Below are 71,177 nucleotides of genomic sequence, written 5' to 3' on the forward strand. Positions count from 1 at the left end.
CTCCTTTTCTTTTCTTTCCCCTAGTGGATCAATCACAGAGACAATTGATTTTTCTCTGTCCTGTTTGAACCAGAAAGTGCTGACATCTTGGGGGGTGAGCAAAATATGAGTGAGCATTAACTCCCACGAAACATGAGGCAGCCAGGCCAATCTCCAGGTTTAGCGATTGAAGTTGTGTGTGCATATATGTGTGAGTGTATACATTTGTACTTGCATACAATTGACAGTGGTAAGAAATTTCAGTGTAATGCAGGAACATAAACTGAATGAGAAATCATCTTAATAATCTGCATACATAAAGAAGAGTACCAAACCTAAATGTCTAGAAGTAGATCATTAATTATGAAATCCGAAACTCTTTTGAGCTATGGTCCTATACTTGCTAGAAAAGAATCATTTATTTCCCCTTTTCTTGGAAACAAGACACTAAATTCCTTTTGACTGAAAGGAAGTTACAAGACAAGATGCAATTTTCTCTTTCTTTTCTGACAACTCTGTCATCCAGAGGATCACAGCCATGTCAGGGTGTCTGTCTTGGAAAGAAAAAAAAGAGAGTTAGCTAGTGAGAGAAGCCCTGCAGCCCGTGGCCATCTTTGCATCAAAATTTTCCAGACCTCTATTTTTGATTGTGATCCCACTGATCTGAGTTTGAAATGCGAGCACAGTGAAGCCCCTAAGCCTTCAATCGTGTGAAATTTTCAAAAGATCTCTAGAAGCAATCTCAGGCTGCCTGACCCCTGACAGGCGCCGATCTCTTTATTCCTCTCTCTGCCAGCACTTCATTTGTTGGAATATCTTTCAGATTTGCACCTCCAGATGACAAACCTGAGTGTTTATTATGTGTACATGAATCGGAAATCTTCAAGCCTGCACAAAAGCATCATCTTAAACATAATATTTAATTTCCCAGCCTAAGTGCCTGCTTCTTTATTTGCTTTTCATTAGCTTAAATATTTTTTCCAGGTCTCCCCATGTGTCACTTTGATATTTAGATGATTCTCTCTTTTAATCATCATTTCCCCCTTGAAAAATCCCCCGTCGCCCGCGTCTGCGGAACTCACGCTGCAGCGTTACCGTGCGGCGGGCGGCGAGGCCGCAGAACTGGGCGCAGAGCGGTTCCGCGTGTGCAGGGCGCGTCTCCAGGCGGGGTGGGGGCCCCTGGGGTGACAGAGAAACGCTTGCTTTTTAGCCAGCAGCCAGAGCTGGGTCAGGAACAGTGGCGACCCTCCCATCTTATTCCACTTCTCCTCCTTCAGGCCCTTTTAAACTCCTTATATTATTATTTTTTAAAAACAAAACCAAACCTCAGGTGGCTTGCAAAGGTGCTGGGGCAGCTTTAGGTGCTGGAAGTCTGCCCGGCCGCTGACGTCTCTGAGCATGGGCGCGGGGTTTAGACAACCCACCCGAACTAGTCAGGCACTGCTTCCTGCCGGGGCATCCACTCCCACCGGCCTTTCTGGGGATCCCTAAACCCTGGGGGCTTGAGGGCACTAAAGAGAAAGGGAAGTGGGGGGAGGGCTCCTTGGGAAAAGGCTGCTTTGTTAAAATGCCCTCTGCCAAATAATTCCACTGACAAGATTTTGGGGGTGGAGACGTTGGCCACCGCTACCCCAATCTCAGCCCCAGCCTAACGCTTTAGATCCCAGCCGGGGCCCCAGGTGGACAGAGAGCAGACACAGTCGCACCCACCCCTGCATAAGCCGGAGGTGAATCGCCCCTCTAAAGCGCAGTCCCAGGTCCGGAGGTGGTCGGCTGAAGCCTGAACCCCCTCCCTCTGTGTTTGGATGGGCCTGTTGTTATGATTAACTTATTAAACCCCTTCGTAATTATTTTAATTTGACTCGAAAAAATACTTTGGGCGGCGTTGCGATGTGTTTGTATTTATCCATCCCCCCCATAAAACCTGTGTTAAAACAAATGTTACTTTTCTCTCTGTACATAGACCCTCCCTTTTTGAAATAGACCGCAGGGACTGCCATTAGATCGAATGGCAAGTCTTTATGGAAAGTGTTTTGCATAATTACATACCAAAGCCAGAACAGTCACCTCCACATTTTATGGGTCACAAACCATCAACAATTGCCACATTATTGTCCACGAAATCTTAGTCCCTTCATTGATGGAGAGGACTCCACTGCCTAATCTAGAACCGGAGAGGATGGAAATTTCTTCTAATAAGAACCTGAGAAGATTATGTCCCCACTGACAACGTGTTTACATATAGTTACAAAGTTCAGAGGACCGACGGGGAAAGGAAAGGAAATCGGACTAGGTCTGATTGAGAGCGGCGCATCGGTCTAATATAGATAGCGCATCAAAAGGAGCGGCTGAATGCCTCTCCCCTTTTCAGATCCGAGCCCTTTCCTACCTTTGTGATGCTGTAATTAAGATATTCTTATTTAGACAGACAGCTTCTCTGGTAACTGAATAATATTAGCTCCTTTGATGTCAAACTTTTGACAGTTATCACACCAGCACTGGGCAATTTAGCACCAATGTCCTCCTTAAAAAAAAAAAAAAAAAAAGATAGAAAACCCCCCTCGGCTTTGAAGAAATCTAATAAGTGTGATCCTTATCACCAAATGATCTAAATCGCCGCCGACAGGCCGCCGGGCTATAAATTACATTCGATGTTACATAATGAAGCCGAATTTGAGTTTTAGCTCATTGAGGCAGTATTGGTGGAAAATGGGGCGGGAGCCCCACAATTCCCGCGCCCCCCTTCCTGACCTCCAGAGCCCGCTGCCCAGACAGGGAGGAAAACCTCACAAAGTCTACCGGGACAGGGCAGGGATGGGGGATGCGGCTGAGGTGGGGCCAGGTGTGGGCAGAGCTCACCGCCCTTGCCCAGCTCCGGAGAGTCGGACAGGACCAGCCACCTACTCCCGGGACGACACGTCGCTGTTGCTTTCTGAGCTTGGTCGCCAAATTTGAGATTTGCCAGATGGCAGATTATTTTCGCGTCTGTTATATTATGTGTGTATGTTGGGGGGGGGGATGGAGAGCTAAGGCAGGGAAGTTCAGAGACCGAGCTGGTTCCTTTAAAATTCACGCACGTTCGCTCTTTGCCACTCTCGGGCTACCGCGCCTGGACCCTCACCGGAGCTCTTGGCATCTCCGAGCCGCCCCGCGGCAGGCAGCAGGCGGAGTCCCCGCCACCCCTGCCATTCAGTACCGGCGCCCTGCCCGCGTCTCCATCCCAGGACCCGGCGCCCAGATGCGAGGAGCTAGCGAGGGGGAGGAGAGAGCTTCCCTCAGAGGAGATAAAGGGGGATAGGAGAGTTGGCAGGGAAGGGGGCAGAGAGCGCGGGGTAGGAGGGATGAGACTGTGACGATGACACCTGGAAGGCATTGTCCTTGCGAGCGACACCTGTCAATCTCCGCCCCGGGGTCCCGGGGCGGGGGGCGGGGAGGACGCGGGTCTCCGCGGTGATGTCATCGCAGAGTCCCTTCCCAGAGGAGGGCGGGGAGGACTGGGAGGAGCGCAGAGCCCGGCGGGCTGGGAGAGGGGTAGGGGAGGAAAAGAAAGAAAATAAACAGAAGTCGCTCTCACTAGGCGCGTCCTCTGCTCCGGATTTACTTGGAAATCAATAATCCAACTTTAGTGTTATTTCTAATCTTGAATGACCCATTTTGCCTTTTCATTGGAGGAGGAGGAATAGGGTTACCGCATCCCATCCCACAACCCGCAATGCTGCGGGGAGTTGGAGCCTTGTTATCCCAAAGCCTCGAGGTGACTGACCCTCCTTTCAGACCCAGCTCCCTCTTTTCCTGGCGGGTGTTCCAAGCGTAGGCTTCAGGCTTAAGGAGGAAACACTTGGGGATGAGTTTTGGAAGTCTTCCGATATTGCAGGGGGCGAGGGGAGAGTTAATTAACGCCGGGCTCGCTCAGCGAGTGGGAGAGAGGGCCTCGGCGTGGGTGGGCGGGCCAGGTCCAACAGGGGGATGCGCGCAGTGCGGGAGGCGTGTGATCTGGAGGCCCCAGCTTGGAGGCCCCGGCCGGGGGGAAGTGATCTGCGGTGGGCGCGGCGGGGAGCTGCTGAGGGGCCCCAGGAAGTCTCCCGACGGTCCTGGGGAAATTCTCATTTCCCACCTACCGAGCCCCCACCCCCACCCCCACCCCCACCCCACCTATCACTACTGGATTCTCCCTCTTCCTATTCTTTTCGGCTTGAGCTAATTAGCAGCCTGCCAGCAGCCTGATTTATGGAAACGCTCGGGCGGGCGGAGACGCGCCGCCAGCCGAGTCCGGGCTGCCTCGGGGCTGAGTGGAGGAGGAGTCTCCACCGGCCTCCTCCGACTAGTTTCCCTCCGCCCGTCCAGAAACTGGAAGTTGCAGTCGCCCTCTCCCCACCCTGGCGGGTCCAGGAGGCCCCCGCGCTCCCGACGCCCCAGCCTGGGACGCTGGGAACACTGGCGCCAGCGGGGCGGGCGGGGGACGGTGGCTGCGCAGCCTACTGCGGAGTCCCAGCCGGCAGGTTCCAGCTCCAGCTGACCCGGAGGGCGAGCTGGGCGCGAATAGAGGGGGGAGCCTCGTGCGCCTGAGTTGGGCGCCTCACTTCCTACGTCCAGGTCTCCAAAGAAGGGAAATCAACCTGAGGGGCGAGAACACGCTGCACGAGGTGGGCATCAGGCCCCCAGGCCGCGAGGAGGCGTCGCAGGCCAGGGTGGGGCGGAATGGAGCCACTAGCCCAGCTTGTCCCCAAGTCGCTAACGACTGTCCAGGGTAGGGCGTGGTCCTCTTCATCCTCCCTCCCCCTCACTTTCTTCTGGGTCTCATCCTCCGAGGAGTCCTCTGAGCGAAGCCTCCAGCCAAGAGTCTGGGAATTTCGAGCTAGGCGAAGGAATGCGCGGCCACAGCGAATCCGTAGAGCCACCTGGCCAGGCGCTTGCCCAAAGACTCCGGGGCCGTCTCCTCGCCTGCCTTGGTTGCTTTCTGTGGTCTAGGGGGAGAGGGGGCGAGAGTTCCTGCCTTCTTCCCAGTTGACCCCGGAAATGAGGAAGGAGAGGGAAAGCGGTGGAGAAGTCAGGGGAGAAAGTGCTTCAGGACCTGTTGCTGGTGCTCCAGAAGGTTTGGCTCTCTGGGAGGACGTTGGATGCCCGACTTCTCGTAGCAGCAACGTTGGAGGGGGGACATGGGAGAAAGGGGGAGGCTTCTGTGCCCCCCTGGACTCGGGGAAGTGTTGGAGGGAAGAGAGACTAGCAGACCCGAGGGTCAAAAGCCCCCGCCTGCTTCCCCCGCAGACTTGGGGTTCATGTCACTGTGAAGAGGACCATCCCCCCAAGCCTGGCTATGACCGAAATTGCAGTTGTGGAGAGCTGAGATCTCCAAGAAAATGTCTAGTTTATTTTAAAACACCGCACCAGTTCACCTTCCTCAGAAGCCAGGTCTGGACTCCCCGAGTGGGGCCGGTGCCGAATTGAGACCCGTCTCCCTCATCACAAGACCTCCCCGGCTGCCTGCCCCAGTCTTCCTCCTTCCCGGGGTTTCCTCCCAGAGGAGGGCCATTGATGTCACTGAGAACCCAAAGTTGCCCCACACTTCCCCTCCCCCAGGGCCCCTGGGAAATTCAATTTCCTGCTCATCTTTCTCCCCTTCCTCCACTGCCTCTGCCGCCACCGTTTCCAAAGGGTTAGTAAGATCGTGGAGTCATGCAGGCCCTGGCCCTTCCCCGACCGTTGGAGAAAGAAAGTTGACACCCTCAGCCGGCTGGGGAGCTGGGCTGAGAGCCCATCTATATCACGGCACTCATTCCCCCCGGTGGTGGCCCCTCTGAATTTCCAACTGTGCTGAAGGCTGGGGTCACCTACCCAGACACACTGCGGCGGCCCATATCCACGGCCGAAGTCTAGGCGGAAGTGGAGACCCGCCCCCACCAAAATGTCGCTTTCAAGGAGCAGAGGTCCCAGGCTGGCTCCTTCCCCCTAGGGCCAAGCGCAGGGTCTCGCGGGCCCGGCGCTCCCAGGCGCTCCCACGGCGCTCAAAAGCCGACTCTAGGACCAGAAATCCGCACAGTAAATGCTGGCGGCTAGGCGCCCAAATAATATTCTTCATTCGTCTTTTTCAAAGTTGATTTATAGCAATCGACAGGTTAAAGCCTCATCTGACTTCATTACTTTTAAAAGCTGTCTATTTCACAACTGTCACTTTTCATCATTTAACTCAAATAAATACTTTAAGAAATGAATTGGAAGAGACTTTTAGATCATGTTTATAATTCTTGGTTGCCACGTTAACATTCCTAATGACCTGACCCTCTGAGTTTCTAGAGATTCCTAAATTGGGCTGAAAATTCCTGCATTTATACTAGAAAACTTCAAGCAAGGGGAGGTGGCCGGAAATATTGGCTAAAAGAAGTGCAGCTGGTGACAAGTCCGCGACTGGCTGCAGGCTCAGCAAAGCTTCCCATCGGCCGCCAGGGCCCAGGCCCGGTACCCGAGGCCACCAGGGAGGGGACAGCTCACCGGGTCAGGGCGTTCCGGTGGAACGAACTGCTGAGGGCCCAGACTAACAGCCTAGGCGCTCACTTTGCTCTGGTGCCACAGAGCCGGGCTGCAAACCCACAAGAAAACGCATGTAGGATGGATATGCTGCTCATTGTGACTATTACTATTATTTCTGTCGTTTCAAAAATGGTTTTAAAGGGTCCCCACGACCGCAGGTTGAGAGCGGCATTTCTCTCAAGGCTTTTCCTCCCGGCCAGCTTTGATTTAGAGCTTGTGAGATCGCATGGATGGGAGTGCGTTCGATAAATCGAAATAGTTTCTTCTTCAGTTTTGGTACCGTTTGCCCAATGCTGGATATTCTAGGGCTGGTGTTCATCTCTCTCTCTCTCTCTCTCTCTACCACCCACCACATAGAACCAGCTCTCAGAAGTAGGCAAAAAAAGAAAAGAAAAACAGGAAGAAACGGAAAAACGTAAAGAATGAAAAGGGAAGGGAAGGAAATTTACAGGAAAGAATGGGAAAAGAAAAACCTATCAAACAAGAAAACTGCCTAGTTTGGGTGACAAAGCAATATTGAGTGCATAAAATTTTTTCTTTTTTTTTTTTCCCTTAAAAAAAGAGGAAAAAGCGAAGTCTCCCGAGCCCGGGGTGGAGTTGTTGGGCGACTCCCTGGTGTGTTTGGGGCCAGCCTCCCGCAGTTGGCCCCAGGCTGACCCGCACGCCGGCCCCAAGCCTCGGGTGGGGGGCACGCACCCTCGCGTCGTCCCCACCGGGGTCACCGCCCCCGCGAACACGAAACTTCGCAAAGCCCCTCAGCATCGGCGCCCGGAACATGCCCCAGCCGCGGTCCGGCCGCGAGCCGCGCCGCCGCCAGCCTTCCCGGCTCGTGGCCTCGGGCCTTCGCCCACCCCGCGGACCCGTCGGCCTAGCGGCTCCGAGGCTCCCCGACTTTTCGCGCCGCGGCGCAGGAAGCCGGCGTGCAGGTTGCTCGGTGGCGGCGGCCTCTCTGCGGGAGCGCGGCGGCCAGCCGGGCGCGCTGCCGTACCCTGGAGCGCCACCTCGCTGCGGAAACTGGAATTACGCGGCCATGCTCCCAGCCTTCGGCAGCCTAACTTGACCGTCACTAGACTTTTTCCTTCATCGAAACGCTAAGAGAAGCCGAGACGCACAGGCCTCTTCCCACCCGCTAAAACCCATTATCTGTGACCGACATATCCCACAAAGACTGCATTGAGCTAAAGGGAACATAGGAGGAGAAAGAGAAAAAATATATAGGTACAATTTCACCAAGTCTAAGCTGTGACGCAGCTCCTTCGTGGAAAAGTTAAAATAAATGAGACGTCTTCTCGGAGGCCACGGGTTCGGGCCGCCGGGTGTTTCGGGCTACTCAGCTGTGGCCAACGCAAATATCTCCCATGAGGCGGGTGCCTATGAAGTCATCCCTTCTCAGTTACGATTTCCACTGAAATCCACTCATTCTGGTCAGTCGGACATCAGAAGGGCTGTGCCTGCCACTGACCAGCCTACTGGGACCTCGGACCCTGCAGCCTTCGTCTCTGCTGACAAAACAACCACAAAATGCGGCCCCTAACATGTACACCTACCGGCGGGGGAAAGCAACAACGGCAAGAATAACAAATTACACAGCATTTCTCTCCGAGGTGCAAGTGGGCATTTGACCCTATTTTATCCAGTTGGTAACTTTAGAGGTTTGCCCCGCTCTTAAGTCCACACGACTAAAAATATACAGAAAATTCAATTCGCTTTTATGGCGAATTTGTTTTCAAAGCTCACCGCCCCAGAGATACGTGTTACAAGTAAAAACAAATTTCACAAAATAAGATTTTTCCTGCGAAGACATCATACATGGTGTTAAAAGTAGAGTGTCTGTCTTATGGTCCTGTGAGGATTTGTGTGGTTTCTTTGTTTTGAGGGGAGTACAGAACCTTTCTCTAGTGTAGTTTTGACTGCAAGTTTGTTTTTGTTTTAAGGAGCTCAGTGGATCCCATATACAATCATGGCTGAACTGGGAACTATGGGGTGGGGGTAAAGTGCGTGTATCCTGGTGTATAAGCTCCTGCATTTCCCTACCTAAGCAAATCCAGCAGAGAAACCCTTTCTTGAAGCTTGGCCCTCCCTGAGCTGGCAGGGTGAGCTCGCAAAGGGCAGGCAGGGGTAGACGGAGTGCACCTTCTCCCTGTAACCAGCACTCCTCAGAGCAGATCAGGAGGCTCTCGGAGAGCCCTTGCTCAGATACTACAGGGCTGCGCCAGGAAAATAGCCAGGTTAGCTTTCTGGGTGGTTTGTCCCTTCTCCATCAGCCTAGGAACGATCCCCGAGAGACCATACGGGAAAGAGGACCAAATTTCCTAGCAGGACTTGAATGAGGATTCCCTCACCCTAGCCAGTTGAGGAGAGGTGGCTGGCCCCCCGGGAGTCCAGGGGCTTTCTGGCCTGGAGGGCTGCTACAGTTGGGGAGAAGGGAGCTGCTGAGAGATCCTGGGAGCTAAGAAGCAATTCCTGAGAGGGTACTGGGGTCCATGGAGGGAGGACAGTGAGGAGCAGGGACAAAGACAGAGGAGAGGAGAGCACAGAAAATAATACACCTCCATCTACATGCCTACAGTTTTGAGAAGTCTCTAAATTGGAAAGGCTTTGCTTCTCTCTCGTTCTTCCTCCCTCCTCCTCTTCTTCTCTACATTTCTCTCTCCTCCACCCCTTCCTCTTCTCACATTCAGATTTTCTGGGGTTTTTTCCATCAAATAATGCCTGGAGATGAAAAATGATTTTTACTGCTATTACACTTCCTACCGCAAGATGCATTGCAAGGCAGCAGAGTTTGTATTACAACTATGTCACAATGTTTCACTGATGCAAAACATGTAGCCAGAGGGTGTTGCTAATGACTCCTGGATTAGGGTGAAATTGAGCCTGGGAGAAGCAGAAAGAGAGAGAGAACAAGGGAGAGATAGAGGGAGAGAGAAGAGAGGGGAATTTCATTAGGGGAAGGGGGGAGGGGCTCTCCATATAATCAGGTCTAATAATCTAATCAGGATATTTTCAGATTTCAAGGTTCTTGCCACGCTTGAGAGTGTGAGCTAGAGAGAGACCAATATCCTTTTAAACACCACAAAGGGGTTTTTTTTTTTTTTTGCATGTTAATAACTATTAATTATGTTTACAGCCAGTTAACTGAAGAACTCTCCTTTGGAAAGAATCAAACTTCGGAAAACGCTTAATATCAGATTAAAGGCTTTTCCAGGAGCCCAGTCCGCTTGGAGGGAGGGGGACCCGGTAATCATCCTAGGGTGTGCGGAGCACAGCGCCGCCCGCAGAGGCTCAACGCCCCCGCCCACGGTCGTGCACACACGTGTACACACGCCTGTGACAGCCTGGCGGGCCCAGGGTGGCCGCGGGGGCCGCCGAGACGCAGCCTGCGGCCCAGGGCTAGGCCTCCGCTCGGTCTTGGAGAAAATGTCCCTCCAGGCTCCGAACTCCCCGGCGCCCTCCCCCGGGACGAGCTCTACTTAGGGAAGCGGGAGGTTTCGCGGTTCCTACCGTGGCCCGGGCCGGTCCCACCGCCCTGCAGTCCGCTTCTGCCCCCCGGGCACAGCGAGGAGGGCATTCCCTGGGGGCTGCGGCCCTTTGAACCCGGGGAGCCCTGGGCTCCGCCCGGACGCGCGGAGCTCGCTCGGGGCCCGGCTGCGGAGCGGAGTGCGGGTGGCGGGTGGGGTTGAAGGGGAGTGGGGGAGGCGGGAGGGGGCGGAGGGGCGGGGGCGGGAGCCGGGCGTTAAGCCTGAAAGCTTGGCTGTTTACCCAAACGATTTTCCTTTCAGGCCCGAGACGCCAATGAGACAAGATCAAACTCCCCTCTTCGCTGTGTGTGTGTGTGTGTGTGTGTCGCCTCCTGCAAGCGGGGCTTTGTGAATGGGGGCTCAGGGACGCCGGCTGGGAGAGACCGGAGGCCGACCCGGGCACCAGCGCCTCCTCCCGGGGGCTAGGAGAAGCCAGGCGGAGGGCGCGGGGTCTGAGCGCACAGAAGGGCACCGCAGACGCACAGTGGTCCGGAGCGAAAGGAGCGAGCGACAGGGACACAGGCCACGGAGAGCAAAGGACGGCGTCCCCAAAGGGCGAGCAGGGAGACACATGGTCTTGTGTGGGAGGGGCAGGAGGGAGAATAATATGAATCACATCCTCCTCCCAGTCCCTTAATTTCCGATCCCTCCAAAGCTTAAATCTAGCTCCTTAGGCTACTGATTTCTTCCGACTCCCCCGCTCGAGATCTATTAGCTGCAAATTAGGCCAAGGTTTTGGCCATTACGGTACAATGCAGGCCGCGTGACACGCGCCACTGGGCCCGCGCCTGGGTCCCTCCTCTCGCCGAAAAATGATTAGAAAGCAAGAGGGGATGGACGGTCTGTATTGACAAGACATTTGTCATTTTTAAAGGAGTCCACATCCAAGAATATCCATCAGCTCAGGGGCCTGGGGCGAAGGAAGAGACGACGAGGGGGGCGAAGTCCCAGCCCAGCGCAGCAGGTGATCCGTCCTGGGCGTGGCTCCCGCTGCTGCTCGGGGGGCCGTCTGGGACTGAAATGTCGTTTGCAAAATAACAATATTATTAGTATTAATAAGAAGAATCAAGAAGGCAGGGTTATATTTATTTAAGGTCATAAGATAAAATCCTGGCTACATGGCTTTGTACCTATATTTAATGGGTTTGTCTCCGACAACTCACTCCTCTGGGCTGGGACCGATGAAAGTCTTACCCAAATAGTTGTTTCTGGAAGAAAACAGTGTCATTCCGATGCTTCTGACTCACTACTATTGCTGCTCCTGCCTCTGCCTGACCTTGGTTCCCTTCCCCTCAACCAAACACACACACTCTTCTCTTTTCTTCCCCGAAGGGTCCCTTTTTTATTGCTTGTTTTTAAACAACGAACCACCATCCTCTTTCCCAGGATGTTCTTATTTAACTGAAATTCCCCTCCCCTGGCGCTGACCTTGGCACGGGGCATTTGGGACCTGCTGACACTTGCTTCAGGCCTCAGTGTCTTCTGCTCACAGGGGTCCAGGCCTGGACCCGGCGTGGGGGTGGGGGTGGGGGGTGGGAATCACAGGGGCCTCGGGTTTTCTCCCCGCACGTCAGACGTGGAGGGCTGTGGCTCCAGGGTTCAGAGGGGGCAGAGGCAGCAGGTGGGCTCCTAGCAGGGCTTGGGGACCACGGCTGTGGTTGGTCTGGGATAAATGTGTGCGACAGTGGAGATGCTCATTGAGGAAACCAGATGTACCTAATATTGATAACAACAGCTAACATTTATTGAGTGCTTACTATGTACCAGTTATTGTGTCCATAGCCCTGGGAGCCTCCAAACCTGAGAACCAACCATCGTGGTCAAGGATAGGCCTCGGAGCTGAGCAGGGAGGCCAAGACGGGGCAGGCAGGTAGCCAGGTAGGTGGGATTGCATGGGTGGGGTTAGAGTTTCCTGCCCCGCAACGCATTCTGCGGCCCGGAGAGGCAGGGCGCCGTGGGCAGCCGGGAGCCAGGCCAAGGCGTCCTCCCTCCCTGCCTGAGATCGTCTCCGGCAACCGGCTACCCTGCGTGGCCGTGTGCTGTGTGGGCCCCCTGGCCGGGAGAGAGAAGGCCAACAGGTTCCAGGGACGTTCCCCCTTCTTCGCGCTGGAACTCTGGAGGAAAGCAGACTGGTGGATGAGGCCTCGAAGGCCAGGCCCGGCCCGGGCCGGTGGCGAGCGCTCTGCGCACCGAGGCCAGACCCACAGCCAGGCCGAGGCCCGGTGTCCTGCGCCTCCTCCCGCCCAGGGCGCGACGGCGCTGCTCCAGGCGAGGTGCGCCCTCCTCGCTGTGCCAGGGAGCGCTTGACCGGCGCCGGGGCTTCGGCAGCCGAGGAGGGAGACTCGGGCCTTGGCAGCCTGGGGCGCGCCCAGGGCACGAGCAGGGCCGCTGCTCGCCGCACTCGGGACGCTGTCCTGTGCCACTCGCCAGATGTGCTGGGGCCTCCGGTCCCAGGCCGCGCCCGGGAGCGGGAGGTTTGCTCCCCTCACCGCCTCTCCCTCCCATCTCCCTAAAGCGGGGGCTGAGACTCGCCGTTGACCCGTGTCGTGCCCCGCGAGGGTGGAAAAAGCAGGCCCTGCCTCCGTGTGGAGACAAAAGGGCTCGGCGCTCAGGCTCCTCCGGGCTTAGCCGATGAGCCTTTCGCATCCGCCTCCACCTATGCAGAGGAGGCGGAAGCAGGTGGTAGTGTCGTTGTAGGGGTGGCTCGGAGTAGAGAGCCTTGATTGATCCCAGAAATTGGACACCTCCGAGTCCAAAGGCATAGACACGGCTGGGCATCTGCTCCAAAAATATACCGTCTGCCCCCTGCACTCCGGGTCAGCCCCCATCCAGCCATCCTCATAGAAAGAGGCCCCCTCGCTACTGGTTTTTTCCTAGTCTCATTGCAGATCACCTGGCAGCTAGGAAATGCTCGCCGCTGGTATCGACCTGCAGAGGTTACTTCTTTCCCTGAAAACGACTCTGGCTTTCCTTCTTCTACTAGACCCGAGGGAGAATTCACTGGTTTTAACACTGGGGAAAAAAAAAAGTCTTTAAATCCTCTGGGTGTGAGACGTGGTTGGAACACACGGAGTCTCCTGCCTCCCCACACTGACTCCCCGCTGCACTTGGAAAGCCAGACCTGCAAAGAAGAAATAGTCTTTTCTTGCAGTCTATCATTTCGGTATTACAAATAACGACCGTGGAGCGAGAAATACCCCTGCCCTAAGAATATTGATAGATGATAGTAGCGATATTCACAATCGATCCTTTAATAGGCAGACGTCATAAATCATGTTCAATTCCCTGACAGCACAGTACTTCACTTAATAATATAATTAAGATTAAAACTCGAGAGGTATTGGAGGCAGCAGGTATTGATAGCTTCAAAAATTGCATTGTGGATATGATGGTGGAAGGGAAAAAGACCTTTGGAAAATGTAACTCCCTTTCCAAAAGGTGGGGTCTTCTGGGTGCTCCTGTCAGGGAGCCCTTTTGCCCCCCACCCCACACACACATTCACATACCCACACACTTTTTTTCCCCACCAGTAATCCCCATCTCTGATAGGTGAGCAGAGAGGAGGTTGGCTCTTTCTTAGAAATGGTATAGATGAAAATAAGGAGAAATAAGGCTTGGCTTGCAAGAGGTTCCTGAGTTTAGGAATCCTGTAAAAATCCATTCCTGCAGCCTTGAATCTGGAGGAAAAAAATGTTCAGGAGACCTAGGAAATGATGTTGTTTGGTTCTTTCAATACAATTAATTTCCTCAATAGTGTTTTCAAAATTACATATAAATCACTGACCATATGCCAGTATGTCAGCCCACACCATCCCTGCCCTTTAACTGCCCATGAACCTTTCCAGCACTGCTTTCCAGTCAGAACCATGGGCTTCGTTGGGATGACAACCAACTTCACATGAAGAGTAAAACCAGAGAGGCAGGGTCCCATGCAGGGGGGGATGATCTGCTCTTTGCTTCTTGGGTAGAGCTGATTCTAAGTAAGGCTAAAATTATTTCAAAGAGTGGAATATTAAGTCAATCAGAGCTGACAAATGAGAAATATTTGAAACTCAGTGGTAATTTACAACTTTGTTATTAGTTAAGAATTGCCTGCCTTGTAACAGTAATTAATAACACTTAGAGAGGAACCATTTGGAAATCCCCCTCCCATTCTCTTTATTTTCCTCTGTCTCTTAAGGAAGGAAAGAGAGAAAGGAAGCAAATGAGTGATCAGTAGAAACAGGAAAAACACTGAGTCGTTTGTGGGGAGAACAAAACTGGAAAATATAAAAGAAAGGGAAAAAAGATTAGCCCCATGGGATGCCATCAGGAAATAAAGAAAATATAGGAGGAGGAGGAGTAAATCAGAAAATGAATTCTGTAACCATACCCGATGAGCAGGCTGGCTAAAGGTTTAATTTCAAATGGCCCAGAAACCCCATCAAAATGAACAGTGCTGCTAAAAAATCTTGAAAGTAACTCAGCTCTGAATCAAGGCAGAGCTCAGGGCATTGTCTGTTTTGTTGTTGTTAACAATGTATTTCTTTATAGCCCAGGAGCAGGCGTGTGCAGGCTCTTTCCCAAATTCCATCCCTGGAGACCCCACTGGCTTTCACGTTTCTGGTGTCAACTCTCCTCTTGGTCACAGACAATCCCCTCCCCCAGTCTCACATTGATTATTAGATTGTCTAAGCCCCACCTAAACAACACAACAAAATAATGACTTGTTGAAAAACTATAAATCATTTCAGTGTCTGAGCTTGGAAAACCACTTCAGTCAACAGGCTTGCTGTGAAGAGGTAAAGAAATTCCCAACCTTCTGCTCACTGAGGAAAAGCTGCTACTTCCCTGAACTTGTATTTGTTGGATGGGGGAATTTTTCAGGTTGGTTAAAAAAGGATAGAGGAGAAAAAAATAACTTTGGCAAACTTTATCTGGTCTTTATTATAAGCCCCAGTCTTGTCTCATTGAGCTCAGACTGGGTCTACAAAAGCTAGCTAGAGATTGAGATTTATTGGTCTCTAAATGAAAAGATTCATTTGATATAAGAGGTTAACTCTAAGTTCTTATACCGTGACTAGCTTCCGCAAACGCCTCTGTCGAGTCAGCACAAAAGCAGTTCAAAGAAATCTTAAAAATACACACAGATATAGACATACAAACACACTTGCCCACTTAAGCCGCAAATGCAATTCTCTTTTCTTTGTTGTTTCTTCTGTCATTACAAACCTCCAGCTTCTTTCTAGGTGGCTGAGATGGCTGGCTCCCCCCACGCACACGCAGCTGAACTTTGCCATTTTGTATCTTTTGCTTTTACTAACAGTGAATGAAGGAATAGGAGGGGGTAGAAAGTAAAAGAGGAGAAGTGAACTAATTCAAATAAAGCAGACTACGTTTGTAAATAAGGTGCATGGAGGAGAGAGGGAGAGAGATGTGGATGGAGGAAAGGGCCCTGGGATAAAAAGAGGCAAACTGTTTGGAAATTGATGAAACAGGTTTTCAGTGATTAGAGTCTATGGATCCAATAGGAACCTGGCAGAATGTAAGATTGTGAAGAGGGGACCACGAGAGAGAGCAAATATGCCAGAGACTTCAAGAGGGGAGCAGAGAGAAGACAGCGGCAGGGACCCGAGATCCTGTGCGAAGAGCGAACTATGGAGATGCTAATGAGGGAAAATTAACCTTCGGGTTGGGTCCGTGACATGGGCCCTCCATTGAATGCCTGACCCAGGGGCTGCAAGCAGCTTCGCTCTGCGCCAGCCCAGCGAAATGAGATAATCGCTCTGAAACCCACAAGCCTTGGTGCAAACAAGCCCTGAAACACTGCTGTGGAGAGTAACTAGCAGCTCCTCCAAAGAAAGGGAAAACAAATGAAAAGCAACCAGAGCCACAACCAGGCAGGGAGAGCAAATCAGGAGACGGTGGGCACATTGCTCAACTCCAGAGACCCTCCAGGCTGGCACATTAAAGGAAGGGAGAAGCCGGGCCTGGGAAATGAGAAATATCTTCATCTCTCCCGCTCCAGTCTGTGACCAAAGGCTCCGGATAACTGGGCCTCGGTGAGGCAACACAAGGGATAGATGGATTTTTATCTCCAGGAACGTGGCCACTGGGCCAGAGGATTATTGCTTAACCAGAGAAAATATATGGGGGTGTGGAGGAGGGAGGGATAAAGAACAGAGAAAAGTTGAAGAGGACAGACACAAAAACAAAAAAGAAATTCAAAGGGAAATTTTAAAAGTGGAGTGGCTGTGGTTACACATCACAGACACTGAGACATTAAAACACACACACACACACACACACACAGGGATTTTATTAAACAAACAAGCCAACAACCAAACGCACATCAAAAACACATTTGCTCCTTCTGTCACAGGGAAAGGGGGTTTGAAATGATCGTGAGGTTCTGGTAGGTACCCTTCTGGCCTTTGTTGCTGTGGTCTCTCTCTCTCTCTCAGCGTTTTCACAGAAACTCTAAAGGCCTCAATAGAGAAGGGGCCTCCCAGAGGCTGCCTAGGGTGGACTCCCTGTTGGAGGCAAAAGGGTCATGTTTCCAAGTAGAGACATCAACAAACCGCAATCTTAGTGACAATGACAGCACAAAATTATGTTTAATGTTGCAAGAGGGAAAGGGGAAATATAAAATTAGCAAAAGGAAAATGTTTCCCAGACCCTCATTACAATTAGGGCAGCGGCATAGGGATGGGCACAACGGCGGGGTCCAAGTGAGAGTTCGTGACCTGGCAGGGCCACAGCACTGGGTAGAGGCAAAAGTCCCTCCCGGCCCCAGAGTCCTCATTCCTTGTGAGGAAAAGGAAGGCTTCTGGAGAGAGGTTAATGACACTCCATCCACCAATCGCTGCACTTGGTTCAGAACCTTTTTTCGGAGAAGAGAGGATGTTCTAGACATTCCATCCTGGTGGAGATGACAGTTTGACTTCAAGGACTGGCCTGCTCAGTCCCAAAGCCACAGAGTTTTTAAATTAGTGAGGAGGCTGGGGAAGGGGCAGCCGGGCCTGGAAAGCGGAGAAGGAAATGGGGGGATAGATGCACAGCCCCAGACCTCTCCCCTACCCTTTCGGGAACCTGGGTGGCTATAGGGAGAAGATGCTGAGGGGAAGTAAGAATTATTTAATAAATTAGCAAGCCCCTCTTTGGAACTTGCTATCAGCCCTGCTTCACTCAGCTGCCCAGTACAGGTTGGCTTTCTGGCCATTGCTTTCTCATGATGCCCTGGGGTCTCCATAGGTGCACCCTCACCTCCAGCCAGGCCCAAGGGCAGGTGCACTGCCTCCAGGCAGGCAGAGGAGAGGACTGGCCCAGAGAGAGCTAGGCAGTTGGGAATGGTGGCATTTTCAAAGAGGAAGCAGTTTCTGTTCAATGCAGGAGATTATTTCCTAAACTGCTTATTTAAAGAGGCAGAGATGAGAGAGAGAGAGACAGAGAGAGAGAGAGAGACAGAAAGAGAATCCCCTATCCCTGTCCTGTTGTGGTTATAAAGAATATAATTTTGCCTTTATCTGGAAACCACTGTATTATTGTGGTTATTAAACAACAGTGTCAGGCAAGGAGAGGAGGGAAGAGAGAGAGGATGAATGGAAAATTCATTTTCAAATGATACAAAAATAAATGTATTTTTAGAAACTAAATCTGGCTGATAAAGGCAGGAGATGAGAGACTGCAGTAAAAGAGAGAAAAGGAGGAAAAACATAGAAAATGGTTTTATTCTTTAAAGACTAATCTGTGCAGAATAATCAGGAAAAACAACTTGGCGGGGGGGTGCAACTGTCTTTTCCTATATGGTAGCTCCACCACCTTAGGAAAAATGGGGAGGCAACTACACGTTGAGGTTGTAGACTACACGTTGAGGTTGTAGTTTTACACTTTGATTTTAGCAACAAGTATCAAAAGATCTAAACTGATTGTCGAGTTACTTGGCCCTTCTCCAAAGAGCAATATAGATTTAATTGTATGTTGCTTAAAACTCCATTTCTCGAACAGTGTGAAACGTGTAATAAAAGTCATAAACCGTATCAGAGATTTTTTTTTCCCCCACAAGCATAAATACCCAACTGACACTTGGAAATCTTAGCTAATACTCCTAATGGGTTAAAAAAAAAAAAAAGGCATCTGAGAGGGGTAGCCACATAATAAAATCTAAACTGTTAATCCATTTTAACTCATTCAAAAAGAACCTGCGGTTGCGGGTGGGATGTTTGGCAGAGGAGGGGTCGGGGTGAGGAGACTCCACATCAGACATCTGACTTGTTCAAACGAGGTCCATCTAGGCCACACTCCCCTAAAGGAAAGCGAGTTCTGGCCTTCCAAAAGACACTAGAAATATCTCTACCCGGGAAAACGGAGCTGCAAGTTGCCGCCGAACTGCCTGGCCCGAGCTCTCTTCTCTCACCGAGAGACTGGGAAGCCACTCTGTGGCCGTCTCTCTCAGCCGGCCTCAGCCCGGCTTCCCTCGAGGGAGAGAGAGGGGGCTGGAGGCGCGCAGGAGCGCTCCAAAGCGGCTTGGAGAAACTCCCCCCCGCCCCTCCCAGGTAGCCTCCCCCCATTGTCCTCCGCTATCCCAGACCCCCAGCGGCTGTTCGAGTCTGAAACCAGTCCCCGCGCCACCCCGCCCCACCCCCCGTCCCTGGCCCAGGGCATCTCGGAGAAGAGAAGAGTCCCAGCCACGCCTGCGCTTAGGTCCTGGAGCAGCCGCTGCCGCCAAGTTCTCGGCCGCCATCAAGCTGGCGGCTGAGCGAGTTGCGGGCCGTGCCCTGGCGTGGCCACGCGGGCAGGCTGCAGGCGGAGATCTGTAAAAATCCACGTGAGCCGCCCCCACCTCCTGCTGCCCGCGGCCCCTGACACGGCAGCATTGAAGCCGGCCCGGAGGTCCCCGAGGTCTCCGAGTGTGACAGTACTCAGCATAGCGGGTAGATGGCACAATTTTCTAACATTTAGAGAGAGGAACCCACGCTGGGAGCAATAAGTCCATTTAAAAGCCCTTTATTTAAAAGGAACAAAGATAACTGACAAGCGAAGTACAGAGACATCTCAATGAAATTTCCAAAGAAGAAAGAGAAATCAGAGGCCAAAGCAAATGCGAACTGGGCTTGATGGAACAGGCCAGCACTTTCCTCCCCCTCGAAAAGAAAGATAAAAGACAAAAAGAAAGAGGTGGTGGTCACTGGGGCTGTGCGCCTTAACGATCACAGTCCAAACCAAATTCTAAAAATCCACAGCCACAAAAACTTTAAAATGGCCGGGTGGTCTCTGACGGGGCAGGTGGGAGAGAAGCCCCATCTATTTAGGGGAGGAGACTTAGAAGTTTTGCCCCCTCCTTGGAGACTACACCCTAACCTTGGAAAACAGGCACCTCTGCTTTGGTTTGCCGGGGTCCAGGGAGCCCAGGAAGGGCAGGCACGCAAGACACCCGCTCGGGGCACACTTGGGCCCCTCCGAAGGCCTCGGAGCCCCAGGCCTCTCTCCTTGAGCCGCCTCCCCTAGAATGGTGCCCAGGACTGCCGGCCCAGCGAAGATCCCACGACCTAAGATTTGGTCAAAGCCAGGGTACTTGAGAGCCCACTCGAAGACTCAGGAACAATTGCTACACCTTCAAAGCCAAGAGGGGTGCGAGGGCACCCACTGACGTCTCCCAGCAAAGCCAAGACAGCATACACTTCATGTGTGCTCTAGCACTGCCACTCCCGGCTTCCTACCTCCAAATCTATATGCCAGGTCCCCCACAGCTGCCAAGGGACGAGACCCACAGTCCGAGAGGAGACAGAGGAAGGGGCGAGAGGCCAGGAGGGGCGGCACCCCTCTGGTCCTCCCGGGCTCGGCGCTGGCCCCGGGCGTCCCTGGCCCGCCAGGCGGGCGGCGGAAGGGGTGAGGCGGCTAGCGCCCGCAGGGGATCAAATGCTTATATTTGGGTGGGTGCTCGCCGACATATTTGCTGAGTAAACCTCCCTCGCTGTGCTGAAGGCGAATCCCTGTTGATAAATCCATCATTACCGTTCGGATTCAGGGAGGCAGCCGCGCCACTAAATTCATCTTACATTTGTAGCGCTTTAATAGACATTTATTAAATGCTTTTAGAGAGAGGCATGGGGCGCGAGATTACATCCTAGTTATAGACAGAACATAAAGCCCCACGTTAACACCCATTTGCAGGAAGGAAGGAAGAGGTGGGGAGGGGGTAGTAAGGGAGAGGGATGAAGCGACGCGAGGAGAGAGAGGGCGGGCAGGGGCACAGAGCCTGGGCGTTATTAGCAAGGGCTGTCTGGTGGGGAGCGAGGCGGGAGCCGAGGGAAGTCGCAGGCTGCAGAGCTGAGAAGTCCCCGGCTCGCCTTGCAGTTCCCTGGGCTTCCCCTTTCCTTGCACACCCCCCCACCCTCCGCGTGGGGGGCTCATATTCTCTGCCAGGGCACAAGGGACGTTAGTGCTGCCTTTGCAGACTCCTTTCTGTCACCACCCCGCACTCCTCCTTTACTTTATTCCAGGCCTCTCTAACTGAGACTCTTTGGGGCAACCAAACTAGGGAGAGAGGGAAGGGAGCCCCCTCACTTGAGGACCCCAAGAGCTCCTTTTAAGCATCCCCTCCACCCCACCCACCCCCAGATCAGTTAGCCAGAGAGCTGAGCCAGGCCTCCCTCAGCACAAAGGAGACGGACGCCAGGGCCACGGGGGAGATAGCCCCCTTTGCTCCAAGGGTTCCTTGGCCTGACCACGGACGCCATGGCCACGGGGGAAATAGGCCCCTTTGCTCCAAGGGTTCCTTGGCCTGACCAGCTCAGCTTGCGGATCCCTCCTCCGCCCAACGCCAGGAGGGAGCCACGCCACCTTTGCACTTCCGACCGTCTCCTTCTTGGGGACCTGACCTGGGCTTGCCCTGCGTCCCTCGACCTCAACCGCAGGGAGCTGGGCCTGCAGAAATGCCTGGGCCTCCAAAGGGCCTAACGCCTTCCTGAGCACCCCAGGACCTCGCCTAAAGGCCCAGTCCCCGGGATCCATCAGTTCTGAGCGCGCCTTCGCCGCGCCCTTAGTCCCCCAGGATGCCGCCACAGACAGGGGCCCGGACAGCAGCGGTCAGGACTCCCGGCCCTCCCTGGCTCTTGGTAAGGAACACTTCCGCTATCTCAAAGTTGCCGTAAGAAAATAAATACAAGTGACATTGTGCTGGGCCAAAGCTCATTAGTTCGTTGTCCAGGCCTAATAAAGGAACAGAAGCGCAAATTATAGAGTTCAGCTTCAACACACGCTCTGTCACCCGAGATCAGCGTACCGCGAGCCTGATTCCAATTGCTCCGAACTTGCTGCGCAATTCGCCCCCTACCCCCTCCTCGAGAGCAGGAGGTTGGGTGGAAAAATATAGTTCCAAAGGGGGTAATGATCAAGCTTTTCCTCTCGGAAGCCTGCGCCACCTCATTTCCCATCAGTAATCCCAATAAAATTAACGTCGTGGCTGCAATTGAAAAGAGGAGGGCCCGCGACACTCCTGAAATAACACTCTCCCCCAGCAAAAGGTAAAAAGCAAAACGGCCCTTTGTTCAGCTAATTAACGAAGGCCCAACTCCGAAAGCAGATGTGTTTGCTTAGCTAATCACAAGCATGTTTCTTTCAAGGTACGTCATTTCGAGGGGGCTGCTGGGGGGGATGGGAAAGGGGGACACAGTCCCCCCCCAGGTCCTCTCTACCTCAGGGGTCTCTCACCCCAGACTAAGATCCAGAGGCGGAATCTCAGCAGCCCATCTCTCACACCTTTCTCCCCCTTGCCCTACCCCAGAGGCCCAATAAGCACCTCCGAGCTCGCCCGAATGCCAGGCCTGCAAGACTCGAGGGGAAAAAGAATAAAAGTTTTAATGACACAGATGCCATATTAAATGAGGCAGTTTTACAATTCACTTTGAATAGGACGCTAACTTATTACAAGTGTGTTATCAGAAGGACGATAAGATTTATAACTCCAAGAGTCAGCTTTTCGCCTTAATGACAATGGATGTTAACGGAGGAAATCTGTTCTCTATTAGAAGAGATGAGAGTCTCTTCCCTGTTTTCAGGCATTTACAGATGCGTCCAGGAGAGCAGATACCAAGTCCCTTTGTGTCTCTTTATGAAATATTCTGCCTTTCCCCTTTGGCCACGAAACCGGGTCTCCTTGCTAGGTTAGCACCTCGCTCAGCTTTTGAGCGTGAGCTTGGGAGAGAAAAAAAGAGAGGGAGAAGGGAAAGGAGACAGAAGTGGGGATGGCGATGGAGGTGGGGGGGGCGGTTCTCAGCCCTTGGTTCTCGCAGCAAAACTATTTCCCTGTCTTTCTTTGCCATACAAAAGATGGCTTTCCCCTAAACCAACACAGTAAGCAAACTTTAAAAAACTGGGGTCCTATTACAAACCAACGCCCAGCACTAACTGCTTTAAAATTACTGCATAATTAGATTTAGTTGAATTTCACCATTAATTAGGCAGCCGCACTGCAGGGAGCCTTTGAAATCTGAGAAAATGGGAAAAATCATCTGAAGCACGTTTTTTAAACCCAACTTCAATAAATCTTGACGAGGCCGGGAATTCAGAGAGTACCTCGCTCCCCTCCTAGGCAGCTGAGGATAGGGGTCTCCAGGCCCGGGCTGGGGCTGGAATTGGACAGCAGGGGTGATTCCCCCCTCGGCTGAGAGCTCGGCCTGGGCCAATCCACTGTCTCTCCGGGGGCCCTCGGAAGACCCTCTCTGGGAGGCCAGGTCTGTCCCGCGGCCGGCCTCGCCTGCTCTCAAACCTATTAGAGAAAGGGAAGCCTCCGCTGCAGGCGCGCTCCTGTCAGGGGCGCCGTCCACACAGGCTCACCCATTGCTAGGGCCTGCGACCACTCGCCCGGAACCGGTCCTCTGCCCCTGTGCGCTCCGAGTCAGCCCTCCGCTCCAAAAGCCACCTTTCCTATAACTTTGACATGCAAGCAGCAAGTTCTGCCCACGTCCGGCCGGGTCCGCTGCCCGTCCCCCAGCCCCAGCCCCGCCCGGCAGCGCAAACTCCCGCACACTCGGCGCAGCCCCTGTATTAATGAGCGCGAGAACTGACCGACCGAGGTCTGTAAATACTGGCCTCTCCCCCTCCCCCTATACCATTCAAACATTTAAGATCGTTTGAGGCTACAGACTTTTTCTAATTCGGTTCTTGTTGGGAGAGGAGACACGAAACAAAATCTCCTGATTATAAGGGGGGGGGGCGAAGAGAGAAGAGGATGCTGCGTTACCAATATTTTCCCCCACAAATTCTGCTGCTTTAATTACAGAATAATCGAGGACTGCACTCACTCGCCAGCAAGAGTTTAAAAGAGGGTTTTCTGCCTGCAGATGAAATGGCCTTTAGCCCCCCCCCCTTTTTTTTCTTTTTGGGTAACCAATGTGTTTTCTATTACCCGGCCCTGCCGTGCCTGGCAGCCCGGCGCTCGCGGTGCAATGGGAGACGCCATGTTGGCTCAGCTCATAGGACCAAGTCAAAAGCGAGCTTCGAGGCAGAGTTTCACACGCTCGAGCTCCCCCTGACCGCCCCCGCCCCCCGCCTGTCACCGCTTAATGCACATCCCAAGAGTGCAGCTCCGCGCGCCCGGCACCCCGGACTTTCCGGGGGCGCTGGCGGAATTCCGCCGCACGTAAGTGGGGGGCGGGGGCTGGGGGGCAGGCACTTTTCCGCAGCTGCTGCCAACTCCAGGGCCCCGTCCCTGCAGCCGGCCGGATGCTAACCCAGCCGTCTCCGCGGAACCAGCTCCGGACGTCGCCCGCTAACTTTGAGCCCCAGCCCCTCGCGGCCCAGAGAGAACTAATGGTGAAAGGCCGAGGCAGGGAGATCGCGAGCCGAGCGAACAGGCTCGAATCCACCCCAGCTCAGTCTTCCCCCAGGTTTGTTTGAAAGTGGCGAGAAGCAGCGATCGCCCCTCTCTCTCTCCTCGGACTATTGTTGCATTTCGCGTCTAACCGGGTTCTCTCACACCCCCGAGCGCCAAGGGGAGGAGGGGGAGCGGGGTTGGGAAAAGAAATAAAGCGAGCTCAGATCAGATGGAAAAAAAAAAAAAAAACCCAGCAAGGAAAAAGAGACACTTAAAGGGAAAGAGTCGCCATGTTTAGCAGCTTTTTTAAAGATCTCGTCAATTTCACACAGAACGCACTCGCTGGGTCCCAGCCCTCGTCTTTTGTCCAATTCAGTCGCAGCAAAGATCTTTTGTTCTAACTCAGCGTGAAAAGAAAAACTTTCTTTAAATGCAATAAACTTAAACCAAACTCAAGACTCTAAACAGATCCTCCTCCGGCCACTCTAAACATATACAAGGGGTTTTGTTTTAAGCGTTTGAAAAATTTTGGGTCCTGTTTTTCTGCCTCGCAGACCCCAAGCTCATTGCTGAAACTTAGAGAGAGTGAGAGATTTCCAACGTCTAGAACACATGCTTAAAGCATAATAAAACAGGGACTGTCTTTTGCTTTGAAAATCATAAATTATAATTTAATGCCAATAATAATTTACAACAAATGGCTGTTTACAATAAACTAACACAAAACAAACAAGGAAAAGGGCCTGTGTTTTACTTATTAGAGAAACTTCACACACTCACATGGATAGCACTTGCAAGAGGAGAAAATAAACAACCGACAAAACCTCGATCTAAAGGTCGGCGATATTCTGCCGTAAGAACATACTTATATTTATGTATGTATATATCTACAGACAGAAGCTGAGGGTCAGATGGAGAACTCTGCTCATATGCACAAATCAGATTTTTCTGGTCTACATGTATTGACTGGAACTGAGTATCCAAGTTTAATACACTTTACAAAATGATCCCTTTTCTTTCACCTCCCCTACACACCCCCTTTTAAAATTAAACCACAACATAGTGAGGTATGGGGGGGGTGCTGGAAAGCCTCAACAAGAACAAAATTGCAAGCTCCCACGCACTGAGCTTCCTCCAAACCAGGAAAAGAGAAGGGGGGGGAGACTCCAAAACAAAATAGTTACTACTTCCAAATCAACACACCAGGTAAAGTTCCTTCCTTCTTTCTCTTCTTTTTCTTAATCTGGCTTCCAAGGACAAGGTATCCTGAGAGCAGTACAGATTGTATCTACACAATCTGAAATGTCAAAATGTCGATGTGTTTTTATGTACATAACTCCAATGGAAAAGATTCCCTTGACCTGTGGTCATGCTCTCACAGAATGAACGTAAAGGGGGGGAGGGGAAAGGCAGACCAACTGCAAGTTATCATATATACATTAAAAACAGACCCTTCAGCACTATAAGCTAGATCACGGAATTTGAAATCCTCTCAACAACCACGCTAGATGAGAACCACAGAATATTTTTAAAAATCACACCTACTTAAGGAAAAACTCATTGCAAACAACTGCCCCCTATTTACAATGCTGTGATTAGCTTGCTTGAATGGTCTTCTGCCTGTCAGAAATGTACAAAACAGTATTTTTTTCTGATCATAAAATAGATACTGATCTCAAGATTTCTAATACTTTTCACAATACCTTCCCTAAGCAGGCACTTAAGTGTGACAAATATAAGGGCCTTTTTTTTTTTCCTGGAAAATCCATTTTTAATTAAAAGGAGGATTAGGTGAATGGGGGTGGTTTACTATATAAGTATGGCACTTCCTAAACCATAGATAAACCATTAACTTCAGCTTCCCCCCAACACACACCCAAATTAAACAGGCAAATACACTAGTCCACCTTTGAACAAACTGACTGAGGGGAGAAAATAAATAGAGCCCCCAGGCCGGGCTCAGGGAGAGCTCACAGGGGCTCTTCTTGATGGAAAGACAGTGGGGACAGCCAAACAGGTTTCAGATATCAAATAATATTTTAATTTCTGAATACTTTCAATTTTCCTTGGAATATAACACACAAAGACTCGACCAAACAGTTCAGTTATTATAACTTTTACAGTATACAGAAATGTTGCACTTAAAAAAAACCTTCAGTTTTTTTAAAACACAAACTGTAAACTCTAAGATACTGAATCAATCACGTTACCTATAAGTGCCAACAGTGTTATTTTGTCATGCTGATTTCAATGGTATTTTTTTAAAAAGGGAAAATATCAACAATTATAATACAAAGGGTTTGCAAATATACAAACAGATATAGGATTTTCATAACAATTCAAGAACTAAGCGGGACCCAATTCAAATTACAAAAGTTCACTTTTTATTCAAAACCTCAGCATGTGTCTTGGACACATTCCTTGGCTGCCAATAAATTCCACAGTTCATTCTCTTTCTTAAAATATTTTTAAAAAGCTAGGTTTGTCATGGTGTTTTTTGGGGGGGGCAGGGAGGCCAGGGTAGGGGAAGTTAAGTGTTGTATGTGGTTCCTCCAGTTCTCAAATTAGAGTGCTCAACTTCACCTAAAATTTTTGGTCACCACTTGTAAGTGCGTTTCCATCATCTTTGAGTTGCCTTTTAAAGTTTTATGTCTTCCTATGATATTTTCATGGACTCAGTTTTAATTCTTGCAGAACATATATTTTAAGGATACACAGTTTTTAAGAAGCCAAGATTATATCAAAACTTATTATAGAACCACAGAATAAACTGGTTTGGAACCAGATAAGTACAAAAAAGAACAGCTAGAGGTACATAGACACAGGACAATTAATAATTTGGAAAAAAAAAAAAAGACTTACTTTCTCCATTCTGCTAATTTTCTCCCAATCTCCTTAAATGCACTTTTAGCAATATTTTTCAAAAATTTACCAAAAAAAAGAAAAAGACTAATTTCCTTTTTATACAAAAATGATAAGTAGCAAGTTGTTCTGACCGACACAGGAGTTTTTTTTTAATGCATTCTGTAAAAGTTCACTTGACAGTCTTTTTTTTTTTTTTTTGAAATTCACAGTCCATTAAATTCTTCCCCTCTCTTCTTTTAGCAAACTTGTAACATCCTTTTATATCCTTTCTTAACAGAAGGAACTTAAGCAAACAAACCAGTCTTTTGCCTTTTCTTTCTCTCTGTTTCACTCCCCCTTCTTATTTTGATTTATTTATTTATTGAATTGCCATATACGGCCAGTTAAAACTGCTGCCGGACAGTAACATATCCCGGATGAGGGTTTCGATGGGGGTTTTACCTACCAAACGGACGAAAAACAATTGCTCTATGACTGAGGAGGAGACCGTGCGGAGGGAAGGGAGGCGAAGCAAAAGCTTTCCGAATCGCGTTGGTTGGTTCGGGTACTGACTCCTAACGTATTCTTCCAAAGCACACTGGGACTTTTCCTGCAAGCTTTCCACATGGGCTACATCAGAGAGACCACAGGCATCTGGAAGAAAGTTTAAAAAAAAAAAAAGAAGAAGAAGAATTCAGTCATCAGATTAAGAGGTTTGAAATGGGTCACATGAGGTGTGTGTACAGTGCTCTGTCAAACTGCCCCAACCAGAGTTGGAGCAAATGCCTGTGTCCTGAAAACTTGGAGGGGGGGGCGGGGAGAGCATGAGATGGTCCTGGGGTACTTGCTTTAAAAGAAAACACAGCTCAGTGCGCTGCAGGCTTTCACCGTCCCAGTCCTCAGGCTTGGTCACTGGGAGGCCCACGCAAAGTGCATTGGGTGAATCTGGCTGAAGTCAGTAAACAGACAGACAAACAGATGAAACCAAAACTGCCAGTGCTCCTCCTCCTCTGTAAATAATAGTTTGGCTTATAATCATATAGTGGGGGTGGGCAACAACTTGGCCCAGCCCTGAGCAATGGCGACCAGGACCCAGCCTCAGATTCTCCCCAAAGAGGGCCACTCATTTTTCTCCAGTCTTTGAAACTGATTTAAGTGGCCCTTTAAAACTGATCTTGTCAGTTTAGCCTATTGAAGGGCAGCCATGCAAACTGTGATCTCTCTGTTCATTTGAGCTGTTTCTTTTTCCCCCTTTTCTTCTCTCTCTCTCTCTCTCCTACTCCCCTTTATATATATTTTTTTAAACCCAAGTCCCTCCAAGAAGAACCTCCCTCCCCGTTATCTTCAGGAAAACACTCTTCTTTTTCGGAAATGTGAAAATACAATAAGTGCCTTTGAAACGAGAGGCTTCTCACTGAAGGCGGTGCAGGTTGTGACCTGACCTTTTGGGGCTCCCCAGACAAGACTGGGGCTAAGACATGCATATTGTGAATCCTTAAAACAGAGATTCGAAAACAGCTGCCACCACCTCCACCCCGAGAGCCAGAACACGCATGCAGCCTCCTCATGTGTGTATCTAGGACTCTGCATGTCCACAGAATGCATAGGTGTCTGTGGTCAGGAATTTAAAGATCTGTTTGCATAGGACTCTTTCCCTCTGCATTGGTACTGTGTGTCTCCCTCTGAATCAGATAACAGGAACCTTTATCTCTTTGTGAGGCGATTTGCATTCTCCACACAGGCCTCTACATTTTGCAAATAGTAATAAATTAAACTGTTACGACAGTATCAGGCATTTCTTTCCTTGAAAGACCAAGGGTAAGGCTAAGAGCTAACAATGATATGAAGAAATTAACAACCACCCTCATCATCTGGGAAGGTGGGCTGGGTGTTGGGTTGTGGGACAGGGTGAAGGTGGCTGTGGGGTAGGGGAATATCCTGCTTGTACATTTGCATCAGGCAAATGTTCTAGTTATGACAGGTCCCCTGAGAAAATAATCCAGATCCAAGCCTCTGCATACAGCTCTTCCTTGCCCAGACACTGCCCTTTCATTGATTACCTAAGGACTTTGGAAGGCAGAATTTGGGGTGGCCGTGGGAGGATTTTATGTGAACAGCAGCAATGTATAAAAGACAGTGGGTTAAGGACTCAGAACTTACAATAGATTCAGCTAATGACCGGGGGGCCCCAGGTTTCCTTCAAACAATAAGGAAAGGATTGTGGATCTTTTTGTCTGCCACACGAATTACACAGCTCTCCTAGTGTCCTGATTACAAGCTGGAAATACTGCAGTGGGTGCGTAGGTTCCCAGCCCTACCAACATCCAAATGTTGGTTATTCCGAATTGGGACCCCTTTCCCCTCTCAGCTGTGACAAAGGGATCAGCTGACAACTTAGAACAAGGATGTGGAGGGGGTGATTTCCACCCACCTGTGCTCTGCTGAAGTCAGCCTGAAGGGCAGCCAAAAGGCTCAGGTGTGGCCCAAAGTGGAAAGCCAGACACCTTCAAAAATCATTTGGCCTCAAGAGTTAATTAATATTAGATCTATTACTCACACAGGTTAAACTACATGCAAACCAATTAGATTTTATAATGTAGTCAATGACGATTTTACATCTCAGGCAACGTTCATAGCCAGTCCAAGTTGGCATACGCTTTAGGTTGTCCAAAAATTGTTTTAAGTGTCTGCCTGGGCAGAGGAAGTAAGAGGCCAGAGTTTTCAACCCCCTGCAGACATTCTGAAGTCTTCTGGGGGCCCCTCTCTTCCTCTGCCCCTTCCTGACAGCTCTTTCCTCTCTCCTGGCAGTCTGCGTTGTTTTTATAAAAATATGCTTTTGAAAATTGCTGCCCTCAGGTTGAATTTGCCTGAAGCTCCAACTCCTACTGAGTTAGCAGGCAAACTTTTCCCCTGCAGGGGCAAACTTTCCCCTGCAGGGATGATGCTAGGACTGCTCCAGTGCCCAGGGGCATCTCCTAGAGGCTCAGCCAGGGTGCCAGAGAGAGCCTGGAGATAGAGGAGATTTCACAGGCTCAGCTGGCCCAGATGGCCTGGGCTAAGGAAGGGAGCAGGAGCATGTGTCCCAGTCTGGCAGGAGGGGAACAGGCCCCAGAGGCTTCCCCATGGCCCATTTGGAGAGTCTGTGTCTGAAGCATCGTTCCTGCAGCCCAGCCTTCCTCTCCTCTCCCCAGGACAGGCCTAGTGGGGCCCAGTAGCTACACAAAGTTCCCACTCCAAGGTGCACTCAACAGTTTGGCCTTTCAAGGAGAAAGTGGAGCTTGCTCTGAGCACCCCCAAGTTCCCTGGGTTCTAACTCTGGGCTAGGTGCTCTCGGGCATGAGCTTGGGTGGGGCTCCTTCCTACCTGAGGTGAACAGGACTATGGCCTTGAGGCAGCTGTATTCGGCGGAGTCGACGTGCAGCGCTTTGAGCTTCTCCACTTGCTCTTGGAAGATCCGTATGTGGTCCATAAAGGCGACCACCCGGTCGGCGGACATGGGCGAGGCATGTAGGCCGGCGGCGGCCAGGAGCGGGGCGACGTGGAGGGGCATGGAGCACTGGGCTGCGTTCAGCACGAACAGCTCGCTCCAGGTGAGGCGAAGCAGGGCCACCTGGTCGGTGATCTGCAGGTCAGGGAAGAAGGGGATGTTCCGGGCCCACTCGACGGCGCTGAAGAGCATCCGCGCGGCCAGTTCGCAAATGTTCTCGATGCCCATGATGTTGTTAGGCTGCATGCACTGGCTACCGAAGCGCGACGTGGGGTAGGGCTCGGCGCGCAGCAGCAGAGAAATATATCCCGACAGATACGAGTGGCAGTTGAGGGGGTCCCCGTTGGTCAGCGCAAACTGCCCGTGGGTCGGCTGGGTGGGCGGCATCCTGCCCCTCTGCACCGCTGCGGGGAGGAAAGGAGACATTCCACAGTTAATGACCAGCCTTGTTCCCCCGCTCCCCCGGCAGGGTCTGCCCTAGCCCGACCTCCACCTGACCCAGACCCCGCGCCGCGCAAGAACAGCCAGGCCTGCCCCTGTCACAAGCGCGCCAGGGCCACAGACCTGGGAGTCACCGGGAGCCCGGCAGCACTCCTCTCAAACCACCACCCAGGCAAGCCAGAGCGGCACACTTGCCTCCGAGGCCCGCTCGGGGCTGGGCCGCCCAAGACCCAGAATTGGCCACTTTGCCTCGGGGTCCCGGCACTGTGGGCGGGATGTAGCATTCTGGGGGCATCTTTCTTCTTTACTGTTAAACAGCTGATATTTCTTATTGATTGGAGGAGAGGGAGCGGGAGGGGCGAGTCTGGGGGGAGGGTGAGACGCTTTTGCAAAAGACACAAGGGTTCACCCCAGACGGCCTGTGGCCACCCCGAACCACTCTCCCCCAAGCCCCACTGCCCCAGCCCGGCGGGGAACCCTCGATGAGAGACTAGCGGAGAGCCGAGGTCTGGCGGCAGCCTAATCGGCGTGCTCGGAGAAAGAGAGACGGAGGGAGAGGGCGGAGAGAGAGGCCGGCCGAGGCGAGAGGAAGCTGGGGAGAGGCGGGGAGCAGGCGGCCGGCGCCGGCGCAGCCCGGGTAGGGCCCGTGAGGGCCGGGGAGAGCCGGCGAGGCTCGGGCTGGGGCTGTTATCTGACGCCGGACCGGGAGAGTCGCTCTCGCAGAAACACAAAGAAACCCCGGCGTTCGCTCGCCCCAACCCGGAGCCCGCGCCCGGCGCCGAGCGCGCCATTGGCCGAGCACGGCTCGCGGCGCTCGGCGAATTTTATATCACAAAGACCCAACTCGCGCAGAGCGAAAGGAGCCGCCGAGGGCCCCTCGCCCACCCTTTCCCTACTCCCTATCGCGCTCTCCTCCTTTCAAAAGTGAAAGGAAAAAAGAAAACAGAGTTGTTGTTTTTTTTTTTTAAAGCAGAATGTTAATCCACGGAGGGTCACAGGAGCGCTGCCCGGGCGGCAGCGTTAATACGGCGAAGTGCATAAAATTGCCATTTGTAATTTGAACCTCCTGTACAAAAGTACAATCTCAGGTTGGTTTTTTTTTTTGAGAGGGTGGGGGTTGGGTAGAGGGGTGGGGAGAAGAGACATATGTTGAACATGCAGGAAAAACAAGGAGAGAAAAACTGAGAGGAAAGAGAGAGAAATAAACCAGGCTTTAAAACAACAACAAACACCACCCCATCCCTTGCAGAAAGGCGAACTCGGATGAACTTGCAATCAATGCAAAGAAAATGAAAACAGCCCGAAGAGAGAGTAGAGGAGGAAATCAGTCGGCCAAAAGCATGCGGCTTTGGGGGTCTGGGTTCCAGTCCAGAACTTGCTTCTAGTATAAAACCCCTTTCAGCTGCAATACGAAGAGAAGAGCTTGGGGCTTCTGTGTCCTTACCCAGAGCAGGCTAGCCAAATGCACCCAGGGCCCCGGGACCCCAGGCGGGGGGGGGAGAAAGGAGAGGCCGATACCTTCCCGTCTCATGCCCACTTTGAGGCACTTTTTGAGGCGGCAGTACTGGCACTGGTTGCGGTGGTGCTGGTCGATGGGACAGTTCCGGTTGGCGCGGCACGTGTAGCTCAGGTTCCTCCGCACACTGCGCTTGAAGAAGCTCTTGCAGCCCTCGCACGTGAACTGGCCGTAGTGCTTGCCGCTCGACTTGTCCCCACACACCACGCACTCGATGTGCTGCTGCTGCTGCTGCTTGTCGCCGCCCGGGCCGCCAGGGCCGCCCTGGCCGCCGGCCGCCGTCTGGGCCGGCGTGCTGGCCGGGCCCCCTTGGCCGGGCGTCTGTGGCGTGTGCGGGGCGCCGGGCGGCGGGCCGGGCACGGGCGGCGCCTGCGAGGCCTGGCTGCCCTGCGAGCCGGGCACCTCGTCCTGGGGGTCGCGCCACGTGCTGACTACCATTGCCATATCTATGGGGGCCGCGTCCGGACTTCCTGCTCCCCTGGCTTCGGGCGGCGGCGGCTCCCGGGTCTCGGGCTCCGGCGCGCCGCCTTTTGTGTGTGCGAGGGTGCGAGAGGGCGCAGGAGGGCGCCCCGGGTGTCTCGGGGGCTGGTTGGTTGAGGTTGGTTAGTTTTTCCTTTTTTGTTTCTGCTTTTGCAAAGTTTTGTCGATTGCTTGTCTGGCCCGGTGTGTTTGTTTTGTTTGTTTCCCTCGGCTCAGCTTTGTTGGTTTCGGGGGGCTTTCCGCCGGGAGGGGAGGGGATGGGGCCAGGGGAGAGCGAGTGGCAGCAGAACGTGGAGAGAGAGGGAGGGGAGGGAGAGCTGCAAGTCGATTGTCTGGCTTCAAGACAGAAGTAGGAGGCAAAAAAAAAAAAAAAATCTCTCCAAAGATCTCGCTCGCTCTCACTCTCTCCCTCCCTCTCTCGTTCACTCTCTCGCTCTCAGAGCTGGTGTGCCGAGGAGTTAGAGGAGGAGGAGGAAGAGGAGGAGGAAGAGGAGGAGGAGAGGCGACTGTCCGGGGGCCAAGTCCAGGGCAGCCCACAGTCAGCCATTCAGGAAAGCCATCGAAATCAGGAGGACTAGGAGAGCGGAGGCGCCGGTCGCGGGCGCGCCCAGAGAGCCGGGCAGGCCGGGGCGGAGGCCGGCGGCCCTTGGAGTGGCCGGAGCGCTGCCCGGGTCCGGGGGAATCAGCATGAAAGTGGTCCGCGTCGGGCGCTGCGCGGCGTCGTCCTGGCGCTGGGCCGCCGCCTGCCCCGGGCGCCCGGCGCGCGCCTCGCTCGCTCCGGCCGCCGCCGCCCGCTTTCGCCGGATGGAGGCCGCTCGCCGCTCCCTGCGGGCCGCTCGTGCCGCCGCCGCCGCCGGAGCCGCCGCCGCCGCCGCCGAAGCCGCCGGGTCGGGCCCGGAGCCGCCGCGTCTAGCGCCGCCGCCGCCGCTGAAGCTGCTGCTGCCGCTGTTGCCGCCGCCGGAGCCGCTGCTGCTGCTGCCGCCGCCGCCTCACACACATAGGGAAAGAGTCAACTCGCCGGCGGCGGGGGAGAAATGATAAAAGAGAGAGAGGAGGGCAGATCACCACCTAGAAGCACATCCTTCGTGCGCAGAGGGGGGAGGAAAAGACGGAGAGAAAGAATGAAAGAGGGGAAAAAAGGCAGCACGGCACCCGGAGAAGGGAGGCAACTCGGGGAGAGGAGGAGGAGGAGAAGAAAACACACACGCGCGCACGCACACACACACCGCGGAGAGAAAAGAACAGAGAATCAAAGTGATCAAATATGCTAAAAAGGGGGGCGCGGGAGGGAATGCGATTTATAGGCGCCGGGGCTGGCAGAAGTGGCTTCTCCGCGATCAGCTCACTGAGCTCTCTATATAGTGAACTTTGACACGACTGCTGCAACTTAGCGCACGTTGCCATGGCGACGGCGCGCCTTATAAGGCAGCAGCCGGGGTTGGCCTGGCCAGGCGCGCGCGCGCCGCCCCCTCGCCGTCATTGGCCGGAGCGCGGCGGCCCCGCCATGGCGGCCGCGGGCTCAGCCCGGTCCTAGAGCGAGCGGCGTCGCGGCCGCGGCACGGGGCGCGCGGGGGGCGAAGGGGGGCGGGGAGGGGGCGGCCACGCCGCCGCCGCCGCCAAGCGGGGGATGGGCTCGTGCCGGCCCCGGCCGCGCGGCCCCCGCGCTCTCCGCACCCCGCGCTCGAGGTTTCCGCCCCAGCGGGGAGAGGAGCGCGGCGCGCACACACAACGCCTCTTAAAGGCTCCGCGAGAGGCTTTGGATGGAATCGAGGACTTCGCCTCTCGCAACTTGGCGATGCCACGGAATCCGCCGCTCGCGCACCACCCGGGACTCCCGGCGCATCTTTGTACCCACAATGCCAGAGAGAGAGAAAAGTTGCCCGATTTCTTTGCAGAAGGGTAGTGGGTGGGGGTGGGAAGGTGCCGCGAACGGAGCTTGCAGGCATTTTACCAACGAAAGATTTGGTCAAATCCGGGTGATGGTAGACCCTTCTCTTAATCAACTCTGATCACTTGCTTGGTTTGGTGGCTCGTTTTTTTCTTTTTTTAGAGGAAAAAGCTGTTCAGTATCTGTCTTTTACTTGTAGAGTTAACATTTCATAGGTATGTGGCCTGACATTTTAATTGCTCAAATAAAACATCTCGGATGCTGAGAATCAGAACTAGACTTCATCTCATTGTCATGACACAATTAAAAACAGGTTTCCTCAACTTTATCCTCTCTCGTCAGTTTTTGCTGACTTGCAAGCCAACGTCCTGCGGCACACACAGTCGTGGTGAGAGGGGAAAAGACCGTTCTGCTCGCTGATGGACAAGCGGAGGCAGCCTCCCAGCCTCCCTGTGCATACTCTGTACACACGTAAGTGCACATATATCAGATGCACATTTGTCAATGTACACAAAGACTTCAGTGACTATGCTTCTAGGTCATAGAACAGTTGAGTACTAACTTCATTGTTCAAGTTCCTTTTAAGCCTTCATACAATCATTAAAATACACCCAGAGATTCTGCCCCAAATTGGGAATAATAGCAAGTACAACTCACAAGAACCACACACAAGCCATATTCGACCTCAAGAGATCCACTGCAACAAGAACAACTTCTGGCCTCTGCCATTTTGCTCAATGTGCTAAAATCATCTACACAGTTGTGTCTCTGAATTCCAGGGTTTTTGGGTTTAAACATCAAACATCTAGAATTGCCCCCCAGAACACACTTTATTTCAACACAGTAGCCTTTTTGTTTGCTTATGACAAGTTAGTGGATTATGATTATTCCACATGTATAGAAGAAAACTGTGTCCATTGTACACACTTTGCACCAAGAAAAAACTGTAAACTGGTAAGCCGACCAGGTTTATGAGCAATTAAAATATTTTACACAAAACACGCTGAGCTTCAGGAAACATGAACACATATAAATAGTAAATTAACAACCACAAGAAAGCATCCTTGATAGTTCAAAAAATCAAGGAGATGAAGGATTTAAAAAGTAAATAAACCATACATATAATTGATATGTGGAGATTGCATTTTGCGCTTCACACCTTTTACACACAGGCAGAATACAAGGTAGGAACTAAAGGAAGATGTAGGCAGATAGGGGCTAGTTTTTAGGGAAGGAAAAATCCTTTTTACGCTTCATTCCTGACACGTTCTTAGCCCTCACCCTTTCTCCGCTGAAATCACATATTTCACTAAAGCTGCAGGTGCTGGGATTATATGAAAGTTGTAAAAAAAAAAACCAAAACCCTGTAGTGGACACTGAACTACCATAAATGTGGTGTGTAATGAGTTTGCCACAGAGCCAAGCTAGGCTGAGAATTTCAGGTTGATTAGAGACACAACATAACTTTCTCCTAAAGAGGACAAGAAGGATGGAAAAGAAATCATTTTCAGAGAAGGCTTTTTTCCCCCCGCCCTCTCAACCTCTATGATTCGAAGAATTACCTAATGCTGCGAATGTCAGTAGATTGTCTGCAAACTCAACGGAGGTGTGGTGGGGCTGGGGTTGAGACTGGAAATCTAATGGGCATTCCCATCTCAATTTAATAGAAGATGAGAACAATTGATTATAGGGAAATCTTAGTCTTGCCTCTTGAGTGCACTTCCGTAGCAAGATCAGCTTTTACAAACATGCAGTGGGAAAATTTGAGGAGGAAGAGCTTCCCCAATCCACTTAGAGATTTTTGGTATTCGAAATACGCTCTGATGGCCTCAGATTTAACATGAAGAATTTCCCAGCCATCTCCAACAGAACTGCAGCCTGCTAGGCACACGACCACAGGGCTGCCATGGAGTCAGAGATGTTTTACTCTATATTTTAGGATTCATTTGGTTATGGGGATGCTATTAAAAAGCAAAAAACAAAAACAATAAACAAAGCTAACAATTGTAGTTAATTTTACTGCATAGAAGAAGAGAAGGAACTGCAGACTGAGAAGAAAAAAGAGGGGAAAATATTTTAAAATGTCTTCTTCAGAGATGCTCATTTCCCTTGAATAAAACAGCTCTACGACTAAAAGATAAATATCAATATGTTGTTACTGTTTAAAAAAAAAATCCAGCCCAGTCTTTTATTGCAGATGTAAATTTATTTTAATGAGGGGAATGGCAAGCTTTAATTTGGCTGGAGAAAGTTGGAAAAACATTTGTCTTACTCTGGGGGGGGGGGGACCCACCCAGGAATATGATTTTCTTTCAGAAAGTGGCTTGACGGCTGTAATTCTTCACAAATTAAATCACAATATGAATACAGACCCCAGCAAATGCTGAATTTAACTCTGAACTCAGTAGAAACCAGTTCTGTCCACCAGGATTCATTGAATTCCTCTTTTCCCTCAATCTAGTCCGTGTGTGTTTTTCTCTTCCACCACACTGGAGCTCCATGAATAGGGAAAGGGGCTTCCATTGTGTCCCTCTGAACTTCCAAGTCAATGCAATTTTTAACCACTGGCTTGTGGTACTTTGAAAATCACCAGGGGCTGTCAGAGTTGGGTCCTCTGAAAAATTTACAGTGCTAAATCAGAGCATATGCTGGGAGGGAAAAAATTGCTTAAGATTGGAGCAAGTACAGTATCTGTCTGCCCCCTAGTGTAAGAGTCCTCGCTGCCTAAAATTCAACTTTAAAAGAAAAGGAGCTCTTAAAGGGAAACGACTTTGGGCTCACGTAGACATAGGAGAATGAAACTTCTGTACATTTTAATCTGAATAATTCTTCAGGATTTAAAATTAATTGGCTCTGGCTTGGTTAGACCGGACTCGGATCTCGCCACTTCTGCATTTCCCGAGTCACTGGCGGAGAGGTGATGATTTTTTTTTTTTTTTCCCTGAACTGGGTTTATGTGCGTCCCCCTCACCCCCTCCTCTCTTTTTCTTTCTCTGTCTCTGTCGTCTCTCTCGCTGGCTTTTTAAAAATGAGGAACCGTTCCTTGAACGTTCTGGACAGAGCACAGAATTGCTTCTTAAGTCAGCCCGACGCGGTTGCAATAGACAGCAAAAAGGTAAACGTTTGCCTGAAATCCGCACGCCAGCTCCACCACCCCGCCCGATGGTGAGTACCCTTCTCGTTGCGATTCTCCTCCTAGCTTAGCCGAGCGCTCGCCTCCCCGAGCCGCGGCCGAGGGCGCCGCGCAGAGCTTTTCTCCCTCCCTGCCTGGCTGGCTGTCAGTTGCACAAGGTTGCAAAATGCAGCGCGGAGGCAAAACGAACAGTAAATTCTGATACTTAGTGCGAGCCTAGCAGCTCCTTTGCTAGAAAACCGAGTCGTCTATTGCTTGGAAAAACACGCTTATAGGACTGGTTTTTAGTTTGCTCTATCGAAGGAAATGACTTTGAGGAGACAGGACGAGAAGACGGGAGGCACCGCAGTCTTTACGCTTCGGTTTAATCATATTTTGGCAGCTTTGCAATTGTATTTTCCCCCTCTCCCTCCTCCACCGCCTCTCCTACCACACACATGTAATAAAATATGGCAATGCATTGAATTGACTGTCCCCCCTTCCCCAAACCCCTTAAACCACAGTCCTAGGCATTTCATACACGTTAGCAATCCGATTTTTTGAAAAATCCCAAGTCATCCCCATCCCCACACAGCACAAGGAGAAAAGTGAGAAAGGAGAGAGAGAGAAAAAAAATACTGTAAGTAAACATACCAAAACCATATTTGCCTTGTTCAAGGTCCCAAACCGCTTGCATCTTCCTTCTAAACTGGAATAACTCTCCTTTAGTTTGGCGGGTGAAATAAACGCTTTGTTGGCCCCCTGAAAAGATGTGTCTTTGATAATTAAAGAGAATCTCCTCCTCGATGTTTATCTAAGCGATTGTGCAAACTGATAAAAAGTAGGCACTAGCCTGCAGGGAAAAAGAGGAAAGGTGAAGGGAGAGATCTTCCACCTCAAGGAAGTGCTTCCCCATGTATTAGGCGCTCTCAGCCTTGGAAAACCCTGCACACTAACTTTAGAGAGACGAGGTTTCAGGGAGCTTTGTACATAGCTGCTGAGGAATGCAAGCCTCGCCTTTAAGAAAAAAACCCCCAAACCGTAGGTAGGAGATGTCTGGAGTGATCCTTGTCTCTCATCTCATTCCTTAGAAGGAAGAGTGCGTTGTTACACCTTGTTTGGGGCTGGAAAGACGAGACTTTAAAAACACCCGTCCAATTGAAAAAAATCTCCCAACTTAATGAGTTTAGTCGGAGGCTGGAGCAAACGGCTCAGCCTCAGCAGAAAACCGCCAACAACTGTAGGCGATGTTGCAAAGCAAGACGACCCGAGGCACAGCCAAATTCCACTGTTTGGGGTCGAGAGGGATGCAGGCTAATCCTAAAGCTAGTTGGGAAAAAACAGAGGTGGAAGAGGAGGGGGAAAAAGCAGGAGCCTCCCAGACTGGCAGACACCCTGGATCACAGATAGAACTTGAAACAGGAGGGCAACATTTTTCCTAGGGATCCGTTGGAATCCTCATTTTCTACTTTCCACTCAAGTCCCCTAAAGTGATTTTTCCCTCTCCCCTGCAGATTCGTGCACCCCCTTTTCCGGTCCCTATTCTAGAACTTTCCTGAAGAAGAAACCTATTTCTTTTGGGGGGAGGAGTTCCCCATTTCATGTCTCCAGATAATGAGTGCTTAATTCATTCCCTCCCTTCCTCCACTCCCCAAAATGAATAAAGGAAGCAGGAATACACAGTAACTATCGAAAATTGAAAATAAACTATGCTGCCTCTTGCAGTTTAATACAGTTTTAACTAATGGATTTTTTTGTTTTGTTTTGTTTGAAGAGAAGAATAATGGGGAAACACGGATCTTTTATTTTAGGAAAATGTTATGGTAAGATGTATGTCAGACTTGACAAATGGAACTAACGCTCCTCGTGCTTCTTGTCCTCGTCTTAAACAGGAATTAAGTTAAACACAGTGCTGAATGTTAATTACATGTTTACTGGCTAATGAAAATTACAAATGGTTTTGCCACCTCAAACAATGATGAAAACTCTGAAGACACTGTAATTATATACTTTGAGGGAAATAACTCAGAATATTGATCATAAGAAGTGTAAATCTTTTTTTAACTATTCATTAATACCATAAATATGGGCTACAGAAGTTTTTCCTTGCGGTTTGTCTCATCAGTCACACCGAGTGGATGGATGGTGACGCTCCTCTGGGGAGGTGGTGAACTCATTCTCTCATAGAAGGAGGCCACTTGTGTAACTCGGGGGTGCCCCCCTCCCGTTCGCCCCCGCCCCCTTTAACCCCAGCAGAAGATCGAGGGTTAGTTGAACAGGGGGGCTGGGCTCAGGGCAGGTGAAGGTGATCACAGCCCAGCCTCTCCCCTCCCCTCCTCTCCCCTGCTCTCCTCTCTCCTCCTCTCCCTCCTCCCTTTCCTGCCAGGTCTGATCGATGACCACCTTCCCCGGCCTGGGCGCCTGTCGGATAACCTGGCATTCTGGTTCCTAATGGAGGACAACTTACTGCCACCCAGAGACGCAGCCCTGACAACTTAAGTTCCCTCTTTCAGAGGCGGCTAGGGCAGTTCATTGCAAAAGAAGAAAAAAAAAGTTGAGGGTGGAGGTGGTTATTGGATAAGGTGGCTCGGGCGCGGCGGAACCAGAACTGGTTTCCCTGGGTTTGGGAGTAGAGAAATATTTTTTTGTTTTGTTTTAACTTTGGCCTGCGTTGTAGCTCTGCACTCTGTAGTGTGGCAGTCACTCCGATCTTGGGGGTCAAAGGTGAGGGCTGCACTAACCCTAAAAGGCTGGTCTGGCCTGGCCAGCAGGCCGAGCAGGCGGAGGAGTGGGGGTTGTCAGCCATACTGCCTAGCGCTTCCGAGGGGGTGCCTGGGCAACGCGCACGCGGGGGACACAGCACCGAGAGCGGGTTTTAGGGGCAATATTGAGGATTTTTAAAAACTGCCCTAGGCTTGTGGGACTGGAGTCCTCTTTTTCCCTGAGAATTCCCAAGGCACTGGTCTTTGTCCTAGAAGGAATGGAGTTTCTGAATGGTGTGAAAGGGACAGAGAGGGTCGCTTCAAATCGATTTTACTTGTCCTTTCTGTCTTTTCGGATCAACGCCCTTCAATGGGCACAGAGGTGCTCTTTCAACCAAAAACTTGTGCTACATTTTCTGCCTGTATTGGTGCTAAATACAATAAGCACTGGGCAGATTTTTTTTCCTTTGCTCTCCAAAGCAAGAAAGCACCCTAATTAAATTGTTTTATATGGACAGTCAAGACGGACCAATTAAGTATGCATTAGTATAAAGATATAGTCTGCAGATAAGGCGGTTTAGAAAATCATGTGTGGGACAAAAGCGAGGGGGCTAGCGTTGGGGAGGGGTGCTTGGACCCCGCAAGGTCGCTCACCTTCCTCCCTGGGCCCCGGGGGAATTGCAGAGGCCCAGGCCCCAGGTGAGAAGGGAGCAGGCCCGCTAACAGGTGGGCGACAGCGTTGGAGTCTTTGGCCCGCGCCCCCGGCCGCCGAAGAGCAGTGGAGCGCGGGGGTTAGCATCCCTCACATCCTCCTACTCGGACAATGCAGCCGTCCGAGGTGGTGGGTCCCGTAGAGGGGGTGAGAGCGTGCTGTGTCCCCACTCCTGGTCGGGCCCATTGCCTGGTGTCTAGGTCCGGGGCGCGGGCCTGAAATAAAGAAAGAGTGTGCGCACGGGGGAGGCCGGGAGGGCCGGGGGACACGGACACTGCCACTGCCGCGGCCGCAGCCCTCTGGCAGCCAAGATCAGGGTTGGAGGGCCCTTTCTAACACCTCCAAGAGAAGCGCTTTTTCTCTTCTGAGGAAACGAGAGCTTCTCCGCGAGGAAAGTAAAATTCCCACCCGACGCCATCCGGCCCCAGTGGCGTTGAGGACCAGCCGTAGAAGTGGGGAAATGACTGACAGTCAGAGAAAAGGTAACGAGGAGAGTGGCTCCTTGTTCGGCGAATGCGGCTCTCGGCTTCTCCACCCACTCTCCGTCCTCTGAGGTGTGGGCAGGCGGAATGCATCTCGCCCAGAAGGCGACGACCCCCAGAGCAGGGGCCTGGGCCTCCCCGCGTCGCGGCGCAGGACTGTGATAGGTGGTCCCCGGGCCGCGCGGGCGCGAGCGCAGCGCACTGCCGCTGGAAGGGCGTGAGGGGCGCACGGGGCGCCCTTGGTCGGGGGCGGGAGGGAGATAGGGGCGAGAATTAGAGCCTGGGGAGGTGGCTGAATGTCAGAAGTAAAAAGGTTGAAAAGCCAATTTTCCAGGCGCGGTTTCGCCCCCCCTTTGCTGGTTGCAGAGGCCGTAAATCAGCGGCCGGCGGCGAGGGCGGGAGGAGCCCCCTCAGCGGGCTCGGTGCGGCCCCGCCCGGACCGTGCGCACCTCCCGGTGGGCCACGAATCGATCTGAAGCCTAGCTGAGGATGTCACCGCACTAAATATTTACTGATCACACACAAATAGCCGGGACTCGAACGATTTTCCTCTGTGAGGAGAGCGCAGAGAGAAGGGTAAATCATTTTATTAGTGTGGATAAAGCCCAGAGCACACTCTGGGCTGGAGTGTTTTAAGATGTGTCTTCAACGGGATGAAAAGAGTTAGGGAAATCGATACGGAGTGATTAGAAGCCCCCGGGGTGACGAAGGGGGCCGGGGCTTTCGGGGATTTGGCGAGGCTGAGAGGAGGGAGCAAACCTCGAGGGGGGAGGCCAGACCACCGCCAGGAGCTCCCGAGCGCAGGCCTCCGTCCCTCCCTCCTCGACGGGAGGAGACGCGAGGGCGCAGCAAGCGGCAGGGAGCCTGCCGCGGTCCGGCTTTGCGGGGCCGGCGCTGGGTGAAGCGGCGCGGGACGCCGCGGGACCGAGGGCTTGGGAGCTACGGGTTCCACGCCGCTAGTGCCAGTGGTCAGGTGGCCACGGGAGTGGATCCCAGGCCCGGCGCGGGGACGCCGGCAGGTTCCCCCAGAGCGCCATCTCTCCAGGCAGCCTGCTGGGGTAAAGGTGTGGCCCAAGTTGGTTGCATTTCTTTCTCCCCCCTGAGCCGCGACCTGCTGCGTCCTCGAACTTTCTCCTTGATAAACCTCGGCCCCTCAGCTCCTTTAACGTTTCCAAAGAGGACGCAGCGGCCCAGCCCCGCTAGTTGCTTCTCCCTCTCTCCCACCCACCCACCCGGTGTCCATGGCCGCCGCCGGGTGGCGGAACCCGCTGCGGACCGCAGGGCGAGTGGATTCCAGGTTCAGGGCTCTTGGGCAGGTGGGAGGAAGCGTGAGGCCGACGAAGAAGGCAGAACCAGGGTGACCTACACCAGCGCAGCCCCTAGGACGTCTCCGTTCTCTCCAGGGCGGGAAGTCAGCTTCGAGGGTATCAAACCACACTCCAGCGATGGAAATCGGTCTGGGGCCCCAAGGCTGGGCACAGGAGCCTAAAGTGGCGGAGGTGTAAAGGCTTCTAGGGCTTGCTGAAGTTAGCAAGGCTTTGGGGGGAGTTTACTGGGAGGGAGAGGAAAACCTTCTCCCCAAACTCAAGCAGGAAAGCCCTGGCGCAAAAATGGCTTTTCACTTGTGGAAGCGGGAGTCGCGCTCGCTACTGTGAACAAACCTTGAGGTTCAAAACAGCTGCAAATAATCAAGAAGGCACTAATTTCGGGAGGAAAGGAGGGGAGGAAGGTGAGGAAAGGGAAGAATCTTTTTCGTTTCTCCTCCCTTTTTCCGCTCCTGACCTTTTCCTAAAAATCAGCTCTTCCTGAAGAAACTGATAGATTGATTATTTATTTATTTATTTATTTATTTATTTATTTATTTATTTATTTATTTATTTATTTATTTAATTTCCCCTCTTCCCCAGTTGCTCGATTTTCTTGACAGTTTGAGGAATTCAGTTCAGGCTGCCCTGCTTGACGACTCGGTGCAACAGGAAATATAACTGCAGATCCAATTAACCGTTTTCCAGAAGGGAGAAAATTTTTTTAAAAAATTTGAATCCCAGTGGATTGGAGCGATATGTTCAGGTGTGAGGCGATTGGTGCCTCGAATTCCTTCCTCAGTAATCCTCTAATTCCTGCGATGGAAGCTGGAGAGAGCATCGCTGACCTGGAGGCTGTCAGGAGCCGGGTCTCCATTAACCCTTCCTGGTCTTGGCCAGAGCGAAGGTTAACTACACTAATATACCAAAGGGTCTGTGGATAAAAGGGAGGGAGGAAGGAAGGAAAGAGGGAAGGAAGGAAGGGAGGGAGGGAGGGAGGCAGAGAGGCAGGGAGGATAAATTCACCCTAGTAGCAAGGATTTCAGAGCTCTCTGCCCTTCACTGGTCCTCCCCCACCCCCACCCTTCCTATGAAAGCGGGTTTCCATTCAGAGAGACAACAGTTTCATCCATCAAGGCAGCTTGCTCCATGGAGATGGACTTTAGGGAATAAGAAAACATAATGTCGTGAAATGTTTTCTTCCATTTAACTGACCACTCAGTTCACTTTAAAAATATTGCTAACATGTATACAACAATAGATGATTGCAGGAGGGCGGTTTAACCCCCCCAACCCAATACATATTTTACTTTATTTAAGTAAAAGCTAATTTAGAATCTTGTCAGTAGGCAAATTATTGCCATAAAATCTGGATGAGGTTAGGAAAATATATTCTGCTGACTTCAAACCTGGTGGCATTTTAATGGGTAGTTATGTAATAGTTATGTGCATGAAGGTGTATGCACATGGGTGTGTATATATTCTTATGGTGTTAGAAGTTCCTTGATGGATTAAAGGTTCATATACTGGAGCACTAGATAGCGGCTGTCACTCATGTGTCCATGCTGGGGGTCTGGCAGAAAGCAGTTCAAAAAAGAGTTTTGAATGAGCTCCTTGGAATCACTATTGTTGAAATACAAGCTGAAGCAACTTAGTAATGGTAAAGCTATTGTGCATTGCAGAATCATAGAAAGATACTTCAAAGTAAAAATGTCAATTTTCAGTTTGGTAGCTTTGGCAGGGCATTTAAACAAAAGGTGAGCATCTTTTGCTTAATATATTTATTAAAAAAATTCAACTATGCTACTCTGTTTATTTTAGTTTTCAATGAATTGAAGAATTAAGAGAGAATAGGCTTAGGTAGAGATGATAGCATAAGGGGCTTGCTGCCCGTTTCATCAAGTCTGATGTGGGCTATGCATGCTTTTAATATTATATTGCAAAGCAACTCCTGGTGAGAAAGTTCTAAAGCCATGTAGAGACCAGTTGTTATTTAGAAGTGGACAGAATGAGGAAAGATTGTCTGATTCTATATTTTTTCTCTTTCTCAAGAGTCTGATAATGAAATCTTTAAAATGACAGTTCATTTTTGGTATGTCAAAAAAAGCATTAATCAAATGGTATCAAGTGCCAGTCATTTAAACGTGAAGGTGCTAGTAAGGCAAATATCCAGATAAATTAATATTGTTAATTAGTTGCATCAGTGTACTTAAAGAAAATACAAACAGAACAACAAAGAGGATTTATCTGATTTAATTTTCTTTAGCCATAAACTCAGGTGAATTTCAGAAGGAGAAAAATAATTTAAGGACTAATTTCCATTATATTGGTTTTTAGAAGGCTAAAAAAAAATCAGTTTCAATATAAAGCATATGGTTAGAGAATTAAGTAGATGGAGAAAGACAGACACACTACCATAATAAAAAAAACATTATATATGAATTTGAAAACATATTTAATTAATTACCAACTGCATTTCTCCTCTGAAAAGGCTGATTTCTTGAAATGCTGAAGGTTCACATTAAAAAAAAGGACTTCCGTGCAAAATAAAGAGGCGGCTGTTTGACATAATATTCAGCTTGTTGACCATAGGAAGTATCAGCTTGAGAGTTTACCAAGTGTAACATTTAAATAAAATTTACACTAGTCTTTTAATTTTGAATGCAGGATAGAGAAAGGTACTTTTCCTAACTGTCCATTACAATTTATAATGAATTAATTAACGTTACCAAAGAGATTACGATGTGCTTGACTGAGGTAAATTGATCGAGATAATATCACTTAAAATTGTTTAAAGCAAAAGTGAAAACATAAAAGCATGGTAATGTTGACTTCAGTGAAAAATGTCACCTTGGGTATTTTTGACAGGAACAAATCACATCACGTGTCAGGGAGAAGTTAAAAAATGAGGCAACCCTATTTCTTTGCAGAATGTATGTTAAGAACTTATTTATTTGCTCCAAAAGTTGGGTTGCAAATTTTCATTTTGCATATACTTTGTTGCCATATTGACATACAATTAGAAAGAAGCTAGCATTGTTAAATTTAAGCAGTGGGAGGTGGAGTTAAAAAGATATTTTTCTTCATGGTCTCCAAGACCTATGCTTGTTTACTCATTGATTTTTTTCATATGATTTTGGTTAACTTAATGGCTTTTAAAATCATATATTGTTTTGCTGAAGTCTATATTGTTTATAAATTGAAAATAAATTCAAAGGCATCATCAGATCTTTTATGGAAAATGCAATTGAATGTTCAGTTATCGAAGAGCTACTATTTAAATTTCCCAGATTCTAGTAAAACCAAACACACTTACAAACACCTAAACCTATTCTTTCTTAACAGCTCTTAAAATTGCAACTGGTATGGCTGTGGATGAATATTTTATATAAGAACCTTTAACTCTCTTCCTATTTCCCCTGGAAATGCCTTTAATTTGTCTTTTATGCTTACATACTTTAAAAAAACGTAAGTCGGTATGCAAGAATTATTCACCCTATTTTAAAAACCAGTGAATAAAAATTCTAATTATAGAAAAGAGGCATGATGTTTACTATGAAGTTTCAGGAACATATAAAGTTTTCTTAATGAACTAGAAGAAACTCTATTCTAGATAAATTTAAATAGGGCAGCTTTTGGGTATGGTTTATATTCCTGTCCTTCTACCTTCTTGCCTTAGGCACCAAAGTATCTGGGTTTTTGTCTTCATATACTGTCTATGGCTAACAGAGTAGTTTTCTGAGATTAAAAAATTTTTTCAAATTGTCTTGCCTTTATAGCTTAATGCATTGTTAAATTGAAAAATAATATTAATTTCTGCATTCAGATTCATATGTCTAGGCGGTAATGAAGAGGTGAGCTTCTTCACCCTCTCACACAAAAACAAAAACAGCAATACCTATATAAGCCAAAAAGAAAAAAAAAACTTAGGATTCAGTATGTTGGAAATATATGCATATTGTTTTTACAATGGAGCTCTTAATAAGGGTTTTTTCATCTTAACTATCTACCAAGATGGGCCACTTCACTTTTATATATACATTTTTAAATTTTAAGCAAGTTTTAACAATATATCATCACAGGCTTATTAAAGTGAAGGAAGATTTGAAAAATAAACCTCCAAAATAAAAGACACAGATAAGGACAGGGCATGATGGTTGGCCTCAGTTTATAGGGATGTTAACAAAAGTTTTACTTTAAAAATGACAATAACATGCTTTTTTCAAGTGCAAAACAAGATGGTTATAGGAGAAAAAAAGAAGAAAAAAGATTTCCTCTCACTCTCCCCTAACAAAAAACCAAAACAACAACGAAAACCCCACCTAGGAGGCCCCTTACCACTTTTGGGAAAGTTTCTGTGTAACTGTGGGTCCTGCCAAAACTCCCAGTTGGTCTACTTTTTAAACTCGAGGCAGACAGTGGTTAGACTGTGGTCAGCAGCCTGGCAGCCTGGAGAAGGAGGCCAACTTTGGGAGCTGGACAGCAGGTGACCTACCCCTTAGAGGTGCACTTTGAAAAGCAACTGTTGAAAGTCAACCTCTCCTTTCCAAAGGAGGTTTCAGGGGCAGGACAGTGAGAGCTAATATAACCAATTTTATGATTTTCTAAGGCATTCCTAAATTTTATGATTCCCCCCTCCTTCTTTACTATCTGTCTTTGTGCCTCCAGGGCCAGGGAAAGAGCAGGGCAGATTCTAGATTGCTTTCAGAGTTTGCCTTCTCTGATGATGGATTACCATGTCAATTTAAACAGCATAGGATTAATTTGTTTCAATGATTTCTCTTTAGGCTGAATGCCAGCCGTTTTTCTATCTCTCCCCTTGCTCTTCAGAACAACAACAACCAAAAAAAAAAAAAAAAAAAAAAAGACTTCTTTCCCTATTCTAAGTTAGGAGACAATAATAGAAATAGACAAGTTAGGTGTAATGTTGCAACACAGTTATGGGTCTGAGTGTTTTTATCTCCAGCCTAAGAGGCTGAAACATACAGTCAGTCACATTAAAATGAAATTGGATTCAACATTTATTCAATAAATACTTGTCTTGTAGATAATCCAGTGCGGAGTGCTTTTGACACATAAGAGCTTAATTTGTCTTGGATAACAAGTTATTAATATGGTACATTTAAACTTGCCACCTACAATAAGGTTATTGAGATCTATAACAAACTCAAATGATCATTGTGGAAAATAATTTATGTGAGGAAAGGAGACCTTTTTGAGAATGCATATCTTTATCATATATATACATACATACATATACATACACATATACTAGTAACATACATTTCAGATCATATATGGACAAAAAAGTTCAATGAAGTTACAAAATTCTATTTATTATGCAGATGTATCTAACCTTTCCAAAATAAGAATGTGTCAGAGAGTTTTCCCTTTGGAAAGATTTCTAAAGTGCACAAGAAAAATGCTGTTCAAATCCTATTTCTTTGCAAGACCAAACCCATTATGAGGTTGAAAATGGCACAAAAAAGCACTTAGGTACAATCCAAAATCAAATACCCCCTCCATATTTTTCACCTAGACTAACCTTGCAGCCAGAGAGAGCATGTTGCTTGTAGAATAAAGGCAATTTGAGTGAAATAATCTATTCCTAAAGTGATTATTGTATTTTCTTCTCTAAGGGGAGGTCCTCGAGCAGATGCAAAGGAAAAGGAGAGGGGTTTTATCCTACGGACTGACTATGTTGAGTGCATGTGGGTATTTAAACACTGGGCTTCTTTTTCACCACCCTCCTTTCCTACTTGCCTCTCCTTTTTCCAGCATTCCCCTTCACTGAAATTAAACATCATAGTTCAGGATAATAAATTGCATTCCGAATATGAACACAAATACCCTTTTCCTAAGCCCCTCAATGCACAGACGGCCTTTATTTGAGCAGGTTCTACTTTCTAGGGACATATGCAGTCAGGGGCCAGTGACTGTTAGAACTGGAATCTATGCAATTTTAATTTGTAAAAAAGTTGTTGGTTGTTAACCTTGGGGGAGATTGTGCATCTCTAAGAAACCAAGTCTTTGAGAGCTCTCCCTGGGAAATGATGTTACACGTGAGCAGAAAATCCAGGCAAGAAAAGCTAATTGAATGAAGAGAGAGAATTAGGTTAAAAAATAGAGTACAATCTAGTATCACATTTTCACTAGTGTAACTTGAAATGAAGGTGTCTTCAAGTCACCAGTGAAGCCAGAGTGTTTAGATGTTGGCTGCAGATGGGAACACCTATTGAAATGTGTCTGAAGAAGATTAATAGGGCTTGTCACTGTTGGGAAAGCACTGCTTTGCTGTAAATTTCTACCAGCACAAGATGAATTACCGATGAATGCTCACTTATCAACCCCATCACTATCGTTCGACACTAAATCAAATTGAGAAGTTATCTGCAATCAGAAAATTTCTTTTTAAAATAGACATACACCTTTAGGCCCCAAGTCTTTAATAATCCCACTCAGAAAACAATGCCCCATCCCATGATGCTTCTTTAGCTTAAACACATTAGATCTCAATAATGAATATATTTTTAAGTTCATATGCAATGGACAGCTGGTCGATAGTAAAGTTTGACAGTATTTTAATGAGGGGATGAAGGTCTTGGAAGCTACTGTTTAATATTTCACAAAATATGTTTTCTTTACTTTGAGAGATTTCTCTCCCTTACTTGGAAGGCAGAGAAGAGAGTGGTTTTGCTATTTTCCTGTTCTAAACCTTGTACCTGTGACCTAATGATCATTTCATCCTCTGGTAAGGTAAAATTATGAGAGAACTGCAAGTTTAGGTAGATAACAGTAGATTGGATTAAATGGATGATAATGATAATCGAGGAAATGCACTTATTCTTTTATGATTTAACGGTGTTTCATACATCTCATTTCTAAGGTGATTTGTTTGAGAAACAAAACAATGGCACCTCTTTTACTATCTACTAACCAACTCTAAGCATCCAGAGATTTTCCAACCTAGGAATAATAATGTTTTAATAAAAACCATCAACACTTGTATTTTTATAGATCTCTACCTGTTTGAAAGTTATCTCAGATGCATAACTCATTTGATTTTTACTGAAATCCTGCACAAGGATTTTGAATTCCCATTCTGTTGTTAAGTAAATTGAGGTCCCGAGAGTTATCTGACACCATGGAGCCAATAGCTGCACAGTCAGAATTCATACCTAGGTCTGCTAGGTTTCTTTCAGGGTCTTTTCACTCCAAGTCATTATGTAAATGAAGGAGAAGAAGATGATGATGATAGAAATGGCAGCTAACCTTACTATATACCAGAACTATGGTAAACAGACACATATGTTATTTTACTTCATCTCTGTACAACTCTTTGAGGTAGATACTGTTATTATTTCCATTATCCAAGAGAAAAAAAGCCAACTGAGGCATATGTAGCTTAGGGACTTGCCTGAAACTCACATTGCTAGTAAGTTGGGGACATGTTATTCAAATCCAGGAAGTCTACATTCAAAGCCACTGCCCTAGCCGATGTTCCTGTTTCCAATTGCAAGGAGTCTTCAATTGTACTGACTGGTCACAAGAAATCCCACTTATTTTTGGAATACAAAAATCCCTCCAACTCTGAGGCAGTGTGTCATAGCAGAATAGACTCTAGTTTGGAAATAAGGGGGCCTAGGTTTAAATTCTAGCTTTACCAGTTACTAAGTATGTGATCACAACTTCTTTGGCCTTTATTTTCTTCATCTATAAAGTGGGGTGGTTGGGTCAAATGAAACTATGGGCATTGTTTTTTGGTGCTTCCTTCTGTCATGAGTTCTAAGGGAAAAAAAGCAACAGCCACCTCTAAGGAGGTGAGTGGGGACAAGTGACATGGAAAGCACTTTGAGAAGGTGTGGCTTCCATCTCTCAGAGACTGGCACTGGGGACACTCGGCCTTGGATGAGGTCTCCGTTTTCTCCTCTCTGCCTCCAGAGAGCACTGAATACTTAAGACACTGATGCTTCTTTAGAAAACCATAGAATTTAAAACTTACACGCAAAACTTTACCTCCCTTATTTCCCAGATAAAGCAGAAGAAAAACCTGAGGTCTGGAGAAGTGACTTACATAAGGTCACCCAGCTGATTGGTGAGAGGGTTGAAAGAAGACCCCTTTTCTCTTGGCCCCCAAACCAGGAATCCACTCCCCCCAAATATCTCCCCAACGCTATGCTCCTTATTCAACAAAAAACATACTTTAGAGCATCTGATCATGTCTCATTATAACTATTTATTTTTTGATATGATACTTTGTGTGGGTTATTATTGGCCGTAATATGAAATCTTCCTAAATCTCTCCCACAATCATTTTTCATAAAATCTATTAAGCTAACCAGCCAAATAGTCAAACTGCAATGAAGAATCACACAATAATAAGAATACTGTGTAATCTCCATTAGGTCACTATAATATTCCAATCTGTATTTATTACAACCCTCCACTGATGCTTACATAACCAAAATTGCTACATTTATATTCTCTAATGGTTCCTCAATGGGAAAAACCTGTGTTTTTTATCTTTCTTTTCCTGTCCCAAATCGCTCTTCTACATCCATTGCCTGCTTTGGGAACCCCCTGTCTGGGTTTAATCAGAAGTTGCAAGACAAAATGTGCATTATTAAGAAATATAAATATTTTCAGAAGCAATCAAAGGGATGAAAGATTGATTCAGCATGTAGATTGAATCTAATTTGAAGCAGCTTTGTTCTAATGAGGGCTACTGGGATACAAAGTCAGGAGCTGTAGTGGCCACCAGTTGGAAATTCCCAGTCATTAGAATAATCTTTCAGGATTTCTCTCGCTAGGTATGCTGAAATACTGTTTGCAAGGTGTATTCTCTAGTCTCTGGGCTGAGCCACCTTTTTTGCCACCCTTAGGGGCTTGTAATAGTTACCTTTGAGAAATTATGACTAATTCCTCCTTCTCTTTAGAGTTTAGATCAGCAAGTACCTCCCTTTTCACAACTCGGAAGTTGGCTTAGCATTAACTTTTATAAGAACATTTTGGCCTGGAGGCATCTGTATTACAATTTCTTTCTTGGCTTAATAAAAGGTATCACATTATCTACCTGATCAATCTCTACTGGCTTTCAAAATAGAGACACGGAAAAACCTAATAAGCCTCATTAGGATATCTGCTTTAAAAACAACAGGCTGCCTCATTTAGCATGTTGCTTTGAAATGTCCCAGCAGAGCTGGGTGGCCAGTGCTTGAATACAGGTATTGCTAATTTGGGATCTTTGTCAGTCTGGTAGCTCTGAAAAAAATGCCGAATGTGTAGGTGGAATTTTAATTCACAAGGGATCAAACCCTGATTGTTGTATTTTGTTTTTGTTTTCTTTCTGTCTTTCCTTTAATCCCACTTTTTGTCCCCATGGCCATGTGTGAGAGATGGCTTGATTTTCTTGATATGGTTCACCCATCCGCAGCTGGAATTCCAAAGAGGACTGAAAATGTCTTTAAAATCAACTCAACTCAGGGATCCTGAGAGAACAAGTTTTCCTTTGTTGTAGGGTATAGTATTATTTGCTGTAGGTTTTTTGATATACATTCTAAATTAGGCCTGCAAAGGCATGCTTCATCTTTAATTCATCACTCTCAGCTGAAAGAGATTAGCAATGTCTAGCACGCACCCCTCGTATGGTGCTGACCTCATCAAGTATGGCCTGAAATTAATTAGCCTCATTCATTCCAAATGGAAAAGGATAATGGAGCAGCATTTTAGAGATGACCATCACAAATTGTATGCAGCATATTTAAAAGGCTCCTATTTTCAAACCATGTAGATTAAAATTCTTTCCAAGGCTTACAATATGCCAGAGTTATCGAAGACCCAGAGCGGAGCCTGGTCAGGTTTCTCGTATACATGGTTTTTTGCGCGCATGCGTGTGTGAGCGTGCGTGCCGAGTTGTTTGTTGTGTGTTAGAGCCTGTGTGTGGATGTGTTCGTATTTAGCTGGCTTGCTGTTTAGGGTTTAGCTGGCTTGCTGTTCCAGGGACACCTGGAGTACTTGACCAACAAAAATCTGATGTTTAATACTGTTTTAAATGATCCGGTAATAGAATACATTGACTTTTTTTGTTGTTACCATGAAGTGGTCATGTGAGCACAAATTTTGCTACTATTTTCCAGTAAGATGCTCTTCATCCTCTAATTTAGAAACAGAAAAGCCTCTTAAAGAAATGCTCAATTTTTCTATTTTAAGTTATTTTTGAAACTTTCTATGTCTTTTCCCAGTCCCTACTGTTTGATTATATTTTAAAACATGACTGAGGACTAACTTGGATACAGAATCACTTAAATTTACCATCTTTCTAAGATTAGCTGATTTTTCCCTTTTGGGGATTGACTAAGGGAGGCCAACTTTTTGAATATCAGACTGCTTTCTTTTCCAGCCAAACAAATCTTGACCGGGGTTCTTTGGGATTCTCAAAGATGTTGTCAAGTTTATTTTTATGAGCAGTCGTTCTGGGACCACAGATTAGAAGAAGAAAAAAAGTATGCCATTTCTGTGTTTTCATATTTTAATTTTTAAAATAATATAAAATGTGGTCAATTTATGAAAAAGTATCAGTAGTATTTGAGAGTAATTTTATCTAGTGCACATTTCTTAAGAAAAAATAAATTTACCCCAGAAGAACTTGATTAAATTAAAAAATAGATATTCAAAGTAATGTAACTACAAAGGTTCCACTTAACTGTTGGAGTGAAAAATGCACTTTTAGGCAAATAATCTTTTTAGAGCTCATTGATATATTAATCTCCATATGTAAGTTATTTAAGATTATTTTGTCTTATAATAAAGCTGGAAGCATGTTGCCCATATCTCTGCAAATGTAGGATTTAGAAATTTCTCTAAGCTCACTTTCGCCTAATCTTCTCATCCCTGAAGGCCCCTTTAGCTAATGGGCATATATCATTTATATGTACACGATCATCAATCACAAACTGTGAACCTATCATTTTGACATAAAAGATCTATCCTTTAATCTCCCCAAACCTCTAGCATATAATTTGAGGAAATTAGCTAGCTTAAAGTCTGGGCTTCTGACTTCTGGGGGATGAAATGTAAAAATGGAGAAAGCTTAAATTATACAAATTTGATTTTAAAGTCACAGTTTAACTGAGCCAGGGATAAAAGATGATGCACTGTAGATCTTTAAATGTTGACAGAAATAGATAATTTTGTTAATTATCATCTGGTCCATTTGGAATTTCATGGCCAATAAACACAGTATGAAATAAAGGGGAATATTTGAAAAAATAGCTTGACTTATTAAAGCACGTTACCAAAAATATATTTTGCTCATAATTATTTATTATTGAGACAAACAAATGCATATGTTCTATAATATTGCAATTTGCTCAAATACTGAACATCATGTCTCAATTTTTATTTAATTTTTTTTTTTACCAACTGAGGTGAAAATGGCAGAAAAACCATAAATATAAGGATTAAGGCTGCATGAAATTTGAGTTCGTTCAAATGACAAACCCAAAGTAAAACTCAGATGAACTTACCAATTTCATTTGGTATCCACCTGAAGCTATAAATCCTCTGTTGGCACTTGAGAGTAGAAGGAGGGTCAACTAAAATTTAAACCAGGTTTTCTGAAACCTAACCCAGACTCACTAACTTAAGGGTAAACTGCAGTTGTGTTTTGGGTTCATAACAAAACTTTCATCCCACTTTAGCTAATGACAAATAGATGATAAGCTGGGGGAAGAGAACTAGATGTTTTTGGAATTGCTGTTTTGTCTTATTTCATATTTCCTGTAATGTTCTGAAGTAGGAAAGAACAGTATATGAAGCAAATTTCCAGTGATGTACGTGGAAAGATGACCACATATGAGAGCCCAGAGGGGAAATTGACGGTTCAACATACATAGGGTTTTTTAAAAAGGAGAACCTAGATGAAATATTATTAACTAACATTTCTTGAGTGCATACTATAATCAGGCACTGTTTTAAGCACTATATTAACTCAATTTAGTTTACCATAACAGTACCAGGCAAATACTATTATTTCTATTTTGCAGATGAGAAAGACTAGGCACAGGGAGGTTATATAACTTGCCCAAGATTACACTGCTTCTAAAAGGGATGTGAAGCCCAGGATGTCTGGTTTTGGAATCTCTGTACTTAAGCACAATGCCGTACTGCCTCCCAAGAGAAAATACAATTACAATGTTGTTTGGAAAACAAACTGATAGATATTATGAATGGGAGAGATATTGTCCCATTTTTTAACTTCTGATAACAATAGTAAATTTAACGAGAAAAGTCAAAGGAGAGAAAGCTCATTCTTGTCTAATCTTTTTATCCCAGAAGTAGGAAGGGAGTTGACTTCCCAAATCTCTAATAAGTCTTTGCTGGGCTTCCACTTGGAATGCTACAAATGTAGGATACCTTGGTGCTAAAGAGATAGAGATAAACTGAGTGGAATGCAAAGAAAAAAAGTACAAAAATGACAGGATGAGAGATTTGACTTGGGAGGAAAGATCAAAAGAACTAAATAAGTAAAACTTGGCGAAGGAATAGTTAGTATAGAAGTCAATAGCATTCTAGAAATATTTAGAAGAAACAACATGTCACTAAAGAGTTTGGAAACAGATAAAGAGGAATGTCTAAGAGAAAAACAAATTACAAGAACTCAGATTTTGTCGTTGTCTTGTAAGACCCATAATGAAAGATATATTTTCTTGGAATAATGAAGCCCAAGCCAGAGATGTCACTGGGAAAAAAAAAAAAAAAAATGTGTTCCCTGCTTTGTGTAGGTTGAAGCAGAAAAATAGGCTAAAAGAATATGGTTTAAAAAATGCTTTACATCATAATATGTGGAATTCCAACCTTTATATTCACTTTCTCATTTAATCTTCATGATGAGTTTGCAAGGTATGTATTATTACCTCCACTTTACAGATATGAAAACCGAGGCTCGGGGAGATTACGTTACCTGTCCAGGGTCACACAGCCTGTAGCCCCCTGGTCTTCCCCAAGCCTGGTCTCCTTCCAGAACACCATACTGTCCTCTCTCACCCATCAACCCCATGACTTTGCCCTGAAGATGATGTCACAAAACAACTGGCAGTAGGCCAAATTCGTCATGGCACATTACCCTCAAGGAATGCACCGATAAGAACTTCTCAAATCTGGCTGGCATCCTCTAGGAGGTGGCCCGGTCTGCTCAGCACTTGCAGAAGCTCTGCATGTTAAGTAAACACACCACAGTCAGCTCGGATGTGGGACCAAATGATAGATGGATGAACATACGAATACCGAGTAGAACTCTCCAAGTAGGCCCCAAGCCTCCCCTGTTTACAAGCCCCCAAATGAAATCACCTGGCTGTTTATAGGAGTCTTAGTGCTGATGAAAAGACTGAGTTACACTCCAAACTTTTCCCTGCCAAAGGAGAAAAGTTCCAGATTCTTTAAAAAGTATGTAAAGCATCTGATCTGAAAAGTGGCAACAGCATTTGGGACCAATTACCCAGATTAGGAGGCAACAATGCTCTGTTTACACTTCGTTGCCAAGAGCTGTTTGGCTCTGGCCCACAAGCTGGAGATTGTAAATTACAGAAATTTCAGCCTGACGTTGACTTCTCTTTCGACCTGTGTGTCTGAGTGTAGAGAAGAGCGGATAGGAAAGCCCTGTTGTTGCTTGTCCTAAAACTTCAATGAATGGGGAACTGAATCTTGTCTTCCAGGTAAGGCATTTAACACACAGATCCCCTGCAATGGAAGCATGGACTTTATCACTCGGGGAAGGGTCTCATTGATTGCATATGATGTGTTAGGATGTGGTTTTTCAGTTTGCCACTCCTCAAAAATGATTTTTGCAAAAGAAGTTAGAAAATAACGGCTCTTTGACATCTTTTGCTTAATTACCATAGCACTCCTATTTAACTCCATTCCCAAATATACTGTGGATTAATCAGTAACAAATGGCGGACAGTGAAGTTATTACCGTGAGAGCTGCATGGCTGAGAATAGACATAGATCGCGGCAGATACAGCCATCGAGGACAAAATAGAGGCATCGTTTGGCCAAAACACGGAGGCTGATAGAGATTTGAATCATTTGGGCTTGAGATTTAGGTTATTCCCTTTACAAAGAAGGACCAGTCTCCACTTTGTGTAACCCTGATAATTCCAGAAGTTTTTTGAAAATATTCGTCTTTCTTTTAACATAATCCTGATGTTAAGGGCTTGACCTTGCCAGGGGGAAAGGAACCACAGAGGTCAAACAGCAAGGAGAAGAAATGGGAGGCATCTATTCCTGGAGCCCAGGCCTGCCAAACCTGGAAGTGTGGAAAAGACAAGTCATTATTGTACCGATAGCCCTAATGCATATGTGTTCAGAGTTTTATAACTTAACCACTCTAAATACCACATTTAGACCATCAAATTGGATATATCCACAGGCAGGGACCGAGCTCTTCTTTTTAAAGTTCTATGGGTTGGCCAGTCATTTAGATGAGAACGTGATTGACGTTGTGATTGTGGAGTATTATGGGAGTCTTGGGATTGAAAAGCATTTTTTACTCGATAGCTCAGTGTTCGCTTAATGGAGGGTTGTCTTCTGAGGCAACTCATATTTTGATGATTCCATTTCCTTCCCACGTCAACATATTTTTCTGATAAAAACTGATCAAAAACCAACTTTAATTTTGGATTTTTCTGACCCTGGTTTATTTCAATAATTTACCATTTTCTGCAGTGTCAGAGCTTCCTGACATTTACAATTAACTCACAAATTAACTTAGAAATGATAGTAAGCTCTCAGGTAAATGATATAGTGGCCACTGGGGACCAGACCAAGTTTCTAGAATAAGGTTAGGACTAAGTTGCTCCGTAACAGTGCGAGGGTTGGTTGTGTAGAAGTAGTTATTCAAGCGTGAGCAGGAATCTAGGTGTGAGAGGGGAGATGTTATCCGCCTCTAATTCTGTTGGTTACTCAGCCCTCCGATACTTCTTCATCTATAAAACAGGGATAACTGGTTTTAAAAATGTTTTGGAATTCAAGGCTTCATAATGGAATCGAGAAGTCATGGAATCTTACCCTCAGAAGGAGACTTGGCGAACCTTGATGCAACTTCCCATTGGACCCAGAGGTCTGGAGATGGGCAATGGTCAGACAGACACTGATTTAGCAATTTTCAGGAGTTGTAAATTCAAGGCAGGTGACATAAATGGGTGAAGGCTGCCAGTCTGGCCAGGGCCAGCCAGCCATCTAGAGAGATGGGAGGGGCAGGGCTCAGTCTTCCACTGAAGTCTTCCACTCAGGCTGCCACTCCTGGGAGTTTTGTTTTCAGAAAGTTTTATTCCTTCTGTGGGAGCACAATCCACGTCTCTGGAGCATCTTTCCATTGAGTCAGATTCTTTCTTTAGAAGCAATACAGCTGAACTTCATCCCTTTACCATATGACAGGCTTTCAAATACTTGACTATAACTTTCATTCTCCCTACCCGCTCAAGCCACCACTTTTGTTTTATTGGCTACATTCCCCAGATCCCCATAGGACATGGACTCAGAGGTTTTGTTTTTCTGAGTTGGCCTTGGTTGGCCTTGGCTTGCCAGAGTCTTTTAAGAAGTGTCCAGAAACAAATAAAATACTCAGAAGTCGAGTGACCAGCGTGGACAGCATTGTCCACTGTGTTCTGTGACTGGCTTTAAAGAGAACTCTAAGTCAGGGAGGAGCCCCCAGACGGTGGAGTTAGATCTCTATCATCTAGGGCATGTGCAGGGGATTTATTGCATTTAAGAATGTCTCATGTTTATCCCCATTAAATTGCATTTTGTTTTGGCTTTTTGGTAGCTTTTCGAGTCTGTCTCTCTCATCTTTTGTTCCTTTGCAAATTGGCTAGGATGGCTTTTACAGTTTTGCCCAATCATTGATCTAAATATTACAGAAGCCAGGGTTTCTAGGGTTTTTGATGTCACTAGTAATTATGTTGAAAATAGTTACAGATTTATTTCTTGCACTGGCTCTTAAGCAGTGATGAATAGTAGGGTCTCTGGAACTAGATTGCCCGGGTGGGGTTAAGTCCTGGGTCTGCTGATACACCAGGTATGTGGCATTGAGCAGGTTGATTTCTCTGTGCCTCAATTTCCTCATCTGTAAAATAGGGATAATAATGTAACTAGCACATGTGGTTGTTTTGATGATTAAATGAGTTAATATGTCTAAAGCAATTAGACCAGCGACAGGCACACAGCATGCACTATTTATTATACAAAGAAAATAAATCAAGACAAGATCCCTGACAGGGACACTATCTCCTTTATATCTGTATCCCCAGAGACTAGCACTGTGCCTGGAATATATTTGTGGCTAATATATTGAGTATATGGACAATTGAGTTTCCATGATGTTCTAGACACTGAATGCAAGCAGATAACATAATCAATTCTATGGTTTCTAATGCTAATGGATTTTCAATATTATTGTAAAAAAGGACTCGACCATGGGAAGAAGTTGTGTACATTCAACCTCAGACCATCATCATGGTGGTTATTTTGCTGCTAATTTTTCTGTGAAAGATCATCAGTGTCACCAGTGCCTTTATTGATTCTGATCTATAATGCTGCCTCCTAGTGTGGAAGACTAGACCAAAAAAATCACACACTTAAGTCCACCCTAAACTCAGAAAAAGAGAAAGGATTCTGCTTAGTTTGCTTGTACTGGTCTGAGGGGGACACTGTCTATTTTTAGCATGAAAAGGAACTTAATCAAAGAATGCTAGTGTTCCTTCGTCAGATCTTCATGTTTTTTAAATGTCTGTAGATTCCCCAGCCATAGGCAGACTCGTCCAAAAAGACACGCTAAAAAAATTAAAGGTTTTAAACGTCATCCACCGCATGGAAGTTTCTGCATCTCCCTGCCTTTCCATTAACACCAAAAATGAAGCGTTGACATCAGGGTGGGTCTTGATTTAAGTGCATAGCAACATAATGCTCCCCTTGGTTCAGCTTCTGTATGTTAAATCAAGCTCTCATTGGCTTGAAAATTTAAATCTTTCAGAGATATCTTTTACATGTAATTCCCTTTGAACTTCCGTCCATGCCAATTTAAACACATTCAGTATTTTCCTCCTTCTGTATTAATATAGTTGAGCTCAAAGAATAAAATTCACCAGTGCTTTCTGCTTTGTATGTTTTCAATAGGTACCCCTGAAGCAATTACCTACTGGGAGATGTGGGAGGAGCCACTCTGTGGGAGCAGGGGCCACTGGTAATATGATACGTGGTTGTTGTGTGTGTAAAGTGCTAATACTTTTGACAGCAACCGTCCTAAAGGGGTGTAGCAAGTCATTTGAAATTTGTACACAGACTGCCCTATCCATTACGCATCGCCCATATCATACCCGTAATCTCCCAAGGCAGATATGCCATTACACTCAGCGGGCCAAGGTCTGCCTGTGCTTATATACACACAACTCCCACTGACTCTGTGCCACCGAGGCACTTCAATGGGAGTTGTCAGCAGCATAAATTTAGCCAGTACAGTCACAACCACAGCAGGCGCAGCTAAACAGAGAGACCTGGCTGTGTGTTAAAAAGGCTGAGGAAGAACAAAAAAGCTGCCAGTTTTCATAAGAAATCTTATCCCCAGAGCATTAAGAACTGTAGCCTGACACTCACCACATCATCCTCGTCCCACAGCCTACCGATTCCAGGCTGGGACTTGGAAGCAGCTAAAACAGAGTGGGCATGAAAAAGAATGGTCTGCTACAGGGCATAAAACCATGCTTTGCATCCAACCTTATTATGTGAAGGAAAAATTCCCCATAGGTGATCCTCAGAACATTTATTTATTAAAGTTTAAAGGAATGTCTTGGAACCAATGGACCTTCTTTAAATATAGAAAATTTAAAATACATAAAATAAGGGTAAAAAGATGCCCAGCTTTTGAAAGTCACTAGTCTGTCCATTTTGAGTTGTGTAATGTCATGTGTTACAATATATAACATATATATTGTCAGACTAATATGGTAATTTCTGTATTAGACCTTTCATGTTGTTGTTGTTCAGCATGTTATCTAATGTGATTCATTGAGAGGCCTTTCTTGGCCTTTCAGACGTTCTGAAATCATACCTCATAAATGATCAGGTGTCACTGACCTCAAGCTCTGGCCGAAGTAAACTCCAGAATTTAATCCTTACTCCTCAGAGTCATGCCCTTCCCATTGTAAACAGCGAGGTCTATTCATAATCATCGAAAGTGTGTAGTTTGGCGAGCAGAGCCTGGATTCGAATTGTGTGTCTTTGGTATGTTGCTTAACATCTCTATGGCCCAGTTTTCTCATCTGTATCCTGAGGTTCACAGTGTCTTCATAGTGATACCGTGAGGTTGACATCAGAAAAGATGTGTGAAGCGCTTAGCGCAGCGTAAAAGCTCCATGAAAGGAATGGATGCCAGTCTCCCACGTATGGTACATAGTAGGCACTCAATAAAAGCTTCCTTCCCGTGCTTCTTGTTCTTCTTTTCTTCTCCACCACAGCCTGGTAAGCTAATGCTCATGTAAGCCTATGTATATTAAGAAAAATATTACCTTTAAAGAGAATAACTTAGTTAAATATTATCCCATCAATGACAAATGACCACACATTTAACAAAACACATTTAAAACTATACTTGTCCTTTGATTGTTGTTATAGAACAGATAAGAATGATCTATTCAAAAGGAAAATGAAAAAATAAAGAATAAGCAAGGAACCAAATTAGACATTCAGCCAAGTCTGATTAATGGCTACTTCCCATGGAGATTTTAGCTGAGTTTAGGATCCCTGCCTCTCTGTCAGTCAGTCTACAGTGGTTAGGGTGACCGTTCTAAGAAGTCAAAGCATAATTCATTCAAAGTTCACATAGATTTTCTTTCTTACTTTGGGAAAGACCAGAACTTGGCGCAATTCTCTTAATGCTATAAAACTAGCATGTTTCATAGTGATGAATTTAGGTATAGAAAACTTTCTCCTGAATAAATTTAGCTTCCTTGTCATTTCTTCTTTTTTTTTTTTTTTCATTTCTTCATTTTGAAGACCCTAGTTTGGAGTAGAATTAATCATGTGTTTAAAAATTACATCACTCTAAAAGACTTCCACTCATTCTAAAAAAGGTAGTCTAGGTCACGTTTAAAAAATAATGCCTTCTTGAATGGGAAAAAGTGCAATAGGTTAATTTGAAAAGTGTGAATAATTCAACACAGAATCATGCATTTGTTATTATATATTTTCCCATATAAAAATGTTGCTTTATCATTGTTTAAGTAAACTCCCATTGGCACATGTAACTCCCTGAGAGCTCTGATAGGAGATACAATATTATTTTTATTAGAAGAAAATGACATTTGAAGTTTAATAAATTTGGAAGGAGAGCATGCAGGTTTGTGTGTGTGTGTAGAAACTGACTTTTTTCAGTTCCCAAAGTAATCTTCTCTGGTTTAAAGTTGCACTTAGAAAACGTTGAAAGAGAAAAAAAAAATGAACAGGATTTGTACAAATCAGGGGATTTAAGGAGTGTGTGTGTAAGAATTTGGTAGCGGTGATGACAGTGCAGCCACTTCTATTCATGTAATAAAATCAGCAAAAATAAAATGAGACTTACTCTAAATTTAGGTCGTAAATCAAGCTCCAAATGGAATATAAACTTGATATCCACACATCCAAATATACATGATCAACTCTTGAAGTTCCTTTTTTTCTTATCAAAGATAATAGAAAAATAATAAAATTCAAAGCTGCCTTCCGCCTTCCAACCTCACTTTCTTTTACGTAGGGTTGATCATAGTGGTCTCTCAAGTCTGGCTAATTTTGTGGTCAGTGAATCTTGTTTAACAGAAATTCTTTTTAAAAAAACAAGATACTCCCCCTGCTTATCCACATTTTGCCTCCATTTTACTTATCCTTGCACCCTCCAGTGCATGTAAGATCGCGGGATCGCGTCAGCCTGCATCAAATCCATTTAGGACACTAAGCATTTCCTCAAAAATTAAATTCCCCGTGAAAACTTAACAGGACCAACAACAACATCAGAATAGCATCATGGGAAAAATGCCAGAAATTGAGCTATGGTGAAGGCAGAATCCTTTATATCAGGGAGAAGGGGAAAAGGGTCAGACAGAAACAGAAGCGAAAGGAAAAGCAGGGCAGGAGGAGAGACACGACCGAGAGAAGGGCCCGAAATTAGAACAAGAGGCGATGTTTATTAATAACCTTGCTGACCCACAGGCCCCTGACACAAAATACATTAAGTATTGTTGGGACACTCTGCTCTGTCACTCAAAGGAGGAGCAAATAAAATGGTGTTAGAAGGTGCAAACTTTCCGAGAACAGGTGAAAAAGAACAGAAAAAGCCGGAATAAGGAGAAGACATAGACTCACAAGCTTGAGAAGCCCTGTAGCCCAGGTCGCCCTTTATCTTCCTGTAGCATCCTCTCCCAGCAGTCTACCTAACACTTTCACACTTCCAGAAAAACTAGGATTTAAAACACACACATGATTTTTTTCTTGATTGTAAAAATAATACATGTCCATTGCACAACATTTGGAAATTATAGAAAAGCACGAAGAAGTAAATAAAAATTGCCTATAGTCCCACCGCCTGAGTATAATCATTGTCAATACTTCAATATACATTTTCTAATCTTTTTCCTCTACTTTTGTACACGCATATATTTGTATATTTGAAAACTAAGATGGAGGCCCTGCTGTAATCTGCTATTTTGTAATCTGATTTTCCCATATGACAAGTCATAATAAATATCTGCTTATGTTGTTAAAACTATTGTAAAACATGATTTTTAAAAAATTATCTTATTGAGGTCATATTGGCTTAAAACATTGTGTAAATTTCAGGTGTACATTATTGTATATCAGTTTCTGTATAGACTGCATTGTGTTTACCAACAATAGTCTAGTTTTTATCCGTCACCATACATATGTGCACCTTTACCCCTTTGCCATTCCCTCACCCTCTTCCCCTCTGGTAACTACTAATCTCTTCTCCTTATCCATGTGTAAAACATGATTTTTATGTTGGCATCATATTTCCTTATTTGTGGCTATCATAATTCATTTGACTTCTAGTGAGATATTTATGTTGTTTGTAACTTTTTGCCTTTATAAAATCTTTTTAAGATTGGAGTGTGCATCTCCATTTCCTCTGGAAATTACTATAAGTGAAATTCCTGAGTCAAAGGCTTTTTTGGCTATGATTTGCAGAGTTGCCTTCAAAGTATTTACGCCAGTTTATATTCCCACCAGCAGTGAATAAGAATGCAGAATTCACACACCATCGTTAACTCTCCCAAACTAAGATGAGAAACTTAGCATCCTATTATGATGTGTATTTCTTGGACTGACTTTGTGATGCTTTGTGATGCTAGCTTTCCTCATGTTTCTTGGCTATTTGTCTTGTTTTCTGTGTATGTGATTTGCCTGTTATTTTTATTTATTTAAAAATTAAAAAAATTGATTTTCTATTAAATGTAAAAGTTCTTTTCATGTTAAGTGTATTAACTCTTTCACTATCAAGCATTGCAAACATTTTCTCCATTTTGTCATTTGATTTTTAATTGTTAATGGACTTTTAATGTGCATGTTTGTGAATTTAAGTACATAAATATTTTCCTTTATTCTTGCTTCCTCTGCTGTTATGTTTAGAAAGGCCTTGCACGTCCCCGGGCCAGATAAATGTCAACCTATATTTTTTACTAGTGCTTTTGTGGCTCTTTTTATTTTTAAAAACACTTAAATCTTTCATTTCTTTGGAATTTATTTTGGTCCACATGTAAGAAACTATTTGCTAAAATCTTTGTTCCTTGCTGATCTAAATATTGTTTGTTACTGGGCCTGTTTCTGTATTTTTAAATTTTATTTTATTGTCTTTATGTCTCCATCACTTCTTTTGCCAAAACCCTCTCTTTTTATTATTACAGTTTAAGAATATTCTTTCAGAGACAGGTCCAGTGGTGAAAGCAGTTAAGTGTGTGCGCTCCGCTGCAGCAGCCCGGGGTTCGCCGTTTCGGATCCGGGCCGCACACCGACGCACCGCTTGTCAGGCCATGCTGTGGCGGCGTCCCATATAAAGTGGAGGAAGATGGGCACGGATGTTAGCCCAGGGCCAGTCTTCCTCAGCAAAAAAAGAGGAGGATTGGCAGATGTTAGCTCAGGGCCGATCTTCCTCACAAAAAAAAAAAAAAAGAATATGCTTTCAAATCCAGTAATGCAAGTTATTCCTCTTTACGATTAGTTTTCTGGATAGTCTCCCCTATTTGTTATTCCATAAGAACTCATCAAGTTCAACGTGTAAGAGAATACAATTAATACATTAGTATGTGTGGGGGTTTGAGGTCTGTTAATATCGAGTTTTCTTATGTAATGTAGAAATAAAGCATACATTCTCATTTATCTTTTCATATGAACTTCTGTAAAGTTGTGGTTTCTTCATGTAGTTTCTCATAATAGTCTCAAATTTATTCATTGCTATTGTGAATATGATTTCTCTATTAAATTTTGTAACTGTTTGCTGAGAGAAGTTATTTACTTATGCATTTTTATTTTGTATTTACCACTTTACTGGTTTCTTATTCCAAGAGTTTGCCGATTGATTCTTTGGAGCCATCTAGGTAGATATTATCATCTGCAAATAATGATCATTTTGTCCCCTTCCCCCAAATTATCTAATTTCTTCATTTTTTCCTGTCTTATTGCAAAAGATTAGAACTTCCAAGTTATTTTGAAATATTCTTTATTTGGAATGCCTCCAATATTTCACTACTAAGTATCGTGGCCTGCATACTTGGTAGTTTTGAAGAGCTCTGGCTTTTGGAACGTGTTTTTGGCTTCAAATTTCAATCTCCCTCCTGAACCTTCTGTTCACTGGCCCCTGGTATGTCTCCCAGCCCTTCTGCCCAGTAGTGAACAAGCCCTATGCTTTTTATATACAAGAGTGTTCTATTTCTGTACAGACAACCCCATCATGTACCTACTGAACCTTCTTTTCTAGTTGAAACACCCACCTTTCACTATGGGAGAGCTCTCCTTCAATTCTCAGACCAACACATTATAAATCGGAACCGCTATTGTTCTACTTAGTACATCCTATGAAACTACCAGGCTATTTTCTGCCAACTTAAAACTTAGTGTCTTGTGTAAGATTTTTTTTTACGTTTGCATTTGGAGAAAATGCTAAACTATTTTCTCATGTAGAAATTATCATTTCATATGAATTTGCTGACTTTTCGCCAGGGAAAAGTAAAAATAACCTGGGACTTTGCATATGCCATGCAGAAAGGATTGGTTCCATGGGTTAGACTGGTTAAAACAATATGTGAGGGCCGGCTCCGTGGCTTGGCGGTTGGGTGCGCGCGCTCTGATGCTGGCGGCCCGGGTTCGGATCCGGATCCCGGGGGCGCCCCGAGGCACCACTTCTCCATGCAACGCGGGGCCGAGTCCCACGTACAGCAACTAGAGGGGTGTGAACCTATGACATACAACTATCTGCTGGGGCTTTGGGGGGAAAAAACTGAATAAATAAAATCTTAAAAAAAAAAAAAAAAAACAATATGTGAAAATAGACTGAGGAAAAGAGTAACAGTAACAGTTAGCAATAATGCTGGGTGACCTACGGGGAAGGAGAGTGTGATGCCCACCTTTGGGGTGGGCCAGGCCTCATAACCATGGGAACTTGACCATGTCTCTCTATCACCCCGAGCCCCCATTTCTTCAGCTCTAAATTGGGGTTCATCACCCACCTTCAAGCATAATGTAAGAATGGGAGACAACATGTTTCAGCATCTGGTAAGACCTTTGTCACCAGCAGGCACTTACCAAGAGAAACTGTTAGCTCCTGGCTAGTTTCAAAGGCAGGAATACGAGCAGTGTTATAGATAACAAAATGGAAAGAAAAGACTGTTCTCTATTATGAATTTCTACGTAGAGTTAACCCCAAACACGCTCAAGAATTTTAGGATTTAGCCAATCGTCTGTGCTGTACTTGGGGTACGGTTCTAAAGCACCCCCCCCCCCCACCGCCCGCCTCTTCCCAAGGCAGTGGAAACATTTAGTATTCCTTTTGTACTCTGTCTGGCTTGGCCTTTGCCATGACTGCCAGGTATCACTGGACTCTACTTTCTGACCCACCCTGCTGGAACATTAGCTCTGAATGTTTAGATTTCGCCTTCCTCTGAGGGGGACCGGAAGGGCTCCTCATTTTGATAATATAGCAAAATAGTCATTGTGGCCACGTGCCTAGCGTTTAAGAATTTCCTTGTCAGCACGTCTTAATTTTTCCAATTTGTTAGCCTGGAAAGCACCCTCATTAATTTCAAACTTAGATCTTAACAAGGCAGAATAAAAATTTTCTTCTATCGTTCCCAAAGTGAAGATAGAGATCTGGATTTTTTTTTTTTACATACTGGGAGGTTTCTGTATTATTATTGTTTAAAATCAATTATCCTTTACTCTATATTCTTTTTCTGTTGTTTATTTTATCTGTCCTTCTTTCCCAGAGGGGCAGAATTAAGGCCCCCATTTGGTTTTTATTAGCGTGAGCAGTTAATAGCTGTTCTATAATGCTTTACTTATTGTGTTAATTTTCTGTAGTTATGTCCAGAGGCAGCTTCCTGGAAGACCACATTTAAAAAAATAGAAGATCTAACTTACTTCTTCTTTAATGGGTCTAGTTACCATTTAGAGTTTCAGCTAAGACTATTGAACATTGTTGATTTATAAAATTATTGAAAATATATATAAGCTGCAGCTACTATTTTAAATATATCAGTGGCAACCCTAAAAATTGCCATTAGTGTGGTGAAGGTACAAACACTAACCCTGGTGTCTCTGTTGACAACAGCTTATCATACCAGTTCTTTGGATTTGTCTTGAATATGTCAGAGGGATGGCTGCATGCTGTTCCCGTGTATACTCTGCCAGTCACTGCAGTTCTATTACATAGGAAGCTAAACTCTGGGTCCCAAGGACCATTGGCCAATTGCTGTTGGGGATTTTAATGAGAATGTACGCGACATGGACTTTAGTATTCATGGGAATAGTCCTCAAGTTAAAATGGAGCTTCAAAGCAGAGCATAAGGACAAACTAATTTACTTGAAGAGGAATAAAGTAGATATTTGTGATAAATATAATAGATTGGGCCCCCAAGTTAGGTTGCATTCTGAAATAGATGAATGTACTAAAGCAAAGAGAACATGGCTCAGTGGTCAGCATCATCGGTGCTAGACCTACCTCGAACATGGACTAGCTCTGGATCTACTTCTGACATGAACTAGCCCTGGATCTACCTCTAACATGAACTAGCCCTAGACCTACCTCTAACGTGAACTAGCCCTGGATCTACCTCTAACATGAACTAGCCCTAGACCTACCTCTAACATGAACTAGCCCTAGACCCACCTCTAACATGAACTAGCCCTGGATCTACCTCTAACATGAACTAGCTCTAGACCTACCTCTAACATGAACTAGCCCTAGACCTACCTCTGACATGAACTAGCTCTGGATCTACCTTTAACATGAACTAGCTCTAGACCTACCTCTAACGTGAACTAGTTTTAGACCTACCTCTAACGTGAACTAGCTCTAGACCTGCCCCTAACATGAACTATCTCTAAGGCCTCTTGGGGCCTCAGTTTCCTCCTCTGTAAAACAAGAAGTTGGAATGAAAGTTCTCAGATTCCTCCCAGCTTTTACACTCTATGTCCAGTCAGTGGTTGCTCTGTGCATCCACTCAGTGAGAAGGATTCATTAGCAGGTGATTGAATTGGGATTAGAATGCTTCCCATTCATTGCTGAGTCTCTAGAGATGGACATGGCACTTGGCACAAAATGTGGCCCACCAATGCTTTTATAATACATTTGTTTTTATCGTGAAGCTTCAGTAAAATTCTCTTTTGAGAACTGTTATTTGTCCAGTACAATGGCTGTGAGTGGAAGTGGAGAAAGCACTAGACCGAAAGGCATCGGGGTCAGCTGTGTGACCTTGGGCAAGTCATTTCCTCTCTCTCAGTCTTTTCTCCTCCATTTGTCAAATAAAGAGATTGCAGAAGAATCACCAAAGTAGCTTCTAACTAAGAGAGCCGGTGACCTTGTAAGAATTGCCTGCCGTGTAAAGCAAATGAGAAGTTCAGATGTTCCCCAACACTCGGTGCCCAGAGCAGTGAAACGTGTTAACTATGGTTTAATGCTCCCTGAGAAGAAGTACATGCGCTTGCTATGGGGATGGGCTGGGAAGGAGAGGACAGAAAGGAGATGTGTATGCTAAGAGTTGGCTGGGAATTTTATGCAAAGAAAGAAATGAGGTCTCCTGTAATTGCCTGTTTTTGAGCTACAGAATGTATCAAATGCTGTGTTTAATTCGGTGCCATGCCCAGTTCTTAGCACAGTGCACCTCCTGTTTTGTCTCTTTCTACACGCTGCCGGTGGTGATGAGGTTTGAGAACTTTCCTTTCAGGCAGTGCTATCAAAGAGGGCAATGCAAGGCGACACAGCAAAGTCAAAGCATATTTGAAAGGAAGAGGAAAAAAGCCCATATACATTTCAGTGGAAGTACTTTTACAGAATTTCAAGGAGGAATCTGAGAAATAATTACAAAGTTTTAAAAGAAAGAATCTTAACTTTGATCTGATTTTCTTCTGTAAAGCAATTAGGTACATAATTTTTAAAGTGCTAAGCTGAAAATTCTAATGGCTGGACCCAAATACTTTCATTTGCATCTTGAAACTTCTATAATTTAAAAAAAAAAGTTAAAAAAATTATTGAAGTGATTTTCCACAGGGATTAATGCATAAAGCAATTGATGGTCAGCTCTCGTAAAAACTACAGCACCACAGAATGGCTGAGATTAAGAGCTAGATTTAAATCATACGAGAGTACAGTTAATAGCACCAAACTAAGAAATCTGTAAAGCTGATTTGATGGAGAAAAACTGTCAAGGTGTGATTGGAATATTCCCTTCCAATTGCTGTTGGGGATTTTTTTTTTTTTTTTTGGTGAAGAAGATTAGCCCTGAGCTAACATCTGTTGCCAATCCTCCTGTTTTTGCTGAGGATGATTGGCCCTGGGCTAACATTCGTGCCCATCTTCCTCTACTTTATATGTGGGACACCTGCCACAGCATGGCTTGATGAGTTGTGCGTAGGTCCGAGCCTGGGATCTGAACCTGTGAATCCCGGGTTGCCAAAGCAGAGCGCACGAAGTTAACCACTATGCCACGGGGCTGGCCCCTGGGGGGCAATTTTAATAGGAAGGTATCCTGCATGGACTTGAGTATTCCCAGGACTACTCAAATTAAAATATAGCTTCAAAGCAGTTCACAAGGACAAAGGAACTTACGTGAAGAAAAGGAGATTCTTACTAAAAAGAAATGTGATAGATCAAGCCCCAGTGTTCCTCTAAATTTTTAAAACCTGAAATATTTAGGAGTTCATATATATAAATGCTAGACTGTCAGTTCCTTGATGGCAGATAATGGGTATTGTTCTTTTTTGCATTCCCAGTGCCTAGCACATGGTTCTTAGCGCGTAGATTTCCATGAAATGTTTATGAAATAGTGGAATAAAAATACTTTGTTAATTTAAAAAAATGTTGTGGCATATCTTCTCTCCAATTACTAGATGGATTGACCACATAGCAGAGGTGACCGACAGGTTGAATTTGCCCAATGTTTGTCTAACCCTTAAAATCGAGAAACTTCAACTTGATATAACTATATGGATTTCTGGATTCTTTTGAAAAATGTGAAGAGGTGGCACCATTTTGGTCCACAGCTGCACATGGTGACAATTAGCTGGGGCCCAGGAGCAACTGTCCCCATTAGACAGAGCTCCTTCCCAGTTGCCACCATTCCCTAGCATGTGACTCTAGACTGGCTTCACTTTCTTATCTACCAGCCTGGTCCACAGGATAGGCCCTCAGATGAGAAGGAATATTTGGTATGCATGATGTCAATGTTAGATTGGGATGAGTTAAAGATGTAAGTATGGGCTTGACTGTTTTCTCCATCCCCACAAAAAGAGAAGGTGAGACTCTTAGTACGAGGGTTGGAGGGAATCTGTCATGTGCACAATCCTATGACTTCGGTGTGCTCCAGTGGGAATAGAGCAGGATCAGAGCTCTAACTCTAATGATAGCGAGTGGGAGCTCATCAGGGTGTTGTTCAAGTTTGTCAGAGCATATTAAGATACGATACGTTCACGTTGTCAGAAAGGGTACATCAGTCCATCTGTCTATACATTCTTTCTGATACTAAATTTATCCGGGAACTTGTCAAAATTATGTCACCTACCTATACTCCCGTCCTTAGTGATTAAAAATGTGGGAAAAATGGAGAGCCAATTGGAATAATGCAGATTGGTGAAAGTCCTGTA

The 71,177-nt window shown here is 46.5% G+C and overlaps 1 protein-coding gene and 1 pseudogene across 3 annotated transcripts; both read right to left on the bottom strand.

Annotated features, from left to right (window-relative positions):
- Nucleotides 1–24,395: 24,395 nt before the first annotated feature.
- NR2F2 (nuclear receptor subfamily 2 group F member 2) lies at nt 24,396–33,328 on the bottom strand. 3 transcript variants are annotated; one of them, XM_087428884.1, is made up of 4 exons: nt 32,108–33,328; nt 30,025–30,552; nt 28,822–28,858; nt 27,288–27,315 (listed from the first exon to the last, which is right to left on the bottom strand). In XM_087428884.1, the coding sequence occupies exons 1-3, from the start codon at nt 32,547–32,549 to the stop codon at nt 28,833–28,835; spliced, it is 996 nt and encodes a 331-aa protein (XP_087285010.1). In that variant the 5' UTR covers nt 32,550–33,328; the 3' UTR covers nt 27,288–27,315; nt 28,822–28,832. The 3 variants fall into 3 exon arrangements, with proteins under 3 accessions (XP_004431967.2, XP_087285011.1, XP_087285010.1); XM_004431910.2 differs by lacking the exon at nt 28,822–28,858 and having other exon boundaries at nt 24,396–27,315; nt 32,108–33,326; XM_087428885.1 differs by lacking the exons at nt 28,822–28,858; nt 32,108–33,328 and adding an exon at nt 30,785–30,993 and having other exon boundaries at nt 24,397–27,315.
- An 8,839-nt stretch (nt 33,329–42,167) lies between these two features.
- On the bottom strand, nt 42,168–55,814 carry LOC147917673 (uncharacterized; annotated as a pseudogene).
- Nucleotides 55,815–71,177: the final 15,363 nt, after the last annotated feature.

Source organism: Ceratotherium simum, chromosome 3, assembly GCF_057802395.1.
Source record: "Ceratotherium simum simum isolate JZ-2026a chromosome 3, ASM5780239v1, whole genome shotgun sequence".
In the NCBI taxonomy this organism is placed as follows: domain Eukaryota; kingdom Metazoa; phylum Chordata; class Mammalia; order Perissodactyla; family Rhinocerotidae; genus Ceratotherium; species Ceratotherium simum.

Bases quoted from the DNA above. Each gene is read 5' to 3' on its own strand.
- NR2F2 (XM_004431910.2), bottom strand. From the start codon at position 32,549: ATGGCAATGGTAGTCAGCACGTGGCGCGACCCCCAGGACGAGGTGCCC. The intron at 30,553-32,107 runs GTATCGGCCTCT...TCCTCCCCGCAG, and splicing joins AGTGGGCATGAGACGGGAAG to CGGTGCAGAGGGGCAGGATG. The intron at 27,316-30,024 runs GTAGGAAGGAGC...ACTTTCTTCCAG, and splicing joins CATAGTCCTGTTCACCTCAG to ATGCCTGTGGTCTCTCTGAT.